The sequence below is a fragment of the Papaver somniferum genome, chromosome 4, assembly GCF_003573695.1.
Source record: "Papaver somniferum cultivar HN1 chromosome 4, ASM357369v1, whole genome shotgun sequence".
Lineage (NCBI taxonomy): Eukaryota > Viridiplantae > Streptophyta > Magnoliopsida > Ranunculales > Papaveraceae > Papaver > Papaver somniferum.
Genome location: NC_039361.1, coordinates 156626431 through 156698519, shown reverse-complemented (window position 1 = coordinate 156698519; position 72089 = coordinate 156626431). Strand labels below are relative to the sequence as shown.

At 34.9% G+C, this 72089-nt stretch overlaps 2 protein-coding genes across 2 annotated transcripts; one reads left to right on the top strand and one right to left on the bottom strand.

Moving 5' to 3' along the window:
- Positions 1-36669: 36669 nt before the first annotated feature.
- Positions 36670-38985, top strand: LOC113271692 (palmitoyl-acyl carrier protein thioesterase, chloroplastic-like). Its single transcript, XM_026521593.1, has 6 exons — positions 36670-37358; positions 37473-37606; positions 37741-37854; positions 37957-38134; positions 38289-38357; positions 38441-38985. The coding sequence occupies exons 1-6, from the start codon at positions 36957-36959 to the stop codon at positions 38690-38692; spliced, it is 1149 nt and encodes a 382-aa protein (XP_026377378.1). The 5' UTR covers positions 36670-36956; the 3' UTR covers positions 38693-38985.
- Positions 38986-39899: 914 nt separating this feature from the next.
- On the bottom strand, positions 39900-42120 carry LOC113271691 (60S ribosomal protein L15). Its single transcript, XM_026521592.1, has 4 exons — positions 42052-42120; positions 41249-41415; positions 40449-40646; positions 39900-40310 (listed from the first exon to the last, which is right to left on the bottom strand). Exons 1-4 carry the CDS (start codon positions 42053-42055, stop codon positions 40065-40067), a joined length of 615 nt encoding a protein of 204 aa, XP_026377377.1. The 5' UTR covers positions 42056-42120; the 3' UTR covers positions 39900-40064.
- Positions 42121-72089: the final 29969 nt, after the last annotated feature.

Genomic DNA, 72089 nt, shown 5'->3' with positions numbered 1-72089 from the left:
ATTGTATTTAATTCTCTGCAAAACAAAATAATAACACAAAGACAACCTTTATAAGAGAAATGTCGAGATATTTAGCCATTACCTCCAAAAGTGAAAGGCCAAAACCAAAATTCTTATGTATACCAAATACATAACTATTGTAGAATATAAATCAATATTAGCATAATATAACTCCGCACATGAGTTATATCACCATTGCGTTCTACCGTTTGAAGGCGAAGATCAACCGAATATCTTGGAGAACTTCATCAACAAAAGGTAAGTGAAGACTAAACCACCTATTTCTCAAGTTATATTCACTTTTCTGTCTTTGAGACGTTGTCCCGTAACTAATTAGACTATAATGCATATACAAGAATTTCAAGTCAAGTTTATCTTCGTAATTAGTTCTCGAAATATAATGATTAAGCTTAATGAACATTTGTTCATACTTGATGAATTTCGGTTAAAGTATTTTTTTGTTCGCAATCAAAATCATGATTCAAGTTTTATCATTCGAATATATCCCGGAACAGTGATATATGACATTGATGTTATTCAGAAATGTTTAGAATCGATTTAAAGAGAAATATAGAACTATTATAGATTCAGATATAAGACGGTGTTATCAGTCTTACAAACTGGGAAAACTGTTATAATTAAGTCTGAAGCCGTATTACATGTACTCGTACACATAGCGAAGTAGCCGTATGTCGATAAAAAGATTTTTGGTACGCATATCCTTGTGCATATTCTGTAATAATATGTTAACTCGTGAACCGAATCGGTACGCATACCCGTATGCAAACCTAAAAGGAACTGTGGCCACGGTACCGACTTGGTATCCATACTGGTACACGTACCAGAAAAGTTTTGTGTTCAGGAACTCGGTTTGTTTATCCATACAAGTACGCATACCAAAATTTTTCTGTGGACTCTGGAGCTGGTTATATTCTTGAAGTACACATACTGGTATACATACTAAATAGTTCTGTGAACTCCAGTACTTGGTTGTGCTTAATAGTATACAAACCGGTACACGTACTGTGACTGACCTGACTCACGAATGACTATGGTATTTTTACTTTGTACATATACTAACCATGTCGATTATTTTCAAATGGCATTTGATCAATCTGTAACGTACACTATAGACTTGTTTGATCACATGATTGTGTCTCGAGGTTAAAGTCTCAAGTGTTCATGAAAATGAATATTAAGCTTCTAAGTTCAAATCGGCTAGTTTCGGCCAACCACCTTAAACATAGTCTTTATACTCGGTTCGGTTACGGTTTCACCTAACCAGAGTGTATATCTTGTTTATGTTAATCATATTCAAAGATTCATCAATCGGTGGATATTGATTGCTTGGTTCCAAAGCTATCTTAGCTTAAACCTAAAGCAACTTATTCTTTAAATCTCTATCAAAAGTAGAACTTCAAGCAACTAGGATCTTTGAACCCCGACACTAGTTTGGTGTGTCCTAGCTGTAACTAGATTCGTCCTCTTCCTAACCCTTTTAGGGTTTAGCGACTAAAAAGATTTCAAACGGATTCGTGAGGCCAAGTTCAATTATTTTTTCTTGATAACTCGAGTATCCTGATCTTGATCCATTGTTGAGCTGCTCACTTGACAAAATAGATAGAAATCATTAAAGTTATCAGGCTTTTTTGATTCCACAAGTTTTATACTTCTGAGGTGAATATTAATCTAGGCTGCACTTCAGGTTGCATAAGTCTGGATTTCAAGGTTTGCTAGACGTTGTCTATTTCTATCGATTTCCATCACGTTGATCAACATTTTTGATCGTAAACGAAATCACATATAGGCTTAATATGTGGGAGGCAGATTGGTTTAAAGTCCTCAATTGATTTGAAGCAACTCTTAGTTGGTGTGACGTCATCTAAGAGAATCAATTACGCGGAGTCCTTCTTCAAGAGGCTTAAGGAGCGTGAATGTACCTTAATCAGTAGGAGACTCGATTAGGGATCAACTATATTCCAGTCTGAAGTTAATTCGTAGTAGGCTAGTGTCTGTAGCGGCTTAATACAGTTTGGTGGATACGACTTGATTTATTCTTGCACATTAGTCTTTGGTACCGTCTAAGTAATTTTTTTGTAATTAGGTTCACGAATTTAGTTCTGTTAACATTCTAATTGCAAAAAAAAAAAAGAAAGAAAGATATAACTCTAGATAATATTCCTTGATTGAGTTGAACTCTTGGAATTGTGTTGAGTTTGTCCATATAGAGCGCCTAAGAAAAAGTTGGTGGTGTATTTTTTTACCCCCCGCGTTTTCAAGACCGAAACTCTTGGTTAATGAAATCCACAGTTTATCTCATTATCGAATGCACTCATATGTATTCAAAATATTTAGTTTATAGAATATAAATAAATATTAGTATATGTGGTTTATACATATGAGCTATATCATCACAACTTTCTTATGATATATACTAATCACGGGGATAAGATCCAAAGATCGGCTACACTCAAAAGTCACTAACCATAAGAAAGTGAACCAATGTATGGGATTGAAACACTATGTTTCATCCCACAAATTCAAATTAAATACACCAGAAAAATTAAAAAAAAAAAATGAAGTATTGCAATTATCTCAATCTAGTAGAAAATGAGAAAACAAAATCAACGCAAAAAGAGTGAAGTCATGCCGACTTTGGACGAAGAAGTTATGATTAAAACAACTTTATACTACTTTCGCATGCTTAGGACTAGTTGTTAGGATTAATCCTAAGTATATTTACTAGGACCAATCCTAGAAGAGATCCCAAGCACTGATCCATAGAAGAAAAAAAACTTTTTTGAGCATAACTTTTGCATACAGTGTCTAAATTGAGTGATTTGTGACTCTTTTCAAACCTCTCAACAATATCTACACATATATAACCTGTAGAATTTATATCATAAACTCATAATTACATTTTCTATCAAATGTTCAATTATGCATCGAGAAGGTATAAGTAAGGAAGAGAAAAATTTCCTTGAAGATGTTAAACAATCATATAATGATCGAGATATCACATGCTATGTTTCATTTTCTTTCTCACCTTTCATAAGATTGGGAAAAAATATGATTGTACCCTTTCTAACACAACAAAGTTTTGTTGAGGTGGGCTTTGTCTTGTTCGTCACAAGTGACTAAGGTAGAACCATAATTCTTGACCTATTGCATGGTTTGATTTCTCTTTTTCCTGCTCTTGGTTTTCTTTCCTGAATTATAATGTAGAGTGACTTACCACAACATGCATTTGTACCAGATACTTTAGGCAACATGAGATATTTCTTGAATCTATCGCCTAGACATTCAAAATCATAGTCACCAACAAATAACATTTTTGTGTCGTTCTTGTAACATACTTCTAGTTTCTCTTTTATTGCTTGAATGTTAGATTTCAGTACCCATTAACAGATGGGTTTCGCAATAGATGCTTTCTACTTCATACTATTAAAACATTTTCCTTTTTGGGTACCTTGTGAACAACCTTTCTCCAATTTGAAACATCAGATCTTGTCTTTTTTTATTTACAAAGTTACGTGTACTTTTATTATTGTGAAGATTATGAGATAACTTTGTTGTACGTGGATAGGAAACATTCAAACTATCATTTTAATAATTCTTTTGCCTAAAATTTGGAAAATAGCGATTTAAGAGTAACTTAGCCAATTTGTTTGATACAAAAGGAAATCTTGCATCATACGAACTTTGCATCCCCTTTGCGAGTGTCTATTATTTCCAAAATAAAAGCAAAGTAACATAAGAAATGTAATTCTTCATGTTACCTTTTCGTGGATTCACTTGTATTGGAGCTCGACGGGTTCTGTTCTTTTCATCTTTGTTTAAAGTTGTTGCTTTCTTGACATGAGTAGAAGTGCTTTGTTTGATAGTCTCACGATAGACACGTTTTTGTGTCTGGTTTGTTCTCAATTATCTGTTTTGTTAGTGATCATTTTTGTACTTATTATGGTATTTTATGTCTTTGTAGGTGTTTTTGGAGAAATGAGCTTTTGCGGAAAAATTGGCTCGAAAAGTGTTCCTGAGAGAAAATTACAAAAGGTGCCCCAGGAAAATGTTATTGGCACCCAAAAAAATCACTAAAGGCACCCAGAGGACAACTTCTAGAGGGACCCCCCCCACTTTGGATAAGGGGCACCCACCTACTATTCGAACCTCAACAGTGGATAAGGGGCACTCAAATTACTATCGACACTCCGACATCTGGATAAGGGCAGTCTTCTCCTTCCCCATATTTTTGGCGGGAAAAGCTAATTTGAAAAATCATTTTACAACTAGATTTCCTTGATCAATTTTGAGCGAGAGTTACTCGGAGTTTTGGTTGGAACTTGATTGGGATAAACTTGTGGAGAAAAAACAGGAAGGGTATGTGACTCAGAATCGTATGAAAGGGAGTTTTGAATTAATTTCTGATAAAACAAGTTAAAACAATATTCACGGGATTTAATGTTGAAAACAGAGAGGATATTTCGTTTAATTGGAAAGAATATAATCTCTAAAATTAAGTCTGTTTATTAACAGTTATTTTGGTTTAATGAGAGAAGTTTAACAGCTAGTAGTCGCGTGGGAAAATCAAAGGAAATTATGTAACTCGCAAGAGAGGAGAATAAAAGGTTTTGTGAAGATTGTATGGCCTTGTCGTGTATATATAGAGTTGAGGGAGTCACAACAGGGAACGTCGAGAGGTTTGGAAGGTTACATAGAGTTGCAGAGAAGAATTGGAGGAGCTACAGGAAAGTTCCCTGTTAAAACAATATTTTCCCGCCAAAAATATGGGGAAAGAAGGGTATATGACTCAGAATTGTATAAAAGGGAATTTTGATTTGATTTTTGATAAAACAAAGTAAAACAATATTCTCTGGATTTAATGTTGAAAACAGGGAGGATATTTCGTTTAATTGAAAAGAATATAATCTCAAAAATTAAGTATGTCTATTAACAGTTATTTTGGTTTAATGAGAGAAGTTTGACAGTTAGTAGTCGCGTGGGAAAATAAAAGGAAATTATGTAACTCGCAAGAGAGGAGAATAAAAGGTTTCGTGAAGATTGTATGGCCTTATCGTGTATATATAGAGTTGAGGGATTCACAACAGGGAACATCGAGTGGTTTGGGAGGTTGCAGAGAGTTGCAGAGAAGAATTGGAGGAGCCGCAGGAAAGTTTCCTGTTATGCGGGTGAAAAAGAACATCAAGAACAAAAACATGTTCAAGTCACTCGCAAAGAAAAACAGTTTGTTGCAAAAGCAGTCGATATTGGTTGTGCTAACAAAAGACCTTCAGCGACTGAAAGTCATTTTTTTCAACTATTCTTTGTAACATCGTATTTATAACGCCTGAAAAGCGTTGCAAATCTCTGTTTTATTAAAAATTCATCTATGTAAGGAATTTTTTTTAGAAATACACCGTTAATTAATCTTTATTACAAAATTATCGTGATATATGAGGTCCTGGATAGAAAGGAATAGATGTTCCTAGTACTTGTAAGGAAGTAAAGTATTTCAAGCCTAAAAATATTTTCCATCCAAAATCTTCAAGTGAGATGATATAGATTTGAAGTGGTAAATAAGAATTTGATTCTCAGACTTATAAAGATTCGGTTTTAAATTTAAATTCTAAAATTAAAAGTAGCATATTTAATCAAAAGTTGATATCAAGAGTATCGAGAACACTGAGGCTAAGATTCTGCTATTTTCCAATTTTTTATGTGATTTAAAATTAATAATTATCATGACATTCTAGACAATAAACCTCTAACAAAACAAATTGTGATACTAAAGTATTGCCAATAGTGGATTTTTAAAATATTAGTTGTTAATCTCATGCATGGAACATCAAGAGCCCTAAGCTAAGCATGCATCATCCGCCAATAACGAACCTGGACAGTTAAATTTCAAATAACACAACAAATACATACTCCCTCCATCCCAAATTAATTAAGCTAATTGGTCCTAAATTTTGTCCCACAAATAATTGAGCTATCTCACTAATCAAGAGGATATTTCTAAAACTATCCTTTTAATTGATTAGAGTTACTATATGAAATATATATAATTTGATAGCCATGTTTATATCCATTAATAGGTATTATAAAATGCTTTTCAACGGTGTAAAGTTTACAAAAAAACGTGGTATAGTTTAAGAGATAAATCATTTCTAAGTTTTACTAGTTATTATCCATAAGGGTATAATTGTAAAAAATAATTAAACATACTTTCCTTTTCTCCTTGCCTTAATAATTGTGCAAATTATAAGTAACTCAAGGATAGAGGGAGTATATAAGCTAATCATATAAATCTCTAAGTGAGTTTTATTGCTAATTTTTCATTTAATTTTATATATAAAAAAAATGAAACAATTCCACCATCTAAATTTAAGAATGGAAAAATTCACCCAAATTTAAGAACTTCCATTTTGTTCGTTTCAAAATCCATTTGACAAAGGATTTGTAACAAACATGAATAAACAATACATGAACCAAAATGGGAAGGTGAAGAGATTGATAAATAAATTGTACAATCTGGTTATTAGCACCATCAATAAAAACGAAAATCCATCTGCGAAATTTTCTTTGATTCATTCCTTTCGATCAGATCCAAATTATTTCAACCTTTCTCGGTTTTTATTAATCTGTTGTGATTAATCATCACCATTTATTAGATTGATTTATAATTATTTTAGCTTTATATTCTTTCTCATGTAATTCTCTTTAGAATAATGACAATGGAGGAGAAGAATTGCATAAACTTGGGAGGGTGGTGTGCGGTGGCGACCATGGTGGAGATAAAGATTACTAAAAAAGGGATCGAAGGTGATGAAGGATCGGAAAAACCGCACTATTCGTGAAAAGGGGTATTTTAGTCAGCCCTAGTAAAATAAGTTTTGGTATTTTGGATTAAATGCTCAATTAGGATTTATTTTATTTTTTTATTTTGAGGGAAAATGATATATTAAAGGAAAAGGATGGTAATTACAAAGGTATTTTTTAGAATAGTATCTTTTATATTATCAAAGCAGTATCTTTTAGATTCTAGGATATTAAAATAATATATTTTATGTCTACTAGATCCAGAACTAAAAATTTAAGATTATTCAACTAATTTTGTGTTTCGAGAACATTCTTACAGAGCCTGAATGTTTGCAAAATCATTGTTATTTAGTTCAAAGGCGTCAAACAAGCTAACAAACAAACGAATTAAATTACAGATTTTGAATCTTTAATGTAATTCGATTTGATTTTGATATAACTATTTCTTTCAGGGAGGGGAAAGGGCATTAATTATTTGGAAAACACAAGAAAAAGTTTTAACAAATGATTCTTTATGAACCCCAAGCCTACTCCATGATCTGACTTAAACCGAAAGAGGAGAATACACATATGAGTGAGTAAAGTATGCTTTAACTTTTTCAAAACATTCTTCAAATCTAAAAAGCCTAGAATTAAACTTTTAACAAGCACATATGATTTAAAACTCTTAAATCATTTCTTCTAAAACACTTGTTTCTTAGTCGATTATGGTTTAACCAAAAAGTGAAACATTATCATGTTTGTAAAACAAAAGAAGAAACATATTATTCACGGGTATACCAATGTAAACCGTCTCAGTAAAATAATCAAAAAAAGCCGAGATAAAGCATAACAAGGGTTTGTTAAGCTGGCTTTACTTAGAAATTAAGATATAAAAAAAACATCTTATAGAGTTAAAAAAACTTTATATTATTCGAAATCAAATAACAATCAGACATTCCACCAATGCCAACATTAAAGAATAACAAGTAAATGACGCTGCGAACAATCCCAAAAATGAAAACTAGTGATGACTCACATCAAGCAAATTGTTGGGTACAATCCTCAATGCCTTGTGGTTCTTATTCACATTGGTATGTGTGCTACCTGGTCAGTGAAGAAAACATCACTAATGGTGTTGTTTTAGGTAATGGTTCTGGCACAACAGATTTCATTGTCATTACTGTTGTTATTGTTCCTTCCTTGTAGCTTGGGAGGAATTGGTGGCCCTAGCTGTTTGGGTTAGTGACTTGTTTCCAGTTGTCTTCCTCACTTCTTCACCCTTTGTTCCATTATCACAAACGGGTCGTTTGAAGCCCATATCCTCAGGCACCTCTTAGCCACGCAAGGTGGTGTAAGTGAGTAGTGTTTCCTTGGACTCTTGTAGCTTGGGAGGATAAGGGCCATAAATGACTCATCGGTGATAATCGAACAGAAGGCGAAGGAAGCGAAAAAGACAAATAAAAGAAAAACCAGATTATTTCTCCCAAGCTACAAGAGTCCAAGGAAACACTACTCCTAAAAAAAAGCGAAAAATACAAATAAAAGAAAAACCAGATTATTCCTCTCCATTTATTAGATTGATTTATAATTTCTTTCGCTTTATATTCTTTCTCGTATAATCCTCTTTAGAATAATGACGATGGAGGAGAAGAACTGCATAAACTTAGGGCCGGGGGGGGACCATGACGGAGATAAATATGACTGAGAAAAAAAGAAAAAAAAAAGATTATAAAGGATCAGAAAAATCGAACTATTCATTAAAAAGGGGTATTTTAGTTAGCCTTAATAAAATAAGTTTTACTATTTTGGGTAAAATGCTCGATTAGGATTATTAAACCAATATCTTTTAGATTCTAGAATATTAAAATCTGTAATTTAATTCGTTTGTTTGTTACTTTATCTGAATCCTTTGAACTAAAATAACAGTGTGTGTGGGGTGGGGGGAGGGGTGGTGGCGACCATGGCGGAGATAAATATGACTGAGAGAATAAAAAAGAGGATCGAAGATGATAAAGGATCACAAAAATCGAACTATTCATTAAAAAGGGGTATTTTAGTCAGCCTTAATAAATTAAGTTATAATGTTTTGGGTTAAATGCTCGATTAGGATTATTAAACCAATATCTTTTAGATTCTAGGATATTAAAATAGTATCTCTTTTTACGTGTCTACTAGACCTAGAAGTAAAACTTTGTTATTATTCAACCAATTTTGTGTTTCGAGAACATTCTCCGCATAGCCTAAATGTTGACACAATCATTGTTATTTAGTTCAAAGGAGTCAAATAAAGTAACAAACAAACGAATTAAATTACAGATTTTGAATATTTAATGTAATTGGATTTGATTTTAATATAACTATGTTTTTCATGGAGAGGAAAAGGCATTAATTATTTGGAATACACAAGAAAAGAGTTTTAACAAATGATTCTTGATGAACCCCAAGCCTACTCCATAAACTGACTTAAACCGAACGAGGAGAATACATGTACGAGGGACTAAAGTTTTCTTTCACATTTTCAAAACACTCTTCAAACCTAGAAAGCATTGAATTAACCTTTTAACAAACACACATGATTTAAAACTCTTACATCATTTCCTTTGAAACGCTTGTTTCCGAATCGGTTATGGTTTAACCAAAAAGTGAAACATTATTATGTTTGTAAAACAAAATAAGAAACATATTATTCATGAATATACCAATGTAAACTGACTTAATAAAATAATCGGAAAAAAAAAACATAACTGATTATTCCTCCCAAAAAGAAAAACCAAATTATTCCTCCCGAGCTACAAGAGTCCAAGAAAACACTACTCCTCAAAGAAAGCGAAAAAGACAAATAAAAGAAAAACCAGATAATGACGATGGAGGAGAAGAATTGCATAAACTTGGGGGGAGGGGGGGAGATAAATATGACTCAGAGAAAAAAGAAAAAAAAAAAGATCGAAGATGATGAAGGATCCGAGAAATCAAACTATTCATTAAAAAGGGGTATGTTAGTCAGCCTTAATCAAATAAGTTTTAGTATTTTGGGTTAAATGCTCGATTAGAATTATTAAACCAATATCTTTTAGATTCTAGGATATTAAAACAATATCTTTTTTTACGTGTCTACTAGACCCAGAAGTAAAACTTTATTATTATTCAACCAATTTTGTGTTTCAAGAACATTCTCCGCATAGCCTGAATGTTGACACAATCACTGTTATTTAGTTCAAATGAGTCAAATAAAGTAACAAACAAACGAATTAAATTACAGATTTTGAATATTTAATGTAATTGGATTTGATTTTAATATAACTATTTTTTTCACGGAGAGGAAAGGGCATTAATTATTTGGAATACACAAGAAAAGAGTTTTAACAAATGATTATTGATGAACCCCAAGCCTACTCCATAAACTGACTTAAACCGAACGAGGAGAATACATGTACGAGGGACGAAAGTTTTCTTTCACATTTTCAAAACACTCTTCAAACCTAGAAAGCATTGAATTAACCTTTTAACAAACACACATGATTTAAAACTCTTACATCATTTCCTTTGAAACGCTTGTTTCCGAATCGGTTATGGTTTAACCAAAAAGTGAAACATTATTATGTTTGTAAAACAAAATAAGAAACATATTATTCATGAATATACCAATGTAAACTGACTTAATAAAATAATCGGAAAAAAAAACCATAACTGATTATTCCTCCCAAAAAGAAAAACCAAATTATTCCTCCCGAGCTACAAGAGTCCAAGAAAACACTACTCCTCAAAGAAAGCGAAAAAGACAAATAAAAGAAAAACCAGATAATGACGATGGAGGAGAAGAATTGCATAAACTTGGGGGGAGGGGGGGAGATAAATATGACTCAGAGAAAAAAGAAAAAAAAAGATCGAAGGTGATGAAGGATCCGAGAAATCAAACTATTCATTAAAAAGGGGTATGTTAGTCAGCCTTAATCAAATAAGTTTTAGTATTTTGGGTTAAATGCTCGATTAGAATTATTAAACCAATATCTTTTAGATTCTAGGATATTAAAACAGTATCTTTTTTTACGTGTCTACTAGACCCAGAAGTAAAACTTTATTATTATTCAACCAATTTTGTGTTTCAAGAACATTCTCCGCATAGCCTGAATGTTGACACAATCACTGTTATTTAGTTCAAATGAGTCAAATAAAGTAACAAACAAACGAATTAAATTACAGATTTTGAATATTTAATGTAATTGGATTTGATTTTAATATAACTATTTTTTTCACGGAGAGGAAAGGGCATTAATTATTTGGAATACACAAGAAAAGAGTTTTAACAAATGATTATTGATGAACCCCAAGCCTACTCCATAAACTGACTTAAACCGAACGAGGAGAATACATGTACGAGGGACTAAAGTTTTCTTTCACATTTTCAAAACACTTTTCAAACCTAAAAAGCATTGAATTAAACTTTTAACAAACACACATGATTTAAAACTCTTACATCATTTCCTTTGAAACGCTTATTTCCTAATCGGTTATGGTTTAACAAAAAAGTGAAAAATTATTATGTTTGTAAAACAAAATAAGAAACATATTATTCATGGGTATTTCAATGTAAACTGATTTAATAAAATAATCGGGAAAAAAAAAACATAACCAATTATTCCTTCCAAAAAGAAAAATCAAATTATTCCTCCCAAGCTACAAGAGTCCAAGGAAACACTACTCCTCAAAGAAACCGAAAAAGACAAATAAAAGAAAAACCAGATAATGACGATGGAGGAGAAGAATTGCATAAACTTGGGGGGGGGGGGGGAGGGGGAGATAAATATGACTCAGAAAAAAAAAAGGATCGAAGATGATGAAGGATCAGAGAAATCAAATTATTCATTAAAAAGGGTTATGTTAGTCAGCCTTAATAAAATAAGTTTTAGTATTTTTATTAAATGCTCGATTAGAATTATTAAACCAATATCTTTTAGATTCTAGGATATTAAAATAATATCTTTTTTTACGTGTCTACTAGACCCAGAAGTAAAACTTTATTATTATTCAACCAATTTTGTGTTTCGAGAACAATCTCCGCATAGCCTGAATGTTGACACAATCACTGTTATTTAGTTCAAATGAGTCAAATAAAGTAACAAACAAACGAATTAAATTACAGATTTTGAATATTTAATGTAATTGGATTTTATTTTAATATAACTATTTTTTTCATGGAGAAGAAAGGGCATTAATTATTTGGAATACACAAGAAAAGAGCTTTAACAAATGATTCTTGATGAACCCCAAGCCTACTCCATAAACTGACTTAAACCGAACGAGGAGAATACATGTACGAGGGACTAAAGTTTTCTTTCACATTTTCAAAACACTCTTCAAACCTAAAAAGCATTGAATTAAACTTTTAACAAACACACATGATTTAAAACTCTTACATCATTTCCTTTGAAACGCTTATTTCCGAATCGGTTATGGTTTAACCAAAAAGTGAAACATTATTATGTTTGTAAAACAAAATAAGAAACATATTATTCATGGGTATATCAATCTAAACTGACTTAATAAAATAATCGGGAAAAAAAAACCATAACCGATTATTCCTCCCAAAAAGAAAAATCAAATTATTCCTCCCAGGCTACAAGAGTCCAAGGAAACAGTACTCCTCAAAGAAACCGAAAAAAGACAAATAAAAGAAAAACCAGGTAATGACGATGAAGGAGAAGAATTGCATAAACTTGGGGGGGGGGGGGGGGGGGGGGGGAGATAAATATGACTCAGAGAAAAAAAAAAGGATCGAAGATGATGAAGGATCAGAGAAATCAAACTATTCATTAAAAAGGGGTATGTTAGTCATCCTTAATAAAATAAGTTTTAGTATTTTTTGTTAAATGCTCGATTAGAATTATTAAACCAATATATTTTAGATTCTAGGATATTAAAATAATATCTTTTTTTACGTGTCTACTAGACCCAGAAGTAAAACTTTATTATTATTCAACCAATTTTGTGTTTCGAGACCAATCTCCGCATAGCCAGAATGTTGACACAATCACTGTTATTTAGTTCAAATGAGTCAAATAAAGTAACAAACAAACGAATTAAATTACAGATTTTGAATATTTAATGTAATTGGATTTGATTTTAATATAACTATTTTTTTCATGGAGAAGAAAGGGCATTAATTATTTGGAATACACAAGAAAAGAGCTTTAACAAATGATTCTTGATGAACCCCAAGCCTACTCCATAAATTGACTTACACCGAACGAGGAGAATACATGTACGAGGGACTAAAGTTTTCTTTCACATTTTCAAAACACTTTCAAACCTAAAAAGCATTGAATTAAAGTTTTAACAAACACACATGATTTAAAACTCTTACATCATTTCCTTTGAAACGCTTATTTGCGAATCGGTTATGGTTTAACCAAAAAGTGAAACGTTATTATGTTTGCAAACAAAATAAGAAACATATTATTCATGGTTATATCAATCTAAACTGACTTAATAAAAAAATCGGGAAAAAAAAAAACATAACCGATTATTCCTCCCAAAAAGAAAAATCAAATTATTCCTCCCAAGCTACAAGAGTCCAAGGAAACACTACTCCTCAAAGAAGCCGAAAAAAGACAAATAAAAGAAAAACCAGATAATGACGATGGAGGAGAAGAATTGCATAAACTTGGGGAGGGGTAAGACAAATATGACTGAGAGAAGAAAAAAAAAGGATCGAAGATGATGAAGGATCAGAACAATCAAACTATTCATTAAAAAGGGGTATGTTAGTCAGCCTTAATAAAATAAGTTTTAGCATTTTGGGTTAAAAGCTCGATTAGAATTATTAAACCAATATCTTTTAGATTCTAGGATATTAAAATAATTCTTTTTTTACGTGTCTATTAGACCCAGAAGTAAAACTTTATTATTATTCAACCAATTTTGTGTTTCGAGAACATTCTTCGCATAGCCTGAATGTTGACACAATCACTGTTATTTAGTTCAAAGAAGTCAAATAAAGTAACAAACAAACGAATTAAATTACAGATTTTGAATATTTAATGTAATTGGATTTGATTTTAATATAACTATTTTTTTCATGGAGAGGAAAGGGCATTAATTATTTGGAATACACAAGAAAAGAGTTTTAACAAATGATTCTTGATGAACCCCAAGCCTACTCCATAAACTGACTTAAACCGAACGAGGAGAATACATGTACGAGGGACTAAAGTTTTCTTTCACATTTTCAAAACACTCTTCAAACCTAAAAAGCATTGAATTAAACTTTTAACAAACACACATGATTTAAAAGTCTTACATCATTTCCTTTGAAACGCTTGTTTCCGAATCGGTTATGGTTTAACCAAAAAGTGAAACATTATTATGTTTGTAACAAAATAAGAAACATATTATTCATGGGTATACCAATGTAAACTGACTTAATAAAATAATCGGAAAAAAAAAACAAATTATTCCTCCCAAGCTACAAGAGTCCAAGGAAACACTACTCCTCAAAGAAAGCGAAAAAGACAAATAAAAGAAAAACCAGATAATGACGATGGAGGAGAAGAATTGCATAAACTGGGGGGGTGGGGTGGAGAGATAAATATGACTCAGAGTAAAAAAAAAAAAGATCGAAGATGATGAAGGATCAGAGAAATCAAACTATTCATTAAAAAGGGGTATGTTAGTCAGCCTTAATAAAATAAGTTTTAGTATTTTGGGTTAAATGCTCGATTAGAATTATTAAACCAATATCTTTTAGATTCTAGGATATTAAAATAATATCTTTTTTTACGTGTCTACTAGACCCAGAAGTAAAACTTTATTATTATTCAACCAATTTTGTGTTTCGAGAACATTCTCCACATAGCCTGAATGTTGACACAATCACTGTTATTTAGTTCAAAGGAGTCAAATAAAGTAACAAACAAACGAATTAAATTACAGATTTTGAATATTTAATGTAATTGGATTTGATTTTAACTATTTCTTTCGTGGAGAGGAAAGGGCATTAATTATTTGGAAAACACAAGAAAAGAGTTTTAACAAATGATTCTTGATGAACCCCAAGCCTACTCCATAAAATGACTTAAACCAAACAAGGAGAATACATGTATGAGCGACTAAAGTTTTCTTTCACATTTTCAAAACACTCTCCAAACCTAAAAAGCATAGAATTAAACTTTTAACAAACACACTTGATTTAAAACTCTTACATCATTTCCTTTGAAACGCTTGTTTCTGAACCGGTTATGGTTTAACCAAAAAGTGAAACATCATTATGTTTGTAAAACAAAATAAGAAACACATTATTCATGGGTATACCAATGTAAACTGACTCAATAAAATAATCGGAAAAAAAAAACGAGATAAAACATAATAAGAGTTTGGTAAACTGGCTTTTGTACTTAGAAAATAAAATATAAAAGAGACATCTTATAGAGTTAAAACAACTTAATATTATTTGAAACCAAATAACAATCGGACATCCCACCAACGCCAACAAAATAACAACAAAGTTAAAGAATAACAATTAAATGACGCTGCAGACAATCCCAAAAAAGAACCAGTGATGACTCACATCAGGTGAATTGTCGGGTCTAATCCTCAACGCCTTATATTTCTTCTTCACATAATGTGTGTCACCCGTTTGGTATGTATGCTACCTAGGAAGGGACGACAACATCATCAATGGTGTTGTTCTGGGCAATGGTATTGGCAACACAACGAATTCCATTGTCATTATTGTTGTTATTGTTCCTTCCTCTTGTAGCTTGGGAGGAATTGGTGGCCCTAGCCGTTTGGGAAAGTGATTTTCTTACGATTCTCTTCCTCCTTTTCTCCACCCTTTGTTCCATTATCACGGCAGGGTCATTTGATGCCCTTATTCTCATGCACTTCTTAGCCACATAAGGTGGTGGAGGAGTAGTGCCCCCGGCCGTTTGGGCTAGTGATTTTCTTTTGTTTATATTTTTTGCTTTATTTGCCAGCTTTTGTTCCCTTATCACCGATGGATCGTTCACAGCCCTCATCCTTAGGCACTTATAAATCACCTCAGGTGATGGAGGAGCAGTGTTTTCCTGGAAACTCTGAGAAAACAAAATAAAATAAAAGGAAAAGATCAATTTATCAACGGAAAAATTATTCATGAGTAAAATGGTGGAAAAGATAATAATCATAATTCGGCAATATTATTTTTTTCCTAAACAGCAGTCACCCCAACACAACACCACCATAAAAAATGAACTAGACTAACTTCTTCCTATTAAGATTCTCATTTAACAGAAATCTCACATAAGATGTATGATGTTATACGGGTCCTACAACTCACACCCAAGTTGTATGACAAGCAAAAGGCTTGGAGCCAAAAAATGAAGTTTGAAAATCGCTTTCGAATATTAAAGAGGCTAGAACACTAACAATCTAATGGTGTGTTTGGATGTACAATTTTAAAGGTAGAGGTTATGGATTCAGGGGATTTGGTAGAATTACGTTTCCCTTTATATGTTTGGTTGTCTGAATTTTTGGAATCACGTTTCTTACAGGATTCAGTTTTCCAGCAAATCCTCCATATGGAGTCCGACCCCTCTCCCTAAGATTTGTTGGGAAACTTATCAAGGGATTTATGAACCCATTTTTTTTAACTCTAAATCCCATATATATACAATTTTAAGATTTGTGGGTAATGCCAAACTGTACAAAGATTTTAATACAAGAAAACTCTATAAATTCTAGGAATTTTAATTGAGTTCCCAAACACACAAGGAATTCATATGAATGCCAGAATTGTGCAAACAAACCCACCATAAGAAAAATGATGGTTGTTCAAAAAGATTAAACAAAAACAATATGAATAGATAAAGAAAATTCTCATGTAAAAAACTAGACAAAAAAACAAACCGCAAACAAGAGATCACAACTTAGAGACAAATAATTATATATAAAAAAAAAGGCAAACGTGATAAACCTCATTTGGAGATGAAGATTGGCCGGCGACTGTATGAGTCATTTTTTGTAATAAAATGAGAAAGAAGAAGAAAAATGACAAAGAATGGAGAAGAAACGAGGGGAAATTTTCATTTATATAGGCCAACATAGAAAGCATAGGTGGATGTGAAGCAAGGATTAGGGTGTAGTTAATCTGGTGTGGAGATAAGTCAAATGTGATTGACCATGTCGTCAGGGGTGTATCTTTTCTTTGCTAACAAACAATTCCTCCCAAATATTTTTGAAATCAAAACAAATAATCCATAAAAACAAAAAAAATCAAAACAAATACGTATAGGTAAGTCGATTTAGTTGGTTATTTGCATAAGAATGCCTTTCTTATGCTTGTGGATATTTCTTTCAAAATATTTTGTACTTTGAAACAATATAAAACAATTTTGTATAGGTAAGTCATTTGCTTTTGACCATTGTCATCGATTACCGTTATTATGGTTGTGCTCGTTACAACGAAAAAAACTAACGTTCGTGCATATCGTGTATTAAAAATCTAGAATAACGGTTTCTAACGGTCAAATTGATCTTTTAGATTTATTTTGGCGGCGCCGTAAAAAAGTAAAGTGTGTATCTTTCACTTCCTTATGTTATTTATAAATTTTTCGGTTAATTAGAACAATTTAATTAGATTTTTTCTCTTCCTTGAATATAATCAAGCTAGAATTATAGGCATTCAAATGACGTTAATAAGGACATGATAATGCACCATATGATCTAAAAGTAAAATATCCAAATAGCTCTCGGGTTAACAGAGTACATCGAACCAACTAATACACGAATTAGCATTCATCAAGTACTTATTTCAAACTTTCAAGTAATAAGCGATATAAATGGGCTTAAAATTGGAATACTAGTTCATTTTAAATCTGCCATGTAATAAATGTGTTCTCAAGAAGCAGTAAATCTTAAATCTTTTGCAAGATTCTCGAATTTAATTGGAGAATAAATATTTCATGACATCTAATGAAGATTCATTAGAAATAGAAAAACTAATGAAACACTTCCAAAGCTTTATTACTATTCAACCAATTTTGTGTTTCGAGAACATTATCCGCATAGCCTGAATGTTGACACAATCACTGTTATTTAGTTTAAATGAGTCAAATAAAGTAACAAACAAACGAATTAAATTACAGATTTTGAATATTTAATGTAATTGGATTTGATTTTAATATAATTATTTCTTTCATGGAGAGTAAAGGACATTAATTATTTGGAAAACACAAGAAAAGAGTTTTAATAAATGATTCTTGATGAACCCCAAGCCTACTCCATAAACTTACAAAACCGAACGAAGAGAATACATGTACGAGCGACTAAAGTTTTCTTTCACATTTTCAAAACACTATTCAAACCTAAAAATCATAGAATTAAACTTTTAACAAACACACATGATTTAAAACTCTTACATCATTTCCTTTGAAACGCTTGTTTCCGAACCGGTTATGGTTTAACCAAAAAGTGAAACATTATTATACTTGTAAAAAAAAAATAAGAAACATATTATTCATGGGTATACCAATGTAAATTGACTCGGTAAAATAATCGAAAAAAAACAGAGATAAAACATAATAAGGGTTTGGTAAACTGGCCTTTGTAATTAGAAATTAAATTATAAAAGAGACATCTTATAGAGTTAAAACAACCTTATATTATTTGAAACCATATAAAAATTGGACATTCCACCGACGCCAACAAAATAACAACAAATTTAAAGAATAACAATTAAATGACGCTGCAGACAATCCCAAAAAATAACTAGTGATGACTCGCATCAGGTGAATTGTTGGGTCCAATGCTCAACACCTTGTATTTCTTCTTCACATAATGTGTGTCACTCGTTTGGTATGTATGCTACCTAGGAAGTGACGACAACATCATCAATGGTGTTGTTCTGGGCAGCAGTATTGTTGTTATTGTTCCTTACTCTTGTAGCTTGGGAGGGATTGGTGGCCCTAGCCGTTTGGCCTAGTGATTTTCTTACAGTTGTCTTCCTTATTTTCTCCACCCTCTGTTCCATTATCACGGAAGGGTCGTTTGATGCCCTTATTCTCATGCACTTCTTAGCCACATAAGGTGGTGGAGGAGTAGTGCCCCCGGCCGTTTGGGCTAGTGATTTTCTTTTGGTTATCTTTTTTGCTTTATTTGCCAGCTTTTGTTTTCTTATCACCGATGGATCGTTCATATCCCTCATCCTTGGGCACTTATAACGTTCATAGCCCTCATCCTTGGGCACTTATAAATCACCTCAGGTGATGGAGGAGCAGTATTTTCTTGGAAACTGTGAGAAAATAAAATAAAAGGAAAAGATCAATTCATCAACGGCAAAATTATTCATGAGTAAAATGGTGGAAAAGATAATAATCATAATTCGGCAATATTATTTTTTGCCTAAGTAAAAATACAGTAGTCACCCCAACACAACACCACCATAAAATATGAACTGGACTAACTTCTGCCTATTAAGATTCTCATTTAACAGAAATCCAACATAGGATGTATGATGTTATACGGGTCCTACAACTCCTATCCAAGTCATATGACAAGCAAAAGGCTTGTAGCCAAAAAATGAAGTTTGAAAATCGCTTTCGAATATTAAAGAGGCTAGAACACAAAAAAGCTAATGGTGGGTTTGGATGTACAATTTTAAAGGTAGAGTTTATGGATCCAGGAGATTTGGTAGAATTACGTTTCTCTTTGTATTTTTGGTTGTCCGAATTCTTGGAATCACGTTTCCTACGTGATTCAATTTTCCAGCAAATTTTCCATATGGAGTCCAACCCCTCTCCCTAAGATTTGTTGGGAAACTTATCAAGGGATTTATGGATCCATTTTTTTTAACTCTAAATCCCATATATATGCAATTTTAAGATTTGTGGGTAATGCCAAACGGTACAAAGATTTTAATACAAGAAAACTCTATAAATCCTAGGAATTTTAATTGAGTTTCCAAACACACAAGGAATTTACATGAATGCCAGAATTTGTAATCCCATGGGATTATAAATTCTTGGAAATGGTGAATTCTGCAAACAAACCCACCATAAAAAAAATGATGGTTGTTCAAAAAGATTAAACAAAAACAATATGAATAGATAAAGAAAATTCCCATGTAAAAAACCAGAAAAAAAAACAAACCGCAAACAAGAGATCACAACTTAGAGACAAATAATAATATATAAAAAAAAAAGGCAAACGTGATAAACCTCATTTGGAGATGAAGATTGGCCGGCGACTGTATGAGTCATTTTTTGTAATAAAATGAGAAAGAAGAAGAAAAATGACAAAGAATGGAGAAGAAACGAGGGGAAATTTTCATTTATATAGGCCAACATAGAAAGCATAGGTGGATGTGAAGCAAGGATTAGGGCGTAGTTAATCTGGTGTGGAGATAAGTCAAATGTGATTGACCATGTCGTCAGGGGTGTATCTTTTCTTTGCTAACAAACAATTCCTCCCAAATATTTTTTAAATCAAAACAAATATTCCATCAAAAAAAAATCAAAACAAATACGTATAGGTAAGTCGAATTTAGTTGGTTATTTGCATAAGGATACCATTCTTATGCTTGTATATATTTCTTTCAAAATATTTTTGCATACTGAAACAATATAAAACAATTTTGTATAGGTAAGTCATTTGCTTTTGACCATTGTCATCGATTACCGTTATTATGGTTGTGCTCGTTACAACGAAAACAACTATCATTCGTGCATATCGTGTACTAAAAATCTAAAATAACGGCTTCTAACGATCAAATTGACCTTTTTGATTTATTTTGGCGGCGCCGTAAAAATAAAGCGCGTATCTTTCACTTCCTAATATTATTTATAAATTTTTCGGTTAATTAGAACAATTTAGTTAGATTTTATCTCCTCCTTGAATATAATCAAGCTAGAATTATAGACATTCAAATGGTGTTAATAAGGACATGATAATGCACCATATGATCTAAAAGTAAAATATCCAGATAGCTCTCGAGTTAACAGAGTACATGGAACCAACTAATACACGAATTAACATTCATCAAGTACTTATTTCAAACTTTCAAGTAATAAGCGGTATAAATGGGCTTAAAATTGGAATGCTAGTTCATTTTAAATCTGCCATGTAATAAATGTGTTCTCAAAAAGCAGTAAATCTTGAATCTTTTGCAAGATTTTCGAATTTAATTGGAGAATAAATATTTCATGACATCTAATGAAGATTCATTAGAAATAGAAAAACTAATGAAACACTTCCAAAACTGATATCCTCGTATTGAACGACCCATCCATGCCAACTTCTTTTTTTCCCAACTTCAATTTGTTTGTTAGACGTGTACTAAAAAAACCATGAAGCAAGCATAGGGGAAAGCCATAAAGTTATAAAAGTTACACAATTATCTAGAGGTGTACGGTTGTGCCAGCTGGAGCACAGTCCATCCCAACACGTTAAAATTTGAGCACAGTCCAGTTTAGCATGTGACTTAGCCCAGCGCAACTCAACATATTAGCTTTGTGGGTTGTGCTGGGTTAGCTTAATCGGAACATTGGTATAGCACATCACACGGCACGGATAAGCACGTGGCACAGCACCGAACAACACGTTAAGAAAGCACGTCATAATATGCATAAAATACTACAAAATACATAACATTTTGTGTATATTTCATAAGCAAGTCTTTATTCTTGCCAATTTTTGTCGTCTAATCATCGTTATATTTACTTTTTTTTATAACAACTCATAGAATGCATAAATATTTAAAAAATGTTTACTATGAAAAAAAAAACGCCTGACCCAGAAATGTATTCAGCCGCTAGAGACACTAGTCTATTATCAGACTTCAGACTAGAATGTAGTTAAGACTGAATTCACTCTCCAAACACTTCAGCTGTTGTTGTACTACTTACGTCTCTTGAACCTCGCAAGGCTCTGCGAAATTAATTCCCTTAGCAGACGCCCTTTACAGTCTAAGAGTTACTTCAGCCTAAGTGAATACTTTTGATACGAATTCACCTCTAACAGATAAGCCTATTTGATTTCCTTTTAGATCGAATAGCTTCGAACTCTGTTTGCAATAGACAAAGTTAGCAAACCTCATAAGTACAGAACACTTACACTCAGTTAGTTGAGAAGCCTAGATTATTAATCACCTCTCAAGAACAAACTTAAACCAGTAATTAAGAAGGGTTTTGGATATCTAGCTTGAGGAATCACATACTCTGAGGCAAAGACAACTATGCAATTTCTATCAATCTCACTCTTGAAAGAGATTACTAAAACCTCGATAATATAAAGAACAAAATCAAGATACACGAACTACTCAAATGTCATGGATTTCAGTAAGTTCTTGAAACTCTGTTTTGATGTTATGAAACATGCCCAAATACCATGGATATAAAATATCATTGCTTGGGAAATTTTTAATTGATCCAATGACACAATCATAGTTCTTGAACAATAAATGGTTTCGAACTAAGATTTTTTAAGGACCTATGAATATCCATAGCTTAAATCATATTTCGAGATGTTTAACAAGACAAGCTTGGTTCAAAATTTCTTCTTTGCAATATTAAATATACTTGAGTTCATACAACACAGTATCATGTAGATATAATAGTAATTTATGTGAGTAAATAGAATGGTTCAGTTTTCACATACCTCTTGTTGATGAAGTTATCCAAATGTCTTCGTTGATCTTCAGTCTTCGAGGATTACAATGATGTCTGATACTCAACTTCGTATCAACCTCTAAACCTAGTCCAAGACTTGACTTTCTTAGACTAGAAATCAAGATACAGTTTTGTGCAACTAACATTAATAACAATCTTGAGATATATAAAAAAACTTGCGAGTTCGGCCAAGCAGTGCCCTAATGATCTCACCCTTTGTCAATTTTAACTACCTATACATATGGATTAAAAACAAATCGATTTTTTAACTCAAAAATCCATCATGCCTGATTTTCTTGGTTCTTCAATGTCGTCTTGAATTCTTAGTCCTTCGAGTTCTTCCATGGTTCTGCATGTGTTTGTTTCAGCACCCTTGACATAGTTGATAGCTGAAATCGTCCTCTATTGATCCAGGTTTCCTCTGAGAAACATAATTAGTTCTACGACTAAAAGACTTCGCTTGGGGATTCGTGAAGCCATATTTGACTATCTTTTACCTTGATAGTTCGTGTATCATGATATTTTTATTCTATTATCGAGGTTTTTGTAATATATTTCAGGCAAGATAAATAGTAATCGCAAAGTTCTCTTCATCTCAGACTTCATGATTGCTCAATCTAGATATTTGAAAACTATTTTTAATTCAATAGTTGAATATTGTTCTTAAGAGGTGGTAAAGATTCTAGGCTTCTCAACTAACCGAGTGTAGGTGTTCCAGATTTGTGAGGTTTGCTAGCTTTGTCTATTACAGATAGATTTCTAAGCCTTGATCTTTGATCTAAAGAAAAATCAAAATAGGCTTATCTGTTAGAATAAGATTGGTATGAAAAGTCTCTACTTAGGTTGAAGCAACTCTTAGGCTGTAAAGGACGCCAGCAAAGGGAATCAATTGCGTAGAGCTTGCGAGGTTAAGAAACGTAAGGAATGCGACTCTAACTGAATCGCTTAGAGGGTGGATTAGATCTCAACTACATTCCAGTCTGAAGTCTGATAGTAGGCTAGTGTGTATAGCTGCTTAATACAATTTGGTGTTCAAATCTCGACGAGGTCTCGGTGTTTTTCTGCTATTGCGGCTTCCTCGTTAACAAAACTTATGGTGTCTTGTGTTTTTCCATGTCCACATTATATTGTTTATCTATAATAGAATTTACACAACTAGTACATATTAAGTCTTATTAGATCCGCCTATAATAATTGTGATCGGTTATGAGACTCGTTCTTGTAGAATTAATATCTTGAAATATAAATGACAAGTTTCATACTTGCCATAATTCCAATTGGATTATTTGGATAAAACAAGATTGATCTTGGATATTGATTTTGGGATCTTCCAAGTACTCATTTTATCAATTAGGTTCACAGACTCTATTGTCTAAACTTTCTGATTGGGAAGAGATAGAGATATAAAATCTTTATACATATTATCAAGGATCATTAAGTTGTTCAACTTGAATTGTATTATGTTTTATCCATACAGGTTTCCGAACGAAAAAAATAATTATGGATGAAAAAGTAACTGGTGCCATATGAATCAGATCTCTGACTCACCTAAATAGAGCTCGAATATCTAAATTGGGGTGGAAACTGCTAGGAGATAGGAACTGTGTGTGTGGAGCAAACATGAAAGCTAAGTATTTCAGAAACACTTATTTTTGATAAGCTTCGGAAAATTCCAGATGTTCATCAACATGGAAAGCTATTATTGATTGCAGAGAAGAGTTAAAGGAAGGGTGCGTTTGTAGTGTAGGAAACAACAAAAATATTCATATTACCAAATGTTTGATCATTTCTCGGTCGAACTCGCAAGCGTTGCTATCTCAAGCTTGTTTTTCAAGTTTAATTGATCAAAACTATATACTTGATTTCTAGGCTACTTATAGTTATGTCTCGGATTATGATAGAATTAGTAGTTGAGTTTTAGACTTCACGACGTTTACCAATTGAAGACGAAGATCTACTAAGGAGCTTGGAGGAACTTCATCAACAAAAGGTATGTGGTGACTAAAACTTATCTATCACTCAGAAGTCTATTATATTCTATCTTCTAATGAGACTAAGTCATATATCTATATAGACTTTTACATTATACACATTTGATATTTCGAGCCGAGTTTATCTGGCTTATCTATTTCTTTAAATATGTGTTGGAATCTTGTTGATGTAACTATGTTCATCATATTCTTGACTAGTTTAGTTGGAGACAATTTATTTGTTGTAAACTAAATATTAAGTCAGAAAATGATCATGTGAAAGTTACCTTGAAAATATTACATGATTTGTGTGAGACAATCATTTGATGTTAGCTTTGGAAGTTTCATATTGATCGTTCGATCACTTGAAATTACTTAAAGCTAATGGTATGTGTGAGATTACCGTTGTCGTCTTCTAAGGATGTTATGATTGAAATGGGAGTTTAGAAAAAGTACACATGTCTGAATGCAACACGATATGCATACCAAGTATGTGAACTGTTTTGTGATGATTCAGGTCCGGGAACCTTATTTGCGTACATAGTATGCGAACGGTTTTACCTGAGTTGGGTCCGGGACGACCATTTGCGAACCGGGTTTGCGAACGGCTTGACAGGCTAAGATCTGGAGCTGTTGTTCAGGTACCTGGTTTGCGAACACAGCTGTTAAGTTCTAAAATCGGTAATGTAAGGTTCTCATACTCACGAACTAAAACATTCACGAGTACAGATGAACTTGGCCAACATATTTCGAGAAATAGATAAGCGAGATAAACTCGACTAAAATTAAAAAATGTGTATAATCGAAGTCTATATAGCAATATGACTTTTGTCTCAAAATAGAAGATAGAATAGATAGACTTTTAAGTGATAGACAATTTCAAGTCTCCACATACCTTTTATTGATGAGGTTCCACAACTTCCCTTGAGTAGTTATTCTTCTTCATTCGGTGAACGTCATAGAGTCTAAAGCTCAACTACACTTACTATCCTAATCAGAGACTTAGCTATAAGTAGACTAGAAATCAAGACTAATAGTTTTGACAACTAAACTTAACAAACAAGCTTGAGATATCAACGCTTGCGAGTTCGACCGATCAATGCTCTAACAATCTCTCCCTTTGTCAATTTTAGTGACAAAATTATCAATACATATGGAATACAAAATAAATAAACTTTATAGCTTCTCATCCAAATGCTTGATCTCCTTGGTTCTTCAACATTACTCGAAATCTTCGTCACTTCCAAGTACTCCAATGATTCTAAATGTGTTCAACTCAGCATCATCGTTGTTGAAGATCTGTAGCTATAACAATGAGAAAACAATAGCTCTCAATCATTGTTATACAGTGTCATAGTATTATTACACAGCATCAAAGTTCAATTATATCATAACTTTGACAACAATGCTATGGTGATATGTATCACTCCCCCTTAGTCAATACTTCATCTCACATGAAAACCACTCCCCCTTACATAATGATACGAAAACCATATGTATTTGTAGTGTGAACTACACATTAATTCTCTTCCTTTTTGTCCATAAAATTGGCAGAGGTACGAAAATTAGTGGGATTCTAATGAAATTTACATAGAAACACTTCATGGCTAAAAGAAAAGCACATATCAACTTTTTTAGATGCAATCATATAGCCGAAACTAAATGCATTCATCAAGGAGTTTATAAAGATACAAGATAACCCCTATAATATTCCACAGCCGCACCCCCACAAAGATTTTGAAATTAAGCATAAGTTCAATTAATAACTCTCCCCCATATAATGTCATTCCCGAAAGGACAACAAGAGCAACCTTACTTTCACAAGAAAAGAAGGATTTCTTTGGACATTAACAAATAACATGAAACATGAATTTGTATACAAAATTCTCAATTAAATTAACCACAAGAAAACCCCTGATTAATTTAATCGGAAATTCTCACATAAGAGAACTTACGAGCCGCACAGCATTTACATAAAGATATGGATCAGGGAAGATCAATACTGCGGAATACACAAAGATTCATTCTATTTTTCATCACTATTTGCACAATGACATATAATAGACTTAATCTTTGTAAACAAAAGTTCATCCTATCTTCCATCAATATTTGCATAATGACATAATAGGCTTAACTTTTGTTTGTCAAAAGTTCACTTAATCTTATATCAATACATGCATAATGACATATGAAAGACTTAAATTTTTTCCACATATGGGACAATCATAGTTCACGGACGTAAACACACATATCATAAACTCTGCAAAGAGAATCAAAATCTTAAAAGAGAACTTGATATTCTATGTAAGGACATAGAACGTGTAAGCAATGGTCAGACTTATATTGAAGTCTTGGAAAAATACAGAAAACAAAAAGGTGATGATCGAGAAGCTCCAGAGCCAAAGGCACACGACTGTGATCTTCGTGAAGAGAGTGAAAGATTGAAAAGGGAACTAGATGATCTGTACGAGGATATAGAAATTATCAGCAATGAGCGAGATTATCTTGGAGATATGAGAAGTTACAGAGAGAAAATCGAAGAAGGTCATGATCGAGAAAGGAAACTATATATAGAGGTGGAGAACCTAAAGAACACTAAGGTAACTAATTCTACCGAATATAAAATTTCTTTAGATTATAAAGTTCAAATTTATAAATTTAAGGTTGATCTAGATAATGCTCTCGAAAAAATAAAAATATTGGAGAAAGAGAATATGAGTCTAAAAACGGACTTGAAAAAGTTCGATAGTAGCACAAAACAACTTGACTCGATGTGAAAGCCAACTAGATTTCCTCGTGACACGCGAGGATTGGGCTATAAAGGTAAGCAAACTTTGAATACTAAACAGGAAACAAAGTTTGTAAAACCTAAAGACTCTGCTGAAGAAATTGCTTCAAAAGTTGCCACAAAAGATTGCTCTTCCATAAAGGAAAATCTGTAGCACCGTCATCTTCAGCAAAAGACGGAAAACGTAAAATCCGTCAAACTCCAATGAAATAAAATCCACAACAAGGTAACACTAAACCTCATGGTTCGTATGTTACTAAGCATTGCTCTTTTTGTGGAAATAAATGACACTTGGAAAGAGGATGCAGATTCCGTAAAAGGAATGAAAAAGCCATAGATACACATGCTTCCGCAAAATTGACTGAACTTAATAATGCTTCTCGTGCTAAATCAGGACATCATTGTCCTAAAAATGAGCAAAAGAATTATTATAATGATAATTCAAAGTTTGCTTATCAGGGTTCTACAAAGTTTTCTCAGAATCGCTCAAACAATAAAAGGAGATATAACTTTGTAAAGACTGTATCTGATGTTCCAAATTGGAGAAAGGCTAACTCTCAGAGTTTTCAACATTTTAGTTACGCTAATGTTTCCTCAAGAGATTCATCTAGGATTTCAGAAAGAAACAATCGGAAGAACAAAGCTGCTCCTGTAAAACACATTTCTAAATGGAGTCCAAAGTCTTCTTTAAAGACAACCAGGAAGGTATCAAAAGATAGTCACAATGATGACACTCGAATGATAAGTTTCAATACTCATGACACTCAGAATATTGTGCTAAACGTTCTTGATCAAATGAATGTATCTTCGTGTTGTCATCGTTATATGAGATAGGTCTCATAATCGGTTACCTTTTTATGATTTTGTGAATTTTGATTTAGCGTATTTCATATCTAACTTTTTGGGTTGCTGAATCAAATAATCATAAAAGGATGATGGAAATTAATCCCATATGCGAGTCATGATTATACTATTATCAATTTATTTCTCATAAGTTGTGTATATAGATACATATGAGTCTTTGGTATTAGCTTATTACTATTGGCATGTAATAGTTAAAACCATTTCAACCTTTCTCTGGTAAAGGTTTCTTTTGATGTTCTTATGTCTTTGCGAAAGGATGAGAAAACAAATGAGGAAAAAAGGATGCGAAAATTGAGGTAACAAATTTGTTTGTTAATCATTTTCCTGTTTAAGAAAAGCATGATTGTATTGCATATATTTTGCTTTTGCTTAACAAATTTTCGGTACAATTGATGTTTATTCCATTATGTGTGTATGGATGTATGTGTGATTCAATTGGTTTCGGTTAAGAAAAACTATTGTTATCTTGCTTTATTGTGTGGTATCAATTGTTTAGGCTTATAAAATTTCGGTGCAAATGTGGTGCTTTAATATCTATGTTGTTTCAATTGCTTCCGGTTGAGGTGAATAATTATGCAAGTTGATTTATTTTGGTTTGTATGAATTATTTATGGTTTAACGAAAAGAAAAGGTTTACGGGATGAGTTGTTTAGTCCAATTCGATTTTGGATAGGAGAAACTAAGTTAATTCTGATCTTAGTCAGACTTATCGAAGTGATGTTTCGGTTATTCAAGTTTGATCGAATGCCTTAACAAGAAATGCTAGTTAACTAAGCTAGTACTTGTCTTGTTTAAAATTGAAAGGTCTAAGTTTATGGATAATTAGAACCTGATGAGAAAAATAGAGTTATCTTTATTTTGGTCTTATCGAATAAGCGATTGTTTTTGTACAATCGGTTTAGCAAAGGAACTAAGATGCTTAGTTGATTTTTGGTTTGCTAAACTAAAATGGAAAAATTGTTTCGGACAATTGTTTCCTTGGTAACATATCAAAATAAAACTACTTGTAGTTTCGGTTTTGATATTGGTTATCAGAACAGGGTGTGCGGAACCCTCGTGCTCAACTCTACAGGTTACAAGTCTATTTTGAGATTTGTAAGATTCTTTTCGTGTTGTCCTTTATCTTTTCTCTTCTTTGTCATTTTGTGACAAAAAGGGGGAGAAATATATGGAGTAAACAAGTGATACTGGCATTGATTTTATATTGATTGGTATCTCTAAGGAAAAGAACATTGGTGCTTAAACGTTTATCTAAACGAAAGAGTGAAAGCACAGACTAAGGGGGAGTAACATATCATATTAATTGGTATAAAAAAGACGTGTGGATTGAAAATTGACATATCTTACCTTTAGGGGGAGTAATATAGCTTTGTTATTATAATGTCAACAGCGGCATTTATGGTTTGAATATCTCCAGGTTTTTGTACTGTTGAAATGTGAATTTAGCGTATGAAGATTAGTATGATTTTTTTTTTTTTTTTTTTTGTAATTCGTTTATCTCCATATGTAATAGAGTTCTGTCACTAAATTGACAAAGGGGAAGATTGTTAGAGCATCGCTCGGTTGAACCCATCAAGCATTGGTATGTCAAGATTGGTTGTCATATTTAGTTCCAAAACTCGAGTCGCTTTTATGTAAACTACAGTCAACTTCGATAGGTTAGACTATAAATGGTAGAAGTATTGTGCTCCAGTTACTCACAAAGATATGAAGATGGATTGAATACAACAAAGACATCATCCTTCAGCTTGAGGTTAGTAACTATGACTTGACTTGTACCATATCTATCATGTATCTTTCAAATATTTTAGATTGAAAACATAACATGCAAAGTTATACTATTATGATCAAAGTGCTAAGGAATTTATTGAATCACAAATTATAATGTTTATCTTTAGAACTTCGAAGATATGACATCGGCATAATCTTTTGGGTGCTATTATGACTATATATATGGGTAAAGGTGAGAATTTTATCCTAAGGAACCATGTTTTACATGTGTTCTAAGGAAGTAAATTCATGAACTTGGTTTGTGAATCGAAAATGAAATCTCCAGGCGTTATTGGTATTGTTATTTCATTTCATATCTTGTGAACAACCAATATGTGTGATTAGTATAACCGTTCATGACTTGTTTGTGTTCTTGGTAAAACTATTCAAAAAGATCTGACTTATGTATTGGTATGACTTTTATTAGTGAAACCGATCTTAAGTAATCACATGAGATGGTATGAACATGTATAACAAGTTTTTAGTATTGGGGGAACCGATCTTATGAACATGTGCAACCGCATACAAGTTTATACCATAAATAAGGGGTAACTGATCCTATGCACATGTGCAACAAGGGGGAACCGATCCTATGAACATGTGCAATCGGCCTCAAGAAATCTCAACCCAATCTGAGCAGTTTTGTGTTTTTAACACAAACATTTATCAAAAAATAGATTTTCGAATTTTCTAGAAATATTAGAGATACTAAAATTATATTTGGTTAATATGGATAAGTGAATAATTTCAACATTAAGATTTGAGCGTCTTATTTACAGAAATTATGAAAACCTAATTTTGCTATTTATTGCATATCTTGAAAATATTTTCGGTTTTGGAAATTCTTTGGTGTGAAACTTCCTTGATCTATAAATACCTAAGTTTGCATCTATAGAAAACTAATCCTTCGTGGCAGCAAACTTCCTCAATTATTTTGTTACTGGTGTGGCCACCTATTCGGAGAGGAGAGCAACTTAATTATGCGAAATCTTTTACGGCCGTTCAGTTTAAAGTCTTCTTTGGGATTGATAAGCTCTATTAGTACCGTTGGTGGGAAACTAGAAGATTGCATTTTTATTTCAGTTTTCAATTATTGATTTATTTAACTAATGGTTGTTAAATCTTTGATTGCACATAGTTTGTTTATTCTTGAAAACCTTTTCTTCTGATATAAGGCTCACTCAAACTAGATTAAAGATCAACGTTTCTACGGATCTAAGTCTTTCTAGATCCGTAAGATAGATTCATTGATTTGCCATTGTTAACAGATTCCGTTCTGTGCGACAAATAAATAAGGAATCAAGTTTGTTTTTGCGGGTTGTTACTTTGAAGATTAAATCGAAGATTGAAGACTTTGAAGATTTGAAGACTTATGTTCTTGTGTTTTTATTTTTTGGTGTAACTTTCTGTGACTTGATTTTCGGGGATCAAAGAGGTTGTTTATTTTTAAATAAACATAACCCTTTTTAAGATCACCAAGTAGTTTGTGATTCTATCATAAACCTTGTAATCAAGACTAATTATTTCGGTAATCATTGTCTTGTTTGATCTTGTAATAGAGGAACTTCGGATCTGGTAGCATGTCTTAAAAATTGAAGATCCTTAACTACACTTATATCATATATTTCGGTATTGTGATTAAAAAGTGAATTTTGCTACCAAACAGTTTATCCTTTACAGTTTGGAATACGATCCAAAGGAATCCTGTCTTGAAAGATTGAACTATTAAGAAGATACATTAGATTTAAGTCCTAAAGAGAACGCCTATTCCGCTAGGAAACCTAATATCAAATATCTATTGAGAACTTCGGTTCTGCTAGATATTATCAAAACAAATATCTATAGAGAACTTCGGTTTGCTAGATATTGTCAAAACAAAAGTATTGTTGAAGCTGAGTAATTAGGATTTAAATTTAGTTAGCGGTGTCTACACGAAGTTGCAGGTTTACTTTTTGTAGCATCTTAATTCATTGAGTATTCAAATCTGGACTAGGTCCCGGGGTTTTTCTACAAGATTACAGTTTTCCTCATTAACAAAATTCTGGTATGTGCTTTAATTTATTTCCGCATTATAATTGTTTTATGTTATAATTAAATTAATTACACTTGTACGTTAACTAGGCACTTGATATTTATCTTATAAGGTTTCGGTAATCAAGTGAACACCTTGTTATTGTATTGTCTCGATTTTTTCTCCACTTGTCTGATATAATTATTCACATGTTAGGCTAGTCCGGACTAATCCTGTTTCAAGTGGACACTGTGTTGAAATATTCCTTTAGTGATTGTTACTACAAGAGGTTTATGCACGGTAGAGATTGAATAGGTTGTGATCAAATAAAAAGATTGTGGTTATTTGGGTACCCTCGTCTTTTCACTTTTATTATTGGACTGACCATTAGGATTCTCAAACTCTTGACTAAATTTGTTATGTACCTTATCCCAAAAGGTGATGGCGTCCACCCTTACGGAGGACTGATGTCTAACTCGAGTTTCTGCATACCAAGCTTTGGTGATTGCCAAATCTTCATTTGAATCAAATGAAGCCATTGTTGTATGTAGAGAGCTATTGGGTGAGTTAGATGGAGTGTATGATAATATGAGCCTTGGAGAGTATATGCAAATAGTTGTGTGTTGTTTTGTAGAGATAAGTAGTGTATTTGTAGGATGGTGTCCAAATTTGGCCGTTATAGTGCCTAAGTACAATTCAATCAATGCAGTTGTACTTGCAAAAAAATTGAATTTTGAAATCGCTGGCGCGGTTTTTGTTTCCCCAGTATGCCGACTAAGTCAGGCCGGCAGGATCGAAATTTTGTTACCATGCCGACCTTATGTTGATTTTAGGCATTAGGAGTTTATTTTCTTCTGTGTAACCGCCGGAAAGGTATTTGGTCATTAGCATGCCGGCTATGATATAGTCGGCAAGGTCGAAATTTTGTTACCATGCCGACTTTATGATGATTTTAGGCATCAGGAGTTCATTTTCTTCTGTTTAACCATCGGAACGGTATTTGGTCACTAGCGTGTCGGCTATGATATAGTCGGCAAGATTGTAGTTTATAACCATGCCGACCTTATGATGATTTTAGGCATCAGGAGAAGGTATTTTCTGCAACATAATACCCGGCAGAGTCGATAACATAATACCCTGTCAGTTTTACATCAGCCGGCTAGGTATTGATATGATTACCTTGTCGACCCTGGTATGCAAATAATTTCTGCTATCAAGGCCGGCAGTATGACAGTTCACAACCTTACCGGCCCTGGTGTATTCGGCAATGTAACTTAAAAAAAGCATGCCGGCATAAGTATTGAAACTTTACGCAGCTAAACAAACCATTCGTTCAACAACTAGAAATCCAACACTTTTTGTCCAAAATACGAAAACATGTCCCATAAACCTTAAGAAAAGCATTTTCAACAGTTAACCTAAACATTTGTCTACCATAACATAAAGAAATAAACCAGGAATGCATGCATTCACCACCACGACCATGACCACGAACACGACCCCGTTTAGGAGCACACCACTACTACTACCTTCACCACCACGACCACTACGAGCCCTCTTTTTGTCAGCATTCATCTTGGCTTGTGCTTACCTCCTGGATTCTTCTTCCCTATTTACTTCAGCATCAGCTTGCTTAAACAATTTATAGGCATCCTCATTGTCAACATTGGTAGCATAATCAATGTGCTTGCTTTGCTCCTTAATCGACAAAGGCTCTCCTCTTTCTCTCGCGCAACGCATCACCCTCACAAGGCTCTTCAAATTCTCATTTTATTTTCAATTAAACAACAAACAATTAATAGAATGATTTGACAATGTAATGTTAAAACAATAAGAGCAACTCTAAAATACTTACATAGAACTTAAGACTTGTTGCTGGGTCTTTCGATGCCATCTTCCTCTTACGAGCCAGTTCTTCAGCATTCATTTCCCTAATCACAGTAGGACGAGCCCAACCCAAGTACCACGGCATGTATCTCTCATGTGCTGCATGACCTTCTGTCACCTCGTCCAAAAGACTCGTATCGACTTTACGGCCACGTCTATCGTTTCAATGATCCGTAGCTGGAGTTGGAGTGTAAGCGGCGTTAATAGTTTTTTGGGACATGGTGCAGTCCTCCTTTATCACTGTAAAATACGCCTCAGCATCGAAATGGGGTTCTTCTAGGACATAACTCAATTTTCACATTACTCGATGTGGATCGTACATTGAATATCCATGGGTGATCATCAAGGGACCGTAGTATAATGCAACATCATCTCTCCTTTAGATTAAACCTTGATTTCTAGCATCTCGATACGGATAAAATATCACCTCATCTGCAGTCAATTTGTGGATGGCAATTCGGATTTTGAGAAGTTGTTGCGGTATTTCCTTATCCTGACCACCCTTAAAACTGTATCTTTGCCCTCTTGGCTTATCAATCGCAACATTCGCATCCACTTTGATGTAGAGTTTTCCTTCACCAAAGTAGGGAAGTGCTCATATATCCAAACCTATGCAAACACAAAGTTTAGTAAGAATCTTATCTTACGAGAATTTTGCAAATATAAATGATTTAGACAATAAAATTACATGGAAGAGACATATATTTCCGTTAACTTGCGCAGTGATTGCCCTTGAACCCTTTGTCAACTCATTGTTCAAGAAGGAGACCACCGCAGTACCCCAAGAAAACTCATGCATCTTATCTAAGGGATCCAATAGTTGTATATAACTGGCGTCGACCAAGCTTCCGGAACTGTCGTGGAAGATACATTTGCCCAGGACGTATAGAAAATAAGCTAACGTGGTAGCATTGATTCGCACCGAGTTCACCCTTCCTTCCTAATCAAATATTTTCTTGGTCCCAGATAATGTGTCCCTCAAATGCATCATATTAAATTTCTTGCTTAGACGACCATCCTTCATCACAAGCATAGACTCCGTCTCAACCTGATTCCAACCGAACAAATCTTTGGCCAATTTGTAAATCTTATTATCGAAGCCTTCACTGATTTCTTTTCCCTCAACCTCGAGGCCTAGAATTGGATGAGCATCATCGAGAGTTATCGCCATCTCACCGAATGGGAATAACATTGTATCAGTCTCTCCGTAGAACCTCTCACTGAATGCAGATACAGTAACTCTATCATGCTCAATATTCGAACTCTCCACTGCAGGCCACAACCCGGAGTTCTTCACAATCACTTTCACCTCCTTACATTCATCCTCAAGATCCCAATTCTTAGTCACTAGATATGAAGCTTGGCGCCTCATGAGACGGATGGCATGCTTGTGATCCTAAATACCAAAAAAACAAAATGAAAAGAAATACAAACACTTGGCGCAAATTTAAGATAGATACATACTTAAATACACACTTAATACGGATTGAGATTACTTACTATAGTATTATGGATCGTACATGCCCATGAGTCTTTGTATCAAAAAAGAACATTTCCACCATCTTTTGGGGTCCCCTTTGGAGGCTCACCTGGTTTCAGTCTAACCATCAAGTGATGGGGAGGCATGTGGGAATCAGTTGGTTTGGTGATAACCCTCTTTGGTCTTCTGGTTTCAGTTGAAGTTGAAGCTTCGGTTTGTTGAACAATAGCTTGAGTTTGTTCTCCACCTCCTCCTCCTTCTTCTTCTTCTTCTTCTTCTTCTTCTTCTTCTTGAACAATTTCATCTTCTCTATCCTTATCCTGATCTCCATTACCATCATCATCGTCATTATTACCTCCTCCAACATGTGGCATGTCTTGATCACCATCATCATCATCATTGTTGCCTCTTCCAGCAGCCGGAGTTCTTTCAACATCGTCATCATCATCATCATTGTTGTATCTGTAAGTAGCAGTTACAAATACTAAACAGACGACAAGATCTTCAACCAAAGAGCTTGCCGACCAAACCTAGCTATGAAATGTCGGCAAGGTCGTGAAACAAACACCTTGCCTGCTAAATAACTGCAAATTCAAAGATTCGATTTTTCTGACCTAATTTGACATGTGAAAATGAAATTGAAGTACTGGAGTGAGTTTAAGTAGGCCCTTACTTTCTTAATCGCGTCATTTCTTCGGTTTCAGCGGCGTGGATCTCTTCCTCTTCGACGGTTTTTTTTTTCTTCACTTTTCTTTGAACTAAATTTGGAATTCCAGGGTTAAATTCATTGCTCTTTCTATTTATTTATTTCATCTTACTAGCCCTCGGCGATTCCATGGTTGAAGATTAATCGAAATTTTCGAATCAACGATTACGACGAGTTTTCAATGGTGGGGAAGGAAGAACCGACAAGGTAGAGGTTGAGGAGAAGAAGAAGAATAAGGATATTGTAACTTCACCCATATTTAACCTCCCCTTAGTAAGGACATTATGTACATATAAATCTGGGTATACCCCGGTCTCACCATGTTAAAAAGGATTAACAAAAGTTACATTATTCACTCACGTAAATCCAAACTAGCCACATGAGAACAAGTGCAAGAACCACGTGGTTCTCCCTTGGTAACTGTAAAAACAATGTGCAGAATCAACAGTCTAAGTTAAATATGGTACATTGAACACTTCCATCGGGATATGCCATATATTCTTGCGTGTGACAACCCCGTCAACCTTTGACTTCGATGAACGGAATATACAAAAGAAATATTGTCAAATTCTAGAGAGGGCAGCAGGTAAACCTATAATCCAACACTCCTTCGTTTAGAAAACCTAAATATAATCTTTATGATTCTCAATCACTAAAAAAACTCCAAACACATAAATTAGCAGATTTATGTGGTAAATCATTCATTAATCAAAGTAAATACCTATAATTAATTAATAAATTTTAATCTTTGTACCATAATTCTCCTCCATCCATTGAAAGTTGTTGAGCTGCTGCACAAACCAAATCCAAAATAACTCCATTTTTCCTTGTTATTTCCCTGTACGTATAAATCTCCACTTGATCAAAAGAAAACTTGTCTTGATTGCTTTGTTTTCTATATAAGTGGTTCAACCTACTAATAAAGAAAAGCTTGATCGAACAAACATTACCCATAAAAGCGAAGCTGGCGCTTAAATCCATTTTCTGTGGCTTCTTTTGTAAGCAGTGGATGATAATAACTCTGTATCCCAGAGACACAAAGCAATGACTGCATTATCGTGCAACGTTTCGAACCGTGCACATGGTTTGTGTAATGAGCCAGAGATCTGGAGACCTGAAGGTGTCGCGAGAGATGGGATTCGGAACATGGTGGGAATGAGATGTAATAAAAGGGAAGGACGAAGATGTTTTGTTCTGAAAGCTAGTAGCAGCGGATATCAAAAGGTAGAGAAGATTAATGGCAGAAAAGTGAACGGTACGTGCATCGAAAGGACTTACGATCGGGCACAAGAAAGCAATAGTTGGGATGGTGCGCCTGTTCATGAGTTCCAGCTGGGTAGATTCGTCGAAGGACGGTTTGTGTATAGACAGTTATTTGTTATCAGGTCTTATGAAATTGGACCTGACAAAACAGCTACAATGGAAACTCTCATGAATCTGCTTCAGGTTGCTTATCTTGTCTATAGTCTTTAACATTCATTTTGCAGCCTTATGCAACATTTTGTTTGGTTTTGCCGAAAGCCAAGTAGTTGTGATAATTCTGTTTTGTGGTGAGTGCAGGAAACGGCCCTTAATCATGTAATGAGCTCTGGCCTAGCTGGTGATGGTTTTGGAGCAACTCATGAGATGAGCCTCAGAAAACTTATCTGGGTTGTCACCCGCATACACATCCAAGTTGAGAAATACAGCTCCTGGTATGATTTGCTCTTTTTGAAATGCCAATCCTGATAAATCATGCCAACCCATATCACTTATATTCATCTTGGATCATTAAAAGAAATGAAGAATAGAGCTAAATGGATATTTCAATGTAACCTGTGAATAACAGGGGAGATGTGGTGGAGGTTAACACTTGGGTAGATGCTGCCGGAAAGAATGGGATGCGCAGGGAATGGGAAATTCGGGATAATAAGACGCAACAGATAATAACAAGAGCTACAAGGTGAATTTCAATCTTTAAGCATACATAAAATGAAAATAAAGATATCTTACAACCAGTTTGTATGCTGATATGCTAATAATTGGTTATATGCAATCCAATCAGTACATGGGTGGTCATGAATAGAGAAACAAGAAGGTTGTCTAAGATGCCAGAACAAGTGAGGCAAGAGGTGAAACCCTTCTACCTGAATAGAGCTGCAATCGGTGAAGCAGTAGATGATACAGCTAAAATTGATAAGCTCAGTAATGATACTGCTGAGAGCATCCGTTCGGGTTTAGCAGTAAGTGCATACATATGCCTAAATACCACAATGCTTTTCGATGTCTGATACTCCATTAACGAAGAAAATACCATACGTCTGTGTGTTTACTCACATCGCCATTACAGTTAACCCCCTTCCGCAGTTAACTCTTAGTCTATGTGCAAAATTACAGCCTAGATGGAGCGACATGGATGCCAATCAACATGTGAACAATGTGAAATATATCGGATGGATTTTAGAGGTAACTCCCTCCGTTGTCAGTTATCTGTACATTATGTATCTGCCAATTCTGTACTGATATTCGAAAATTTTCTCTTATTGCAGAGTGTACCTATAAATGTATTGGAAGACTACAATCTCACAAGTATGACTCTAGAATTTCGACGCGAGTGCCGGCAATCAAATTTGCTAGAGTCTTTAACACACATGGAAGTAATTGAAGCTGAAGAAACAACCAACAATGAAAGCAAAACCAAAGCAGATTTTAGAAGCACGCACCTAATCAGAATGCAACAAGATAAAGCTGAGATCGTACGAGCAAGAGCAGAATGGCGATCCAAACGAAAACACAAATGAATAGGATTATTAGATGTTTATAAATATTTATCACTCAATTGATATTCTTTTTGGGTTTTTGTTGTGTTTCTTTTCCTTTTTTTCTGTAAGAAATTACAACCCTCATGTTTAGTACATTTGGTGTTTGTGAGTATCTTGAAGTTGTGAGCATTAAATTTTTGTGAGGACTAGCTTTTATTCTGCCTAGTAAAATTTGAGAATTACTATGTATTCCTATCATCAAACCCACACTGGTTCTTATCACTAGGAAAAGTACTACTTTCTGTCTGTAAATAAGATTTATATTTTTGAGATGCTCAGTGCCAGACTCGAATTACCCTATGTTGTCATGGGCGTAAGGCGCCGCATGCCGTCGGGTGTAAAATCCCGAGCCGATGGGCGGCAAAGCCGCGGTTAGCTTGGGATTAGCTTGTAAATTTTATTGAAAAAGATTTGCAAAAAGATCTTTTTTTCACTGTTGTTAAAGTAATTAACATAAAATGATCTGTTTCTTAACATGATTAGCTTAGGTTTTATAATATTAATGTATGACTTAAATGAACAAGATTTTCAAAAGATTTTGACAATATTTTTTCCATTTTTTTTTTTGGCACAAAATGCCACTTAGGCGCCAGTTTGCCTTGGCCTAAGCGCCTAGAAAGGCTACGCCTAGGTGCCACTTTTTGAAGTGGCATCTCTTTACCCCTTGGGTGGCGCCCAAGTTCAGAATAAGGCCACTTTGGCGCCGCCTTACAAAACTTTGACAACATAGGAATTACCCATCTCAACCGCCCAGCCAAAATGAAAATTGAATAAGAGTCCATACTCAAACAGACATTGATCAACTATTCCTACCACATTTTAACCTCAAAAAAGGTGCTCCTCCTAGTCTGCCAGACAATACTCATAGCTTCTTATGATACGAAAACCAGCTGAAACAGGCCTCAACATTGAAACATTATGATGCAGTCGGCAATACGATGATCATTGGTAAGTTGCACTACCTAAACAACCCTGTTTGATAGAATCTCAAAATTGTTCCATCATTACCCAATAGAAGGTATATACTCTAAAATACAACACGGACACTACTGGGATGAGCAACATTCATTTGCACTTGAAAAACAGCAGTGTTATGTTTCCGTCCTAAATTTAGCCAACAAGGTCAATGACACAGGCCAAGCACTCATTTGAGAGATTATAACTAATGATACCGCAACAAAGCAAATGAACACTAAAGTTAAATTGCTTAAATGAAAAAAAAATAGTATCTAATTTTCACTTCAAAAGTAGGGTAGCTTAAGCATCAAGATGTAATAGCAATCTATAAAATTGTACTAGAGTATTCAGAAGTACCATAGAAATCCACAACAAGATAGCACGCAACCAAAATCTAACGGTAACGACGAAGAGAGACAGTGTTGTTCCTCTTCCAGGTGGCCCTTCGTGATGGTCTTGCCTTGGTATTCAAATGTCCTCTACCTCGCAGACCCCTGTATTTCTTTCCAGCAGATGTGAGACCACGGAGTTCCCTATGCTTGTGAACAGGATTGCAAATCCAGTTGATTCTGGGGTCGTTACGAATAGCATTGTGTGCAGCATCCACAAGAATGATCTCAAAATATTTGTAGGTAGAATCCTACATTATAGAAAAGAAGAAAAAAACTAGCTTAGATGAATAAAGAAACAAACTTTACTGCACATTGGCCATGCAGAAAAAGATCAGGAATGAAGCAAGAAAACATCATAAAGATAATTCATTACAAGAAATAAAAACCTCATTGATCCAGTAGGAGTTGAGAACTTTGAGACCACCCAATTTACGTCCAGCACGTTCCTCAGCAACTGACCTCTTGTTCCTTTGGAATTTCAATTGGGTAATACCTTGGTTCTTAGGCTTACCGTACACAATACCCTTGGGAACAGGCCTCTTGCGACCACCACGTCTAACACGTACACGATAAATGACATAGCCCTGCAAAGCGAGACATCCAACAAATATATTAGACAACCAATGTATGCTGCACTTGAAGAGCAAGTAACAAATGATTCCCATGACTCGGAAAATGCTTATAAACACAAATAACAAAGCAACAATATCTGTACCTGAAGAGATACACAATAACATGAATAGGAACAAACAAAGATATTGTGTCGAGAATTCAAACCCATGACACGGGGTTCTGATTAATAAACACATGCTTGCAATGAGACAATTAGCTAATGCTTTTAACAAAAGAGCAAGCCATTCTAAAATATTAATTCTTCACATTTTTGAAGTCTACAACCCACAACAGAAGAAACGAAGCCTAACACCATTCAAGCAATGCAAAAAAAACAGAAAAGGGGGCAATTAACCCATTTACAGCTTCATGCAAAATCTCACAATCCACACGACTTGGCTAACAATATATTTAAAATTACCTAACTTAAAACCTAGTTAAAAATAAGGATCTCCATTAGATTTAGCATCGGCTTTTACTAAGTATTTGCATCATCCCAAAAGCTAAGCACAATGTGTACATCAAATGGACTGAAAACAGCAAGTAAAGCTGAAATTTAAGACTTTTCATTTACCTGCTTGGCCTTGTAACCCAAACGCCTAGCCTTATCAGGACGAGTAGGACGGGTAACACGGCAAATTGAAGGATGTTGACGATATTCCCAACACCTCACCCTCTGCAAGAACCTCATCACATCGGATTGTTTCTTCCTCCATAACTCTGACACGTACTTGTAAGCACCTGCCAAAAAAAAACACCAGCCATTACAAACATTAATCCCAAAACGTTCATCAAAGAAATACAGAACATTTTAAAAGGGGAAACCCTAATCTCTAAAAGCATACTTTAAGCAGATAATACACAAAAATATACAAATTCAAGCAAAACCCCACGATTCTTCTCCAACAAAACTAGAACTCAAGTACCATTTTTAGCTACAAAGCCAAAGAAACACAATGAACTACACAATACAAAACCCTAATAACAAATACAAATAAAGGATAACCTGCATACATTGAGAAGATTACAAACAAATCTAAGCAAAACCCACAGCAATCCTAGCACCATTTCTAGTCACTAATGTAAGGGAGAAACAGTTGAAAAAACCCTAATCACAAATACGGATAAGGGATTACCCTAACCTCTAATAACATCAAACAGATTAAAACCAAATCTAACAAACCCCCACAGCTCTTTTCTATGAAACATAAATCCAAGCACCACTTCTATAGTATAGAACCTAGAAAAAACACTCTCAAGGATACAAAAAACCTTAGCATTACAAAGCCAGATTCAAGAAACTACAGATTATAACTAGTATGTTGAGATCTCAAGAATATGGACATGAGCAGGCATGGGATTTAAGGATAAGCTTACCCATAGCTTAGTTCTTCGTCTTCCTCTCCCGCAGGTTTTCTGAAGTGTTTGGAAAGACCGACTATGGAAACCCTAATAGTAAACATTTTAAACCTACAAACGGGATGACAGAATTAATATGCGCCGTTGATTTTTAAGGATAGGGATCTACCGTTAAAATATAGATTTGATATAGGCGCAACATATTTTGAGTAGGGCACTGATTATTAAAAGGGGTCCCCCAGTACCCGGTGACCCGGTCACTCTGGTTGATTCGGTTCCAGTTCTAAATCCTAAAATTAGCCATTTTTGCATAGCGAGGGAGGTCCTTTATATAGCCATTTTTTGTACCTCTGTATAGCCATTTTTTGTAAATTGCAATAAGTGATTAATGTGTTATAAACGGCAGTTTATTATATAAATGCGCATTTTAGTGGAACCTTATTATTTAGGAGCCAAGTATGTAAACTCTATAAATAGAATTTTAAACCTTTGTATTTTATACACATTAATGAAATTTCTCCCTTCTTCTTCACTTTTATTTTGTGTCTTTTGTTCTCTGTCTTCCGTATCACAAGACGTTATCAGCGTGTTTGCTCGGCAAAAAATAATCACGGGAGACTAATCACATCTATATCTAACCTTTTTATTTTTTTCTCTTCTTTGATTTGATTATCGGATTCTAACCAGTTTTCTGCTATTGGTTTTTTTATAGGCTTGGGCTATGACCTATACGGAATCTAAGATTCTACCACCAAAAGTTGGTACACGACAAAAGATGAATAAAAAAAACCTAAAAATGAGATTTATCTGTTCAAACAAAATTTTGAACAGATTTTTACAGTTTGATTTTTAATTTAATATTCTTTGGTTTATGTAATTAAAGTTTGTTATTACATGTTACTTGAAAGTTTGTAATCACAAAATATTTGTGTTATCGCAATTTGGTTACCATTACGGTTAATTACATGCATGGTTCATAAATCTCCGTCCAATTAAGTTTGGTATCTTCATACATTCGATGAAGATCATGTGATTTTATAACCAGTTTCTATTTTTTATTACAAGAAACCATCTATCAACCACAAAGTGGATTTTCCATGTGCGATGACTAAGTCGATATTTCTTTTTCTTTTTGTCGATGTAATTTTGATATATCGTACTCCCTCCGTCCCACATATATATACGGAGAGAGAGACAATTCTCTTAAATTAAGAAAATTGCATGTGATTCATAATTTTATATGTTTTTTCTTGTTTTACCCTTCGTCTTATCTCCAATACAATTACCTATGTACAATAAATATGGGTATATATGAAAAAACATAATAGTACATGCTCCTGATCCAGCAATCAGATGAGTATCGAGGCTCATGTCTCTCATTGAAGCATGAAAGCTCATGCCGCATGAATCTATGACTGAGAATATTAGACGGCTCCTAGACGACTTACCTGCTAGTATAGAACAATAACGTCTTCAGGATGTAACAATGTTTTCCCTGGACAGCATGCCTGCTAGTATAGAGTCATTAATTAATTATTTATAATATTTAAATTCATTAGCTGAATATCTGGAAACATTCTATGTTCTTCGTAATATTTCGTTACTTCAGTTCATGGTTTTCCCAGCAGAATTCCATGGGGTTAGTAATAAACATTCAATGAACAAGCATCTGAGTAGCTATCGAGTAAATCCTGACTAAAATGGTGCAAGTGTACTCAGCAATAATGCACAAACGAGCATCTGAATGCACGAATGAGCATTCCAAAAAACGAAGGAACGATGAACCTATGCAAAATAAGAAGAAAAATAATAATAATAATAATAATAAAAATATTAGCAAAGGCGCTAGGGGACTGGGCCCACCGTCCGGCCAGTCATGTCGTGGCCAGTCCCACGCCCAATTCTATATTTTATCATATTTTATTAATTTTTCCCTGATCTCATGAAAATCCCTTAATTTGAACAAATCTCCTTCGTCTCAAGGAAACTCCCCAGTCTCATGGTGTTTCATCGTATCAAAGAAATAATAAAATTAGGAAAGGTATCGCGGGACCGGGCCTACTAACCGGCCGGCCATGCCTAGCCGTGGCCGGTCCCACACCTCATGACTCCTTATTACTTTATTATTTCCCTCATCCCATGAAAATTCCCCGATTTCATGATATTTCCCTTAACTCATGAAAATTACATAAAATAAGGGAAAATATCACGGGACCGGACTCATTGGCTGGCCGGTCATGCCCTAGCCGTGGTCGTCCCACACGCCCTTGTATCAATTATTTTAAAATTATTTGTTTCCTTTATCTCATGGAAACTCCCTCACTTCAAGGAAAATCCTTAGTTTCAACAAACTCCTTGATCTCATGATATTTCCCTCAACTCATGAAAATAATATAAAATTAGGAAAGCTCACGAAACCGAGTTCATTGCCCGGCCGGCCATGCCTTAGACGTGGCCGGTCCCACACGCCCGTGTCTTATTATTTGTTTCCCTCATCTCATGTAAACTCATTCACTTCAAGGAAAGTCCTTAGTTTCAACAAACTCCTTGATTTCATGATGTTTCCCTAAAGTCATGAAAATAATATAAAATTAGATAAAATGTTATGGGACCGTGCTTATTGGCCGGCCGACCATGCCTTGGCCATGGCCGGTCCCACACTTCATGATTCCCTATTTTATTATATTTTCATAATTTCATTAAAATTCCTTGATCTCATGAAACTCCTCGGTTTTATGGTATTTCGCTCACATCAGGCAAAATACATAAAATTAGGAAAGGTGTTGCGGGAGCGAGCTTGCTGGTTGGTCGACCATGTCCTAGATGTGCCGGTCCCACACCTTGCAATCCCCTATTTTATTAATTATTTTCATCATCTCACGAAGATTCCTCAGTTTCAGCAAAACCCTGAATCCTTCATATTTTCTCAAAATGTTGCTCAAACGCGCATCAGAAAGTATCGAAACTCTTAGGACTGAGACACAGACATTATAGTGACACGGGCAGATTCCATCTAGTAAATCCGCAGCGCTTCGAACGATTAACCGTAATGTGGGTGATCGCGCTATTAGCAAAACAAACTAAGACCGGCAAAAACGGTCTCAAAACCCATCGCATCCGTCCAACTGAGTCGGCCTAGTTGGACGGCTTAGATCGCATCTCGAAAGATCAAAGAGGTTCCAATGTGTTCACCGGCGGCCCAATTTTCTTTCAAGTCGATCGACTTGCTCATGGAAAGTCAATGACGCATCAAACCATTCGGTCGAACTAGGGCGGGCGCGGCTGCTTTGAAACCCTAATTTGTGTTTGCAGCAGTATGTTACTGGATTTTTGTTAAAGGGAGAGCAAAATGCGATCCGAGGAGTGCAAAAATCGTAGTTGACTCAATAATTAGAGTTAACTCAACATATTTTTTTTCCTACGCCTAAAGTATCCTTACTAATCGCACATACCCTACACACATGCCGAAAATATACATTGAACATTTTTCTTATCGTCTTCTTCTTTCGTGAAAAAAAAAAAGGAAAAACTTCTGAATATGCCGTGTCTGAAGAACATTTTAGGAATTTACTACGACATGGTGGGAAGTGGGCTTACACTGGAAAAAGGACGCTTGAGTTCGTCTCATTATATTTACTTCTTTTAGATATTGTTAAGTAAGTTTGTTCAAGCTCCATAAAACTTGTTTCTGCCCATTAAGTGGAACGATGTCCGTATTTGAAACCACGATTCCATTACCATATGATCATGAAGCTCCTTCAACGCTAAGATATGGTGCAAGGTTAGTCCTTATTCAGAACTTGTGGGTTAATATTAAGCCTTTTTTGTTTCGCTACTATGAAAGTGGAGATTCAAAAAATTTAAGGTAGATTGATTTTCTAGGGTTCATGTTCTATTACGGAAGAATAGGGTTCATAACTTACGGAACATAGAAAGTTTTTGAGTTTTTTGAACATGTATGAGAAACGAGTGTGGCTAGTAAGGGTATTTTAGACCGAGTCAAAAATAAATATGGGGTTAAGTCTAGTTAGCGAGTCAGCTACGATTTTTGCGTTCCTCGGATCACATTTTGCTCTCCCTTTAACAAAAATCATGTTACTGTCACAAATCGATCATGACCTCCCATCTTCGCCAGCTAAATCGAATGGCTTAGATCTAATTTTAGATGGCCGAAGAGATGTCAGCGTGTACACCAACAACCCGTCTTCTCACGTGACCGATCGGCTTTCTCAAACTAGCGCCCAACACTTTCATTTGATCAGCCAAATTAGGGTTGGCCACACGGCTTCCGAACCCTAATTTGGATCAACAACAACAAATAGCTTCCCCAAACGATCTCGACCATCCATCTTCGCTAGCTTGGTCGGACGGTTTAGATCAGATATTAGATAACCGATAGGGCGACGCTATGATCACCGGTGACCCCCTTCCATGAGGAGCAATCGGCCAAGCTACAATTAGCCCATATGATCCTCAAACGATCGCCCAAAGATGGTCCTTCGTGCTGCTTCAACAACAGTCAATAACTGCCGCAAATAGTCTCGGCCACTCAACTTAGCTAGCTTATTTGAGCGATCCAGATCCAATTTAGATCAACCTGTAGGATTTTAGAGTGGCTACTATCCATCACTCGTCTACGTGGAGTGGTCGGCCAAGCAATACCTCGTTCCTAGAGCTACCAAACGATCGCCCAAAAGTGTCCGGTCACACTTTTATTTTTAAGACGATCGACTCGCGACTAATCTAAACAGGCTCTAAAACAACGATGCTCCATGCACATCGATTATTTTGAGCTGCTTGCTTAAAAGTGATGATTTACATGCATTGAATACATACGATATTTTATGAATATCGGTTTCACAAATAATTTAGTTACTTAACCTAAGAAGCACTATATGCTGCTTTTAGCGGCAAGTCTCCTGACTTGACCCATTTACTCGTGACATCAAACATGTCACAAACTGAGGGATGCTTACTGGGGTATTGGTCTGACGGTTTACAGCATGCGGCGGGCAACGCGCTTATTACGAGAAAGTTTCAGGAAAGCTTGGACGGTTAACGATAATGAGAGTAGTGGGTGAAAGTGTGACCGGCCTTCCTATATAATGGAAACGTGATGATCACCACTTTTTGCAAAACTCCACTTCTCCACTACTTAACCGCCTCCACTTCCTACGAGATCAGGAGTGCGCTCAATGACTTGTATAAATAGGTTTCCAACCTATCTTCGAAGACAGAGGTGTTATCAACACAGGTATCCAGAAACCATATTCTGATATACGTCATAAAACAATGTCATTAAAGTTAATGGCAGACTTCACATGACGCAACAAGCATGTTCATGTCTTTATAAGAACATTTCTGATGTATTAGCTAGGTATGAAAAATTAGTAAAAAAAACTATCTTTCTCTCTGGAACTCTGTTCTCCTCAATCCAATCTCTATCCTTAGAGATTTAGAGTTGCTTCCTGAGACCCAATTATCACGTAGATCGTGACAAATGGTATCAAAGCACTCAATTTCTTGTGACCGAGTGAAAATGGTGAACCATATCGATCAGTTTGAAGTTAAATTGAAAATTTCATGGAAGAATTCATTTGCTGAGTGGAGAGATGTTATGGAGGATTACACAGCTCAGTTGAAGGACTTCACAGAGTGTCCAAGTAAACTGAAACCTGATGTAGATTTACTAGAACCCTCATCTGTATCTACACTCGCCATCGACGCCGAATTGGAAGAAAATTCCATTGACTTAAAATCATCAAGTCATCTCTCTGAAGTTTTTGTAGCTAACCCTAGCTTTCCTACTAAATCAGTGAGTAATTTTACTTTCCATTCTTCAATTCCTATACATACATATTCAGAAGAAGAAGATAATTGTCGATCTACACCCAAAATTGATTTTACTGATATTGATGGAGTCAGTTCTACCAATTCATTTAATAAATACAAAGTGAAGTCGAAATTTCTGAATTACCAAGAGGGTAAGCCATTCAATCCTGATAATAAATCTGATAATGACGATGTGGGTTTTCAAGTTAGAAGGATTACAAATGCTGAGGCATTATCTATCCTACACATAATTCAAATTACTTCTGTGGTTGTCGTGCTAGTTGTTACCAATTCCTGATTACAGTCGTATGCTATTTGATCGTGGTAAAGAAATTGAATCTGTGATGAGGTGTTCTTCTGATGATAGAACCATTTCCAAATTCTGCATTACTTATTGTTTGCTTGTTTCTAATGGGTTGAATTTCATGGATGTTTATGCCGGAAAATTTGCTTATCAACTGAATTTTGAACGGGGTACCAATTAATTTTGTTAATTGGGATTTCAAATGTGTTGGAGTTTATTGAAAGTGGAGACAGGTGGGTTGACAACAAGCTGTTGGAGGAAATACCTCAGCAGGATAAGGTCCTATATGTTACTGCGATACTTCAAGTGGCAAGGGAAAACAAGCTTGAGAATGTTCAAGCACTACTTGAGCAACCACTTGTTGGAGATTTCAGACCACCTACACCTGGAAAAGAGCTTGGGGTTATTAAATTGTATATTTATTACGTTGAAGATAATTCTGAAATCTATGAAGAATCTGTTTATGAATTTGTTCTTTAGCAAGGGTACCAACTAGATTCAGAGTTTACAAATTCAGCGGTGTTTATATTGGTTAAAGATGGTGACAGTGGCTCCTAGAAAAATCAGTTTGCAAAAATGTCACTCAGAAACATCATCACTGGTTATGCTTGTGATTGTAATTTTGAATTGGGGTTTGTTCATTTGATTACAAATAGGGGAGACTGTTTATATAATATCCTGGATTATTCTCAAAAGGTATTTGATTGAGGAAAGGTGTTAGATAGTACAGGGTATTTCTATTTTTACCGTTGTTGTTGCTTTTTCGATCTCAGAGCTCAATGCATAAAGCCGCTTTCATTCAATATTTCAGTTGTGCACTCTCATGGGTTATTCCATGCGTATCTTCATGCTTCTGTTTATCAACTTCTGCAGCTAGGGACTGATGGTGATGTTTGTTTTTATCGATTTTCTACCCTGTTGCTTAAAGTATTGATTTCAGATAGCGATCCTGTAGAGTTACATGTTTGTTCTCTTGTGAGTTTTCCAAGTCACGAAAAGGGTACTTAGGCAATTCAATGTGCATCCTGAGTTGTGTTTCCTTCCTACACATATTTTCTGGCTAGTTATGTTCATTTACTTGGAGTTCATAGTGCGTCAGAATACTTCGGAAAGATCCCAATAGATAGAGCTGCTGAAGATAGATATTTAATGGCAGTTAAGAATCCCAATTGGAGTTGTCCGGCCACATCTGACCTTGCATATTATCTTAATTCTTGTAGAGTCAGTATTTCAACTATCTTATGTCATGAGTTCTGTCTAGTGCATCCTAATACTTATGCTCATTACTTGGAAAAGCCATGGGGTGAGGGTAGTATGTGTTTTGATGAATATATGTGTTGGTTAGATTGGTTTTTTAGTGATCCAATAGTCTGGATGTCAGCTAACGATGGTGTTGCTATTACTATCCATCATGGGTTCTCTACAGAGCAACCCAAAAGCTTTCTGCATCATGTAATATTATTTAGAGCAACTTATGTACCAGCTGGTAAGCAGTTCTCACGCAAGTTGCTGGTTATGTTGAATGATGATTGGATTAGACTCCAGGCATGTTTTCTTGTGTTGATTCTCACAATTGTTAGAAGTTGTTTCTGGTTCTTGTGGATGGGTTTGTTCGTATATGGTCGAATGCCTCTATCTGTGTTGTATGAGAGTCTTACTGTTCGAGAAGCATTTATAAAGTTGCAGTGCTATCAGAGAATAATGAGAATACAACTCACTATCACCATAATTCACATTCCAGTTGTGTTGTTCCTGGTGATATGCATAATGTTGGAATTGAAGTCGTTTCCGTGGGACTTCTGGGGTGCATGAAATGTTCACTGGATCAGTGTAACTAGCATGGGGAGTTCACTTCTGCATGGGAAGAGTCAACTGCGAACAAGTTATCTTAGCGAAGGACGACAAGTTAATAGAGATACAGGGGAGAAAAGGACGAGCTGGAGATGCCCGGATATATCAAGGAGTTCGACTCCTAGTCAGGTATGATAATTATATGAATATCACCACTAGTCGCGTGACATCATTATATTCAGCTCCAAGTGCTTCTGGATTTAATTACAAGGAGGAAGAAAGGGATATTTACACTCAAGCCTTGGCTGAAATGAGGAAGCATGACAATCTGGGCTCTACCGAAGTGTTTTTATCATCAGTTCACATACTTGTAACTATACTAGATGAGATTTTATCACTCACTGAGAGACCAGCTACTCAGGCCGAAGGTATACTGGTACTTACTCATGGCACTCAACTAAAGGATCAGTTTTGATGATCAAGGTGGACAGGCCGCTGACAGTCAGCGAAGTTCTATGTTTGAAAGAAAGTCAAGTTCACTGGTCGATTTTCAAGCAGTAACCAACAGTCGCAGAGAAACGGTAGGTGGATTTAAGGACCTCGGATGCGGTTTTCTCAGTAGTGTGCTTCTGGTCTTGTAATGAGTCTCTCTCCAGTACTCAAGTTAACTTTTCATCTCATATCCTTGAGGACAAGGATAATTTGAAGGAGTGGGATTTGTCACAAAAGTTAATGGCGTACTTCACTTGTTTAGGGAAGCCATTTATCTTGTCATATGTTATAGCTTTGGGGTAGCCTTATCCATAGGATTATTAGCAAATCTGTGTTGATGGCACGTTCTTTTCACGAGTTGCTTGTTGAGTCATGTTCATGTATTTATAAGAACATTTCTGATGTATTAGCTAGGTATGAAAAATTAGTAAAGAAAACTATCTTTCTCTCTGGAATTCTGTTCTCCTCAATCCAATCTCTATCCTTAATGATTTAGAGTTGCTTCCTGAGACCCAATTTTCACGTATATAGTGATAAACAACCACACCTTCATAATTTAACATTCGGATCTTAAACACTTTCTTCGCTTCCCTCCCTAAGGTCAACCTTCTCCTTCATTTTTTGTGACCGACTTGAATCTGGAACGGCCATTTCTTGGTTTAGGCCAGAGTCTTACAGATTGATCTCTCGAATCTAAAAATACTCTCGTGCAGTGCGCATTTATTTAGGGTTTGAATTCGTTTCTCATCAACACACCCAAATTTACCAAAAACAGTAGAATTGAATTTTATCCCAAAACAAACTGGATCATTAAAGTTGAAGGTACGTGTCTTTTCAAATTGGAACGTTGTTGTGACTGTTGGAGGCGCCATTACGATTGTATAGGAAACGGCCATGAATGATTTTGCTGCTTTTCACATGTACGTAGCACATAATATATACTCTCATGATACTCTCCTATATTTCAGGAATACCCAATACAACATCCTTTGCCCTTCAATAAAATTACACCATCCATTGAGGAAATGGTCGAAGAGATGTGTAACTTAAGGTTACCCAGTCATTATGCATTCATTTTAACATTCCAAAATGATGCACTTTCACAGTTTCTTGATTAGTGACTCTTCAAAGTTTCCTGTCTATAACAGTGGCGACTGTTGGAGGGGAGCAATAACGTTACATGGAAACTCAATGCTGACAATCACTGTGATAGCCAATCAGGTAGCGATGATAAGGATTGTTAGTGCTGATATGGCTTCGTATGGTATCGAAATGTGACGACTTGAGGCTCCCTTATTATAAAGAAAGATACTAACCTCCTTACGGTTGGTATGTAAGTGAGCAACCACAAGTATTGGAGGATAGTTATACTTCTAATCTTTTATCCTTCTAAAGGTGAGGAAAAACTTGATCAGTTAATTCTTCATTTAAAGGCCAGTTTATCCATGCCGAAACCATTTAATTAACAACCAAGCATGGAGAATAATATGTCAACTGAATCTTACCCCGGTATATCCAACCCAACTCCCGATCCTTTTTTATTATTCGCATATTCAAAAGGATGAGACTTGGGAAGAAAATCATGTGGTGCATGAACGTGTATGTTTTGAAGAATGACTTGATCAACTGATCTAAGTGATGATGCAACATCAACAATATTTGAACCAATATACAAAAAGTATTAATAACTCACTCCAACAACTTCAATGAAGTGTCAAAAACTTAATAAGAGACCTTGATCAACTTAAAGAAAAAAGGAATAAAGAAAAAGTTTGGTATCAAAGCCAAAACTATTATGGCATTCCCATGGATAATTATTAACACTTGATCAACCTCTCGAAAGTCCTTGTAGCAGTAATAAAGTTATTTCATCTCCGTATCATAAAAAAAATCATGCTCCTCTTCAGAAGGAGGAGACAGGGAATGATATATTTATTATTATAAATGGGGTAACTTACTCCAATGAAGATCTTAGGATTGTTCTTGAACTCATCTTTATATTGATTAAGGAATGATTTTGCGAACCGTGGATATAAAGTTCATGAACCGATTCGAGTGAATCAAATCGTTTTTGCTTCGATTGTGTCTTGTGAAGTTAATAAGATCTAAGCAATTGAACAACTCTCTAACTAGTTCATTTGAGTCATTCGAACTAGTTATGGTAAAGAAGAATATGGTTGATATGAAAGTGATCATATGGCTAACCATTTGGTTAACTATTGTTGAACCAGCTAATGTACAAGTTTGGGTACGGTTACACGATCCTAGAAACGTGCATTTTATTTGTGTGTAACAAGTTATGTTTACGATCTAACGGTTAATAAATATTATCTTGAATCTGATCAGGTTTTCATTTGACGGTGAATATTGAATGCTTTGTTACTAAGCTAACATTAATTGAAAATCCTGATTTGAAAGACTATATAAGGGAGAACTCTTGCAATTGGGAAACCTAATTCCCACACCTTAAGTGTGATACTAGTTGTATCTAGAGTCGATTCTCCTTTAACCTCTGGTTTTCTTTTCTCAAACCGGGTTAACGACTTAAAAATTTCATTGGGATTGTGAATCTAGACCGATACTACTTTCTTGTAGTTGTGTGATCTGATCTTGTTGTTTCTATCATACGAGTACAATTGTAATATTGGCTTGAGATTTCTATCTCCGATAGGCAAGATAAAAAGTAATCACAAACATCTTCGTCTCATCGTTTGTGATTCCACAACATCTTGTTTCGCTACCATACGATTAAGATTGTTGTGAGGTGATTGATAACTCTAGGCTGTTCTTTGGGAATATAAGATCGGATTATCAATTGGTTCCTGTTCACCTTGATTTATCAAAATACGGAACAAAACTTTTGGGTATTTCTGTGGGAGACAGAATTATTCAATCCAGTATACTTTTCTGTATGACAGAGATTTGTTTATTAAAGTCTTCGACTTTGGGTCGTAGCAACTCTTAGTTGTGGGTGAGATCAGCTAAGGGAATCAAGTGCGTAGCATCCTGCTGGTATCAGAGACGTAGGAGCATAACTGTACCTTGGATCAGTGTGAGATTAGTTGGGATTCAACTACAGTCCAGACCGAAGTTAGTTTGTAGTAGGCTAGTGTCTGTAGAGGTTTAATACAGTGTGTGCTCAATCTGGACTAGGTCTCGGGGTTTTTATGCATTTGCGGTTTCCTCGTTAACAAAATTCTGGTGTCTGTGTGATTTCTATTTCGTATTATATTGTTTATATTTATAATTGAAATATCATAGGTTATGCGTTAGAATCAATCAATTAGAATATCCGAACTTTTGGTTGTTGATTCAAATTGATTGATACTTGGATATTGGTCTTTGGTACCATCCAAGTTCTCTCTCTTTGATAAAGACTCGCAGGTTTCTATTTGCTTGAGCAAAGATCAAATCGAGAGATTGAGATATAAACTCTTTGATATACTTTTCCCTAGATTGAATCTGACTGTCTAGTTGATTCTTTAGAAAGTATATTGGAGTTTGTCCATACATATTGCTAAGCGAAATATTGGGTGTGGTTGTTGTACCCCCGCTTTTTCAATTGGCATCAGAGTAGGCAAACACTCTAAACCTAATAAGTTTGTGTTTGTACGTCCCTTGAAAATTGTCCCATGGAAAATTTCTTTGAAAAACTTGCACTTGGCATCTGTAACGCGCGCCAGAAATCATTAAAGATTGCTCAAAGAGTATTATGGTCAAAACCTCTAGTTTCTCATGATAGTCTCTATTCATCTAAACATGAAGATTTAGATGATAATTATCAATCTAAAGGAAAAAATAAAAAGAAGGAACGATTGAGGAAACGTTCGTTACACTCAAAGATATGGAACCTCACTAGATTAATTCTTTATCTCTTTGAGGAATACTCTCATAATGGATCAATTGATAAAGATCTATTCAGAGGTTTCAAAGGCGTTTTTAAATTCTTAGAAAAACTTAATTCTGTTAAGCCTAAGAATTACTACGAAAAAGGCTCTATACATGTTAAACCATCAAATAATATTGTACAACCTAGAAATCGGAAGGATCTTCCTTCTAGACACTTCAATCGAAGGATAGGATGCTCTGACTGCCCTGACTATCATCGTTACTTTGATTATGTCACGGAAACTGTTCACACATATCAACCAGAAATGTTGCATGAGAATTCCTCTGCACATTATGCCTCTTGGTAACAAGTCTAGCGCTACCCCATTTGTATATATCTTGAAATGGGGCAAGAAAATTGGTTTGACTTGTGTAAAATTTTGTTATTCTTTTAGAGTATCATATATAGCTTTCTTCTGCATCCATCATCTCTCACAAAGTGTGTTGTTACGGTATGTATAACCTTTGATATGCAAGGGTCTAAGAAAACCCCACTTTTCGTTTGTGGTCGCGGTACGCAAACGGGTCCAAGCCCATTATTGGTCTTATAAAGAAGAAGTTCGCACACTCTCTTCTTCATCACCCGTCCGCGTACGTGAACCTTTAGGGTTTTGTGTGTTTCCTCCATTGAAGCCTCCTTGGAGAAATTGAAAGAAAGGGTGTTCAAGAGTCACTCCAAGTAATTAAATTTCTCTTGTTCCATTCAATTTCTTAGATCTCATGATGAATTCTAAGGGCTCAAAAAGGAGTTCCAAAAGCTCAAATACCTCTAGCCTAGATTTTCCTTGTGACAAAAACTCTCTTAGGATTAGGTTTGTGGATGATTCTTATGATAGAATTTATGATCTTTCTAGTGGACATGGAGTGGATTTAATTTTCTTCAAAAAATTCAATCTTGGAAACATTTTTGATGGTCTTGGTAAAGGTTTTGATTCTCTCACAAGAATTTTCTATGCCGACATTCATGATGTTGATCTTAATAAGATGGAATTCAAATCCATAGTAAATAGAGAAAGATTTCTTGTTGATAGAGAACTTATATCAAAGATCACCAACATTCCGTTCGGAAACGTGTGTCTTCCTAGACCAATTGAAGAACGTCCATCATATGATGAAATCTCTCTTGGGCTTTGCCGCAAGAAGGTTGCTTGGAATCAAGGAAAATTTCCTACTAATGATCTTAGTATTCCGTTGATGGCATTTGGAAAACTTGGTATCCCCAATCTTTGTCCCTCCACAATTGAGAACTCTTGGTGGAGTCATGAGTTTGCGGAATTAGTCTATTTCCTTGATTCGGGTGTTCAAAGTATTGATATTTGTGGATTTATCATTTATCAAATGACTTCAATGAAATCACCCACCAAGATGTTAGGTTACCCTTGCTTGATTGGACAAATTTGTCGTGATCGTGATCTTGATTCGATTGGAAACTCTCTGGGGGTTCCCAAACTGGTTCGTCCATGTTCCTTCAGACGCATAAGGGATAATGTATGCAAAAGGCAAAGAGATGATTCACTTAATGATTGTGACCCTACCACCTTGAGTCTTCTTCAAAAAATCCATAAGGGTGTGTGTAAGGTCGATTCAAGGGTGAAGTATGTCTAAGATCAATTGTCTTTAGTTGCAACGAAGTTTTCCGAGCTCAAGGAAGAATTGAACACAATTCAAGCATCTTGGAGTATCTCCGATGAAGAAGAAGATAAGTAATTTTTGTTCTTATTGCCTAGTAAATCTTCCATTTTTGTTTTTTTTAGAAGAATAACTAGAGGTTGGAATAGCCATTATTGTGATCACACATAGCTATGTCCAACATTTTTATCTTCATGTTTTTAGGGTTATTTGTTTGAATTATAAAAAAAAAATTTGGAAGATGATTTTTGCAGTATTAATCTTTATGGTTTCATATATTGCAATATTCTTATGGGATATGTGTGTTTACGTCCGTGAACTTGATTGTCCCATACCTTGTCAAAAGTAAAGTCTTTCGTATGTCGATATGCATGTATTGATAAAAGAATGAATTGACTTTTGACAAATACAAAAGTTAAGCCTATTATGTCAATATTTGATGGAAGATAGGTTAAAATCATTTGTTTGCAAGGATCATGTCTATTGTATGTCATTATACAAATAGTGATGGAAAATAGAATGAGTCCTTGATTATTCCACGGTATTAGGTCAATCTCCGATCCACATTTTTGTCTATATACTGTGATGTTCCATAAAGTGTCTTGTGTTGAGCTCTATCGACTGAGTTATTGTTTTATCTTAGTTGATGTTCCATAAGATACTTTATGTTGAGCATTACCAACTAAATTAATCATCTTGTTTGGTTATTTAGTTATGACTCCGTAAGTTTTCTTATGTTTGAGCATTTTTGACATGGTTGATTATTTTCTCATGATTAACTTAGTCATTGCTCCAGTCATTGCTCCATAGATTCTCTTATGGTGAGTATGATCAATTAAATTGATTACTTTTTGTGGTCAATTTGGTTGTGTATTCTGCTTAGATTATTTATGAGTTCTCTTGTGATTAATCTAATGGAGTAATTTCGAGTCTCCATAAGTTTTCTTATGTCGAGAATGATCAATTAAATTGATTACTTCTGTGATTAGTTTGATTGTGTATTCCGATTAAATAAACCATGGGTTCTCTTGTGGTTAATTTAATTGAGTTTTTTGGATTCAAATTCATACTTGTATGTGATTTTTTATGCGCAAATAAATCCTTCTTTTCTTTTGAAATTAAGGTCGCTCTTGTTGTTCTTTCGGGAATGACATTTTATGGGGGAGAGTTCTTAATTGAACTTGTGCTTAATTGACAAATTTTTGTGGGGAGTGCGGATGTGGAATATTATAGGGGTTATCTTGTATCTTTAAACTCCTTGATGAATGCATTTAGATTCGGCTTTATGATTGCATCTAAAGAACAAGTTGATATATGCTTTCTTTTGGTAATAAAATATCTCTTTTGGAAATTTCATTAGGATCCCGTTCTTGTACCTTTGCCAATTTTATTGACAAAAAGGGGGGGAATTAATATGTAGTTCACACTATAAATACATATGATTTTCGGATCATTATGTAAGGGGGAGTGGTTTCCATGTGAGATGGAGTATTGACTAAGGGGGAGTGATACATATCACCATAGTATTGTTGTCAAAGTTGTGATACAATTGAACTTTGATAATATGTAATGATATTATGTCACTGTATAACAATGATCGATAACTCTATTTCTCATTGTTATAGCTAGGTATTTTCAACAACGATGATGCTAAACTTACAACCTTTGGGATCATTGGAGTACTTGGAAGTGACGAAGATTTCGAGTAATGTTGAATATTAGGCATGTGGAATAGGAGCTTCAAAAATTTATTTATCTTTTTTTGTATTCCATATGTATTAATAATTTTGCCATTAAAATTGACAAAGGGGGAGATTGTTAGAACATTGCTCGGTCGAACTCGCATGCGTTGCTATCTCAAGAATGTTTGTCAGTGTTAGTGATCAAAACTATAAGTATTGATTTCTAGTCTACTATAGCTAAGGTCTCGGACTAGGATAGAATGTGTAATTGAGCTCAAGAACTCCATGGCGATCATCATACAAGACGAATAACTACTCAAGTAACTGGTGAAACTTCATCGACTAAAAGGTATGTGGAGACTTTAACTTATCTATCACTCAAAAGTCTATTTATCTCCTATCTTGAGACAAAAGTCGTTTTGCTATAAAGACTTAGATTATACACATTTGATATTTCGACCCGAGTTTATCTCGCCTATCTATTCCTCGAAATATGTGTTCCTAAGCTTTTGCTTTAACCAAAGTTCATCTTTACCTAGTGACGAAAGTCATGTTATGTTTCAATCACTTTGAAAATTTCTCTAACGAAAAATGGTTTGTGAATAACAACTATATACGCTCTCTGAGAATGTTTCAATGATTGAAATGAGAGTTTAGATTATATAACCATTGATGGATATAAGCATTGTTACGGAAACACATATATGTATAAGTCTTATTCCTTGATCCAAAGTTTGCAAACATTGTTGATCAAGAGAACCAGAAGTTTTTACAGTTTGCAAACTCAGTCCGCGAACTGGCGGAAGTTCTCGACTCGAGAATATCTGCTGGAGTTTGAGAACTAACTCAACAAACTCAATCCGCGAACTGACGATAATTCTCGACCCGAGAATATCTGCTGGAGTTTGAAAACTCTTTCCGGAACTTAAGTCCGTGAACCCAGTTCGCGAACTTGAGTAGGTTATATCTAAAAATGATTGTTCTTGAACTCATCTTTATATTGATTAAGGAATGCTTTTGCAAACCGTTGCTATAAAGTTCATAAACCGATTCGAGTGAATTAAATTGTTTTTGCTTCGATTGTGTCTTGTGAAGTTACATAAGATCTAAGCAATTAAAAAACTCTCTAACTAGTTCATTTGAGTCATTTGAACTAGTTATGGTGAAGAAGAATATGGTTGATATGAAAGTGATCATATGGCTAACCATTTGGTTAACTATTGTTGAACCAACTAATGTACAAGTTTGGGTACGGTTACACGAGCCTAGAAATGTGAATTTCATTTGTGTATAATAAGCTATGTTTTCGATCTAACGGTTGATAAATATTAGCTTGAATCTAATCAGGTTTTCATCTAACGGTAAATATTGAATGCTTTGTTACTAAGCTAATATTGATTGCAAACCATGATTTGAAAGACTATATAAGGGAGAACTCTTGCAACTGGGAAACCTAATCCCCACACCTTACCTGTGATACTAGTTGTAGATAGAGTCGATTCACCTTCAACCTCTGGTTTTCTTTTCTCAAACCGGGTTAACGACTTAAAGACTTCATTGGGATTGTGAATCCAGACCGATATTACTTTCTTGTAGTTGTGTGATCTGATCTTGTTGTTTCTATCGTACGAGTATAATTGTAATAATTGGCTTGAGATTTCTATCTCCGATAGGCAAGATAAAAAGTAATCACAAACATCTTCGTCTCATCGTTTGTGATTCCGCAACATCTTGTTTCGCTACCATACGATTAAGATTTTTGTGAGGTGATTGATAACTCTAGGTTATTTTTCGGGAATAGAAGACCGGATTATCAGTTGGTTCCTTTTCACCTTGATTTATCAAAAGACGGAACAAAACTCTTGGGTATTTCTGTGGGAGACAGAATTATTCAATCCAATAGAATTTTCTGTGTGATACATATTTTTTTATTAAATTCTTCGACTTTGGGTCGTAGAAACTCTTAGTTGTGGGTGAGATCAGCTAAGGGAATCAAGTGTGTAGCATCCTGCTGGGATCAAAGACGTAGGAGCATAAATGTACCTTGGATCAGTGTGAGATTGGTTGGGGTTCAACTACAATCCAGACCGAAGTTAGTTTGTAGTAGTCTAGTGTCTGTAGCGGTTTAGTACAGTGTGTGCTCAATCTGGACTAGGTCCCGGGGTTTTTCGGCATTTGCGGTTTCCTCGTTAACAAAATTCTGGTCTCTGTGTGATTTCTATTTCGTATTATATTGTTTATCTTTACATTGAAATATCATAGGTTGTGCGTTAGAATCAATCAATTAGAATATCCGAACTTTTGGTTGTTGATTCAAATTGATTGATACTTGGATATTGGTCTTTCGTACCATCCAAGTTATCTCTCTTTGATAAAGACTCGCAGGTTTCTAGTTGCTTGAGTAAAGATCAAATCGAGAGATTGAGATATAAACTCTTTGATATACTTTTCCCTAGATTGAATCTGACTGTCTAGTTGATTCTTTAGAAAGTATATTGGAGTTTGTCCATACAGATTGCTAAGCGAAATATTGGGTGTGGTTGTTGTACCCCTTTTTTTTAGACCGCAATGCACACGAGATAAATAGTTCCTTATAATTCTTTTAGAAGGATAAGGATCTCGTAATACAAAAGATTGTGAAAGGTTTGTCTAATAATCCTTGTGCATGGTTCTATATCTTTTGATCCTTCTTCCCTGATTGAAGTAGTTCCCCAAAGAATTTTTTATCCAATTTTTAAGAAACTACCTCATTTATGGTTATGTATATGTGCCCCTAAAGTTCTTAAGAATTATTTCGCTTCTTAGTATCCACCACTTGATGTGTTTAATTCTATCATAGTCCAGGTTTGGCGGAAGGAACCTATTCTAGTTTCCACATTCAATGTTCTTTATACACTTTCGAGTGTAAAAAGGACTAAGTGTGCGGAAAATTCCATCAAATAATATCTTCACTAGTATTCTATTACGCTAAAATTTGTGTGAAGCTGTTATTGAAATTGCGGATTTTTATTTAGGTGGATCCTTGGATATTCAGACTGTTAGTGTACGGGATGATAACAAAAATATTGGGATGACGATGTTAAACCAAGCGCTACATGGGAGGCAACCCATTTTGTAATTATATCCCTTTTTTTTTAATTTTAGTAGTCTATCATATTTTTCATTCTCATATTACAGAGTCCTTTAATTATAATGAAAGTTTTGACTAGAGATGTCAAACGGGCCAAGCTAGGGTCAACCCGTCCCTAGATTGCCAACCCGTACTAGGGTTAGGGTCAACCCTAACCCTAGTACTATTCACGAACAAGCTCAAAACCCCAACCCTAACTCTAGACGGGTCAACCCTGACGGGTTGGCGGGTTGGCTTCTTAATGTTATCAATTTAAAAATTAAATTTAAAATTTAGGATTGTTTAGGATTATTCATTTAGTAAAGGTCGAACCTAGGTCAGTTTGGTGTTTAACTAGAAGCCCCACCACTGAGTTGTAAAGTGGACATTTTTATTGCCACTTAATCAACGATATAACCGGTTACGACGCTTTAGTTTTCTTAGGTAGAGAACCCTAACATCAACTAAGCATTTTACTTTTTTTTTTATCATTTTATAAGTTTAAATTAATGTGAGTAAGACTAACTCACTGTTTAAATTATGCTAGTATTTTTACAATTTAGGACATCCTGAATAAATATGTGATTGATGAATCTAAGTTGTAATTTAATTTATTGATTGATTATTTAAAATCTAAAAATTGTTATATTTGTTTGGGTAGAGCCAAAATTAGCTTTATTTATTGATTTAAAATTAACTAATTCTAATATATGTTTGCAAATCATGGATTTTAAAGAGTTGGTGGGATTGAGGAATATATTTATTAATTTTGACGGGTTGACGGGTAACCCGCGGATTGGCCTTAGCCCGGCTTGTTTTCTAGTAGGGTTGTATATGCCAACCCTAACCCGGACCGTCTAGACAACAAGCCAAGCCGATCCGGGTTGAAACAAGCCGGGTTAGGGTCAACCCGCAAGCCGGGTTATAAATTGACAACTCTAGTCAAAACTGATTAATTTTGTGTCGGCTCATGAAATTCAATTTTTTTGACTTAATTTTATCAATTTACAAAAATTAGGTCTTGGCCCTAAACGAAGCCTACACAATATCCCGATCCATATTGGTCAAGACTTAACATAGGCAAACTTGGAAATTGATCCATCATGGAACTAGTAGGAGCAGAATCCTATCAAAAGTTGGAAAATAATAAAAATAAAGGAACTGCGGCAGATATGGGAAGCAACAAAAGGGCCTTGGCCACGCCACTTAGCCGGTCGGTTTTCCCTGGCTGGCGACACCCATCACCAACCGGCCATGCCCCATACAGTCTGTCGGCCCCTCTTTCCCATCGGCCAATCAAATCCCTTCAAAGTGGCAGACTGCACTTTTAATTAAAGGTGGAAATTGGCTGGTCAACATTCTTAATTTCTTAAGAAATTAAATCTTGTCCTTCCAGATTAGTCGCAAACTAATTATGACCATGATGTGATTTTTAAGTTGTTGTAGAAAGTGGTAAAAAGAGTTTCTATTCTCAGACTTGTGAAGATTCGATTTTATTAGAAAACTTAAGAAGTTGTTGTTATCAAGATTATAAAAAGCACCAAGACTCAGGATTCCACCATTGACCAATTAAGTGATTTATTTTAATCAATATTCATGCAATTCTTTGCGTTTAAAGTGATTCTAATTTATTGCCTTTAGTAGATTTTTGAAGTAGCAATTGTATACATCAAGCATGAAACATCAAAAGTATTAAACTAAGCATGCTCCATCAAAACGGATCACAATAATTCAATAAAAATCAATTTTCCAATATTAGTTCCATGCAAATAATCATAAAAGAAATTGCAAGAATTAATTAAAATAGAAATATACCACTTCTCATGGAACAATGACTTCCTCTGTCGCCTCGGCTAAGGGGTTTAGCTCCTCATATCAAAAACAGGTTCAAAATATTTTTCCATTGCTCAAAAGGTGTTTTCAAAGGTGAAGAGACTCAAAGGGAGTAAAACAGTTCAATCACAACATTTATATGCGTTGCAGATCGACTGTTACAAGGGAAACAGAAAAATAAGACTGCTACAGGAACGATAGAAGTGAAGTGTTGTAGAACAACGACAGTTTTCTGCGACAGTTCACCGTGGGTTGATGTTCTTCGTGTTCTTCCTCTACATCAGCAGAAAAGAATGTCTGTAATTTGGATTTTTTGTCTCCTGTGGTTCTATAAAATACCCCAAACTATTCCCACCTCTTATATATGACCTAACCAATCTATTTATATCAAAAAGACCGATTAAATCTCTCCAAAATCTTCCAAAATCTCTTCCTTTCTCTTCACGGCAATGTTGCGGCAATTTCTTGTTTTAGAATTTCCACGCATTTCTGAGCTTTCCTTTTGATTCCAAACTCTTCCTTAGATATAAATATTTGGAAAGGTTTATAGCACTTTAATCTCTCTAAAATTTCCTAAAACAAGTCAAACATGTGACTTTCCTTTTTTTGCTATTGTGATAAAAATCCGCCAATTGAGCCCAGTTTACTCGAGTTCAACACCCATATTAGATTCCTAGACCCATAAGGACTCTATCCTATGAAAATCATAGGTTTAGTCGACCTCAAACTCCTCCAAATCACGCGCACCTAAGCTGCCAGTAAAAGGGTATTTTTCCCGCCAATTTTGAACTTTAAACGTGAAGAAGATGGGTTGCCCCTAACCAGAGTAGGGGTGCGATTAGTAGCTGCTTGGAAATGGGATGTCCCTTAGTAATTAGGTTAACCCTTATCCATAATAAGAGTCCGAATAGAAAATGTCCTCCCACGAGCGGAAAAGCCATTTTTCAAGCCAATTTCGCCGCAAAATCTTATTTCTCCAAAAACAGCTACAAAGACATAAAATAACCAAATAAGTACCAAATCGAGCACTAAAAATATATACAATTGAGATCAAAATAGACACATAAATGCGTCTATCAGACCACACGACTTGGTAAGCTCCGTTAGCTAACCCTAGGTATTACAAACACGACCGAATAAGTTCCATGGTACTTACCAACGGGCCCATATTTATTTTAGCCAATCAGATCTCTTCTAGCATGCAGGAAGCATCCATGATCCCTAGACCAAACTAGGCTAGTTACGCAGTTGAAAAAGGGAGTTTAACGATTTAAGACTGCCCATGGAAGTCTTAAATCCATCGTGGACATCCAACTTAGCCAACCTAATTGGATGGTTTAGATTTTATTGTAGGAGAATAATGAGGTGACGTCGTGATCACCGACGACTCTCCTTTAGTCCCGGCCAATCACGTTGCTCCCAACCAGCCAGCAACACCTCAAACCGATCACCAAAAGTAGGTTAGTCACACGGATTTAAAAGCCTTGAATTCGAATAACATCAGTACGTGGTTGTCGCAAAACGATCTCGGCAGTCCAACTTGGATAGCCGAATCGACCGACCTAGATCTGATTTTGGGCGACCAATAAGGTGTCGTCGTGATCGCCGGTCGCCTCTTCTTCCATAAGGACTGATCGACTTATCCTCACCCTACCCAAACGGCTCATGGAAGTTGCTCAAAGTATGTTGGCCACGCTACTCATAAGAGTCTTAAATAAGTTAACGATAATCAACAACTGCCGCAAATCATCTCAACCATACAACTTTGCTAGTGATTTGACCGGCTTAGATCCAATCTTAGGCGACCAATGGGACGCCATGATTTCCGTCTTTAGTCTATTTGTTTGGCCTCCAACCATTCGACCAAAGAAGGGTGGTTGCACCCCTAACAACGACACTTCGTATGTATCGATTTAATTTGAGTTGCTTGCTTGTAAGCGATGCTTTACATGCATCGATTACAAGAGATATTTCTTAAATATCGATTTAATGAATTATTTATTTAGCCTAAAAACACCGTATGCTATTTTTGAGTGTTAACTCACACCAAGTATCATTTACACGACTTGGCTTATCACACATGACCACCTACCGCCTAGCTTGTACGTGATTGGTCGAAATTATCAGGTCTTGTCAGCAAGACCCTCTCAGCAACTATAATGAAGGACCTGTTCCACTCTTCATGTAACTTGCTCCATGTTTCCCACGAAAATACTCGAGACATCAAACATGTACAAACTGAGAGATAATCATTAGGGTATTGGTCTGGCAGCTTACACCGTGCGGCGTGCAACACGCCCATTATGAGAAAATGTCAGGAAAAGGAGGGAAGTTGATGGCAGTAGAGGAGTAGTGGGTGTAAAATCAACCAGATTCCCTTCATGATAGGGACATGGTTCTCACCACTTTTACACGATTCCCACTTCTCCACCACTCAACTATCCCCACTTCCTATGAGATCAGTGTGTTCAACTATGACTTGTATAAATATATTTTCAATCTATTTCAACCAAAAACAATTTTTGGTTATCAGCACAAGTACTCAGAAACCATCTGGAACCTACAACTTACACTCTGTAAGCAGGTTCTACATTCTGAAACAAATCATAAACAACTACACCGTACAGAGGTTATCACTCTCATCTCAACACCTTCTCTGTTTTCCTCCCTAAGATCAAACCCTTCTCCTTCCTTTGTGATCGAATTAAATATGGAACGACCATTTCTTGGTTTAGGCCAGAGTCTTACAAATTGATCTCTCGAATCTAAAGTACTCATGTGCGGTACATTTGTTTAAGGTTTGAATTCGTTTCTCATCGACACACCCAATTTACCATTTTCAGCAGAATCAGTTTTTACCCTACTACACTATTACATTTGGAACTCGTCGCTCATAGCCTATCGCATAGAGCTTAATGCAAAATCTCATAATAGTAATGAGAAACTCTCTGAGGATGTGGAAATAAGATTCGTATTCGAAATTCCTTTTTTTATATCTTTGTCATTCCTCTCGAGATTGTACAAAATTTCATCAAGTTAGGTTTCATCCCTAAGTTTATATCGACTTACAATCCGAACTAAAGCTATAAAAAAATTCTTCAACTTATTTTCCTATTGTAAAAAAATCGACAGAATAATGATGCAATATCCATGTTGTACATGTTACCTGTATTATTGCAGAGGGTTTCATGAACTTTACCTGACTAAACCATTTTGGCGCTCTTAACCCATATTCTTTTAATCTATTACATAGTTTCCGTAAAGAGATAAATTTTCATCTAGATAAAATTTAGGATTAGCTATATTTCTGGAGATTATATTGAGAGTAGATTTCTTTTTGTAGAAGGTGTGATTTTGGAATTGGGATGGGTGAGTATATATAGGGGATCCATTAAAGGTCGTTGGGGATAAACTAGCCATTGGCGGTACAGTGTTTATCGATCGATTAACTGAAAACTGCTGAGTGATGATTGAATATTTTTATAAAAATCAATATTGAATAAAATAAAAAACTTCGAACAAATTAACAATTAAATATTTAAATGTTATATGACCTTTGACCCATGTGTTCAACCATCTATATGTAACCAGGGTTTACACCCTAATATATATATATATATATATACATATATATATATATATATATATATATATATATATATATATATATATATAAAGGCTTAGACCTATGTGATATGTAACGTTTATATCTAATGAATAATAATTCTCCTTCATATGTTATTCCATGTTCTATCCTAATTCGACACGTTATCAACACGAAACTATCAATTGTGCAACTTTTTTATCGTTTGATACTGTTGACGGATTACTTCTTGAAGATTAGCGTGGTTCTGATTTTATTGTTTTCATATTATGGTTATGTTACTAGGTATTCTCTTTTAACAAAAGAATTTCATATTAATAGTATATACTGGAGTTCCATGGATGTATGCTTATCGAACATAGAGATTTCATTGTTATATTTTCATGAAATATTAATATGCATTAAACTTAATCATGTGTTGAGCACTCATTTAAAATTTTAAAAAGATCGGAACATGATGCATTCTCCAAAACCCGATTTTAATTAAACTGTCTACGTGCAGAAAAATCATTATTTGTAACAACGCCGTAAAACCTAATTTTTAAGAGTTCCAACTATTGTATTATGTTGTATTTTCGTATATGTTATATCTTGTCCTTATTGATCTACTGAAAAAATTTCATAAAGATCCAACCATAAAAAGTACTCAAAAGTATATGATAGTTAATTGGAACAGTCATACGACATCATAAATATCTTATTATCTGGCCATTGGATTACCTTGAAATTTTATTATCTTTGGAGCAACATTTAGTTGAATCTTCTGCAAAAGATTTATCATCATCGGGCATGGTAATGATTGTTTTTTGGATGTAAAATTTCCAACTTTAGGGTTAACAATATATTTGGGCCTATATGCTAATAGTTTCATTATAAATGGGCCGGCCTGAGTAATTCATATATAATGAACCATATATGTGCACTTTTGTTGACCATGACCTGGTCATCCCAATGGACCAGGCCTTGACCAAACAGTTGAATGGGTTTTTGAAAAGAAATGTAAGTCTATTCTCTTTAAAATTTGGGGTCAACCACTCAAATCAGAGTCTGAACGAAGTCTCCAGAATTGTTTTGGTAAATGCTGCGCATAAAGCTGTCAACGGGGCAAGCTAGGGTCAACCCGGCCCTAGCTTGACAAGCCATGGACGGGTTAGGGTCATCCCTAGACCTAGTACTATTCATGTACAAGCCAAAAACCCCAACCCTAGCCCTAGTACTATTCATGTACAAGCCAAAAACCCCAACCCTAGCCCTAGACGGGTTGGCTCTAACGGGTTGCGGGTTGGCTTGTTAAATGGGGTGGTTGAAACGTAAAATCACTTAAATGTATAAAAAATTTAGTGGGCAGAGGCATCACTACTCTGTAACCCTAAATCAAATGAAATTTGGATTGTATTAAATCATTTAAGGAAATATGAACTTTGATTTCTAACACAAAACCCTAAAATTCTTAAATTAGTAACTTAAAGTTCCTAAATTAGTAACTCACATAAAATTGACGGGTTGGCGGGTAACCCGCGGGTTGACCCCTATCCCGACTTGTTTTTACTAGGGCTAGATATGAAAACCCTAACCCGGCTTGTTTAGAAAACAAGCCAAGCCGAGCCGGGTTAAAACAAGCCAAGCTAGGTCCAACCCGCGGGCCGGGTTAGAAATTGACAGCTCTAGCTGCGCATTCATAATTTTTTTGTGGAAATTGTTTTTCGTCAAAACTTTCATTATAATTAAAGGACTCTGTAATATGAGAATGAAAAATATGATAGACTACTAAAATTAAAAACAAAGGGATATAATTACAAAATGGGATGCCTCCCATGTAGCGCTTGGTTTAACATCGTCATCCCAATATTTTTATTATCATCCCGTACACTAACAGTCTGAATATCCAAGGATCCACCTAAATAAAAATCCGCAATTTCAATAACAGCTTCACACAAATTTTAGCGTAATAGAATACTAGTGAAACCTGCGAGTCGTTATCAAAGAGAGATAACTTGGATGGTACCAAAGACCAATATCCAAGTATCAATCAATTTAAATCAACAACCAAAAGGTCGGATATTCTAATTGATTATTTCTAACGCACAACATGTGATAATTCAATTATAAAGATAAACAATATAATGCGGAATAGAAATCACACAGACACCATAATTTTATTAACGAGGAAACCGCAAATGCAGAAAAACCCCGGGACCTAGTCCAGATTGAACACACACTGTATTAAACCGCTACAGACACTAGACTACTACAAACTAACTTCGGTCTGGATTGTAGTTGAACCCCAACCAATCTCACACTGATCCAAGGTACATTTATGCTCCTACGTCTTTGATCCCAGCAGGATGCTACACACTTGATTCCCTTAGCTGATCTCACCCACAACTAAGAGTTGCTACGACCCAAAGTCGAAGAATTTAATAAAAAAATATATATCACACAGAAAATTCTATTGGATTGAATAATTCTGTCTCCCATAGAAATACCCAAGAGTTTTATTCCGTATTTTGATAAATCAAGGTGAACAGGAACCAACTGATAATCCGGTCTTATATTCCCGAAAAATAACCTAGAGTTATCAATCACCTCACAACAATCTTAATCGTATGGTAGCGAAACAAGATGTTGCGGAATCACAAACGATGAGACGAATATGTTTGTGATTACTTTTTATCTTGCCTATCCGAGATAGAAATCTCAAGCCAATTATTACAATTATACTCGTATGATAGAAACAACAAGATCAGATCACACAACTACAAGAAATTAGTATCGGTCTGGATTCACAATCCCAATGAATTCTTTAAGTCGTTAACCCGGTTTGAGAAAAGAAAACCAGAGGTTGAAGGTGAATCGACTCTATCTACAACTAGTATCACAGGTAAGGTGTGGGGATTAGGTTTCCAAGTTGCAAGAGTTCTCCCTTATATAGTCTTTCAAATCAGGATTTTCAATCAATATTAGCTTAGTAACAAAGCATTCAATATTTACCGTTAGATGAAAACCTGATTAGATTCAAGCTAATATTTATCAACCGTTAGATCGAAAACATAGCTTATTATACACAAATGAAATGCACATTTCTAGGCTCGTGTAACCGTACCCAAACTTGTACATTAGTTGGTTCAACAATAGTTAACCATATGGTTAGCCATATGATCACTTTCATATCAACCATATTCTTCTTCACCATAACTAGTTCAAATGACTCAAATGAGCTAGTTAGAGAGTTTTTTAATTGCTTAGATCTTATGTAACTTCACAAGACACAATCGAAGCAAAAACGATTTGATTCACTCGAATCGGTTTATGAACTTTATAGCAACGGTTTTCAAAAGCATTCCTTAATCAATATAAAGATGAGTTCAAGAACAATCATTTTTAGATATAACCTACTCAAGGTCGCGAACTGGTTTCACGGACTTAAGTTCCGGAAAGAGTTTTCAAACTCCAGCAGATATTCTCGGGTCGAGAATTATCGTCAGTTCGCGGACTGAGTTTGTTGAGTTAATTATCAAACTCCAGCAAATATTCTCGGGTCGAGAACTTCCGCCAGTTCGCGGACTGAGTTTGCAAATTGTAAAAACTTCTGGTTCTCTTGATCAACAATGTTTTCAAACTTTGGATCAAGGAATAAGACTTATACATATATGTGTTTCCGTAACAATGCTTATATCCATCAATGGTTATATAATCTAAACTCTCATTTCAATCATTGAAACATTCTCAGAGAACGTATATAGTTGTTATTCACAAACCATTTTTCGTCAGAGAAATTTTCAAAGTGATTGAAACATAACATGACTTTCGTCACTAGGTAAAGATGAACTTTGGTTAAAGCAAAAGCTTACGAACACATATTTCGAGAAATAGATAGGCGAGATAAACTCGGCTCGAAATATCAAATGTGTATAATCTAAGTCTTTATAGCAAAACGACTTTTGTCTCAAGATAGGAGATAAATAGACTTTTGAGTGATAGATAAGTTAAAGTCTCCACATACCTTTTAGTCGATGAAGTTTCACCAGTTACTTGAGTATTTCTTCGTCTTGTATGATGATCGCCATGGAGTTCTTGAGCTCAATTACACTTTCTATCCTAGTCTGAGACCTTAGCTATAGTAGACTAGAAATCAATACTTATAGTTTTGATCACTAACACTGACAAACATTCTTGAGATAGCAACGCATGCGAGTTCGACCGAGCAATGTTCTAACAATCTCCCCCTTTGTCAATTTTAATGGCAAAATTATTAATACATATGGAATACAAAAAAAGATAAATAAATTTTTGAAGCTCCTATTCCACATGCCTAATATTCAACATTACTCGAAATCTTCGTCACTTCCAAGTACTCCAATGATCCCAAAGGTTGTAAGTTTAGCATCATCGTTGTTGAAAATACGTAGCTATAACAATGAGAAAAAGAGTTATCGATCATTGTTATACAGTGACATAATATCATTACATATTATTAAAGTTCAATTGTATCACAACTTTGACAACAATACTATGGTGATATGTATCACTCCCCCTTAGTCAATACTCCATCTCACATGGAAACCACTCCCCCTTACATAATGATCCGAAAATCATATGTATTTATAGTGTGAACTACATATTAATTCCCCCCCTTTTTGTCAATAAAATTGGCAAAGGTACAAGAACGTGATCCTAATGAAATTTCCAAAAGAGATATTTTATGACCAAAAGAAAGCATATATCAACTTGTTCTTTAGATGCAATCATAAAGCCGAATCTAAATGCATTCATCAAGGAGTTTAAAGATACAAGATAACCCCTATAATATTCCACATCCGCACTCCCCACAAAGATTTGTCAATTAAGCACAAGTTCAATTAAGAACTCTCCCCCATAAGATGTCATTCCCGAAAGAACAACAAGAGCGACCTTAATTTCAAAAGAAAAGAAGGATTTCTTTGGGCATAACAAATCACATACAAGTATGAATTTGAATCCAAGAAACTCAATTAAATTAACCACAAGAGAACCCATGGTTTATTTAATCGGAATACAAAATCAAACTAATCACAAAAGTAATCAATTTAATTGATCATTCTCGACATAAGAAAACTTATGGAGACTCGAAATTACTCCATTAGATTAATCACAAGAGAACTCATAAATAATCTAAGCAGAATACACAACCAAATTAACCACAAAAAGTAATCAATTTAATTGGTCATACTCAACATAAGAGAATCTATGGAGCAATGATTGGAGCAATGACTAAGTTAATCATGAGAAAATAATCAACCCTGTCAAAAATGCTCAAACATAAGAAAACTTACGGAGTCATAACTAAATAACCAAACAAGATGATTAATTTAGTTTGTAATGCTCAACATAAAGTATCTTATGGAACAACAACTAAGCTAAAACAATAACTCAGTTGATAGAGCTCAACACAAGACACTTTATGGAACATCACAGTATATAGACAAAAATGTGGATCGGAGATTGACCTAATACCGTGGAATAATCAAGGACGCATTCTATTTTCCATCACTATTTGTATAATGACATACAATATACATAATCCTTGCAAACAAAATATTTTAACCTATCTTCCATCAAATATTGACATAATAGGCTTAACTTTTGTATTTGTCCAAAGTCAATTCATTCTTTTATCAATACATGCATATCGACATACGAAAGACTTTACTTTTGACAAGGTATGGGACAATCAAGTTCACGGACGTAAACACACATATCCCATAACAATATTGCAATATATGAAACCATAAACATTAATACTGTAAAAATCATCTTCCAAATATTTTTTTATAATTCAAACAAATAAACCTAAAAACATGAAGATAAAAATGTTGGACATAGCTATGTGTGATCACAATAATGGCTATTCCA

What these genes read in the sequence shown, in the direction of transcription:
- LOC113271691 (XM_026521592.1), bottom strand. An exon ending in TGGGTTACAAGGCCAAGCAG is followed by an intron (nt 40,647 to 41,248) that starts GTAAATGAAAAG and finishes CTCGCTTTGCAG; the next exon opens with GGCTATGTCATTTATCGTGT. An exon ending in ACTCCTACTGGATCAATGAG is followed by an intron (nt 40,311 to 40,448) that starts GTTTTTATTTCT and finishes TCTATAATGTAG; the next exon opens with GATTCTACCTACAAATATTT.
- LOC113271692 (XM_026521593.1), top strand. Translation starts at nt 36,957, where the DNA reads ATGACTGCATTATCGTGCAACGTTTCGAACCGTGCACATGGTTTGTGT. An exon ending in CTCTCATGAATCTGCTTCAG is followed by an intron (nt 37,359 to 37,472) that starts GTTGCTTATCTT and finishes TGGTGAGTGCAG; the next exon opens with GAAACGGCCCTTAATCATGT. An exon ending in ATATCGGATGGATTTTAGAG is followed by an intron (nt 38,358 to 38,440) that starts GTAACTCCCTCC and finishes CTCTTATTGCAG; the next exon opens with AGTGTACCTATAAATGTATT.